A 72,089-nucleotide genomic window follows, 5' to 3' on the forward strand; every position below is an offset into this window, starting at 1 on the left:
GAAAAATGATCCCAACAGAGGCAACATATATTCCTTCTACCATGGTACCGAGAAAGGGCAATCATCCACTGCAAATAATCGATGATCGAAAATCCTCAGGCGGCCCGTTTCGTCAGGATTTGTTGGCCCAAGGAGAACAGGTTGGTGATGTCAGTGGGGGATGCTGGATTTGCCAACGCAATTAAAGCACAAAAAACATTAAACTACGGGAATTCCGTCTACCAGAGGAATATCGACACTAAATTAATTTCAACAATTACTACTACTGCTTGTTATGGAATACTTAAATTTTGTGGAGGAAAATTCGCCAGCAAGAAAATTCTCTGTTTAATTCTCTTTATTTCATTTCCGCAATCTCTTTGAAAGCTATCTTTAAATGTAGAAAGAAGAAAATGACCTTAGGTTGAATTGGGGCATCTGCAATTGTTGCTTTAGTGTGCACGGTAGCAGCAATAATTCTTACAATTGATTTTCAGATTTAAAAAAAAAATCTAAAATCTCTAAAATAATAAAATTTCTTTCCTTTTGAACATAAAACGGACAAAATCATACCAATCATTTGTTGATCAATTCAATGGAGTTTTCCAAAAACTTGTAGAGCTGGAATCTCCTTCTCACATCCTGTAGAGCCTCTACTTTACACCTACTTGTCTACCATTTCCCTCAGTTTTTCCTCAGCTTTTCTTCACTTTTGCCTCATTTTCACTGTAAAACCACCCAGATCATTACATTAGGTGTCATTAAGCATGATCAAGTGAGTTTTGCTAATGGGTGACTGTTTTGTTTAGATTTTGACTTACTTGCAGGAATTCCGCAGCTGTCTGGCAATCCCGCAGCCATTCAGCGATCCCGCAGCCATCTGATGATCCCGCAGCCTTTTTGTTAAACTCAAGGTTCCACGTGTCAGTTTGCCAAATGAGCCACATGGGCACTTAGGTATCAACGTGCTCGAGGTTCCTGTGCCATTTGTTCAACCATCCACGTCATCTGTACCTCCGGTCAAAACTGGTCAAGTTACGGTCAAATAAAGGCAGCTTAACGGTGATTGTAAGCTGTTAGGTCACGTCAGCTCAAACGGTGACTTGTCCACGTTTTGCAGGTGGTAGGGGACATGATCCAACAGTGGATTCATTGCCCATGACGACAGAACCTCCAGCTCATCCACGCAGCCTTATGATGTGTCAATGAACCTTAAATACGCATTACAGTTAGTTGTTTTTCAGTTATTAGCTGTACGTGTTAGGCCATCCTTCAGATGCCTATATATACTTGCGTCTGCGTACGCTTATTTTACTTTTTAGCTGCTGTACTTTCTGAACTTGTGATAATTTTAAGAGCATTTGTAAACTCTGTTTTTATAGTGCTGTCCTAGCACTCTGTTTTGTACATTTCTGCAAATGGAGCAATAGAAACAGTGCTGTTTTGAAGCTTTCAGTTCCTTAAGTCTTCTTGTGGCTGAATGAATGGAGGGCCCCTGTTCATGTTAGCCTCTGTAAAGTATTTTATGTTCAGCATTTCTTTATTTTCTCATTCAACATTTCTTTAAACATGTATAGTTTGATTTATTTGATTTCTTTTCTTTCAAGCTGATCAGTATTATTTCTTTGCAGGTTTTTAGCCCGGGGTTTGTTTTTATGTTTGTGTATTTGCTTTACAAACTAATGGTATTTGAAGTTGACAGGTTCAAGTTGCTGCCTTTGTTTTTATAGCTGTTTTTTAGTCTTATTTCTCAAAGTTCTGCTAACACATGAATGATCTTTTATCATAAATTGTTATCTTTTAAGGATCAGAATACCACTAACTTGCAGTTGGCTTTGAGTGCTTTTTAGACTAATCTTTCACTACTTTCTAATCATACTTTGCATAGTACATATGGCAGAAGTAGAGGGTTAGAAAGAGCAAAACGTTATCACTAGTCTTTAAAGTAGATTTTTCTTATTTTTAATCACTTTTCTAATTCAACTTGAGCTACTTCCTAATCGTGCTTTACACAGCACTATGTGTTTGAAGCAGGGAGTTAGGGAGAGATAATCATTATCTTTGGTTTTAAAAGTGACTTTCTTTTCTTTTATTTGCAGCAGCATGAATGGTGTCTAGTGCGATTGGAAGTGGTTCTTTGCTTTCAAGTTATTTCAAGTTATTTATTTCTTTCAAGCATTTCCTTTCAAGCAAGTAGTTAGAGATCACTAAACACACACTCTCACTCATTTAGGATTCACTCCACACACACTATCACTCATCTGTTTATAAATCACCACTCCATCTTAGGAAGATAAATTAACCACAAACAACACCCCCAACGATAAAAAAACTCTAAGAGGTTGCTTAAGTACATATAGTACACCTTCACTTCATCAGCTTACGAGCCCCGGGTTGACAATTAATACTAGCAATTTAGATAACACTAAATTGACTAAACATTTTGGCGCCGTTGCCGGGGAAGTGAAATTAAGTAGCCATATTCTTAGAAAAAAAATATAAAATTTCAAGAAAAGAAGTTAATAGCCTATCTAAGTATGCTCTCCTCTTGCACTTCAAAGTGATCTGGAGGATCAGAAAGGAGAAAGTTATTGATTTAATAGTTTCTTGAGTATGCTCTCTTCTTGCACCTAGAGTGACCTGGAAGATCAGAAAAAGAACTATTAACTTGACATGAAGATAAAATAAAAAATGACATGCATAGAGCTAGAGATTCTAGGGGAAGGTTTTTAGCTAGAGCTCGAAGTTCAATTTTTACAAGTCCATCTGCTTCAAGAGATAGACAAGAGACACCTCCCTTATCTCCAACCGAAACTCCTAGTCCTAGAATTCCTGGAATTCAAGAGCCAAGAGTTGACTCTCCTACACCTTCTATTGAGTTTGAACCAGGGAGAGACTCTTCTCTTTCTCCTACAGGAAAACCAATTGTAATTGAGGAAATAGACTCACCTGAAGAAGAAGGAGAAATATCTTCTCATTCACCCTTTGTAGAAGAACCAGAAGATTTTGAAATCCCTAGGAGAATCATCATGGCAGAGGAAGAAGGAGGTGGTAGAGGTAGAGGTAGAGGAGGAGGAGGAAATAACAATAATAATGGAGGAGGTAGAGGTCCCATTGGAGGAAATAGAGATGGGGATAACTCATTTGGGTTTCCCATTGTTAATGAGGATTCCCGAGCCACCATGAAAAACATATCACCATCCGTCCTCCCAAATTTTCATGGGTTAAGAACTGAAGACCCTGAAACATTCTTGTTTGAATTTGAAGTTGTGTATCGAACCTATGACTATCTGGATGATACTCAGAAACTCAAGCTGTTCCCATCAACATTAAAAGATCAAGCTTTAAAATGGTTCATGGGGTTACTTACTCAATCCATTAGGACTTGGGATGAAATGAAACAAACCTTTTTGGATAGGTATTTGGACTATTGTATGCCTACTAATCACAAGGACGAGGTTTTTAAAATGATGCAAAAAGAAGATGAGAGCTTAGAAGATTTACTTGAGAGATTTCAATATAACTTAAAAAGAGCAAAAATGAGTACCTTGGATGAAGAGACCTTAAAAGCCCTCTTATTAAAAGCCATTAGGGATGAATGGATAGATATCTTAAACATGATGGGGAAAGGGGATATTTCTCAACTTTCTCTCAATGATATAGCAGAACTTTGTATCCATCTCTCAAGGGGCAAATCAAAAACTCAAAAAGGGCCTAGAGATCCTTCTCTCCTTAGGGCAAATAAATCTGCAACAGGATCAGTGAGTAGGGCTGAAATCGGTAATATGCTGGATGAATTTAAAACTGACATCTTAGGGAGTCTTAATGAACAAATTGATACCCTTAAGATTCAAAATAAACAAAAAGCAGAAGCTGAGGCTATGACTATCTTTTGCCCGAAGTGTAGAAAGAAGCATGCTTTAAGGGAATGTCCCTTGGAAGCACAAGTTGTGGAAACATGTGTAATTTGCTCAGAAACCCATGAGACCAAGGATTGTCCTTCAATCCCTGGGCTCAAATCAGTCTTTCAAGAAGATCCAAGTACGCTTGAATATCTTTGTTTTATTGCAAGGAGACCTTGGCAAGGACAACAGAATCAAGGGTTTAACAAATCTATGAATTCTCAATCCCAACCAAATTGGAACCCTTGGCAACAACCTTGGCCTCAACCACAAAATGCTTTTCAAGCATGGTTGCAAAGCATGCAAAATCCTTATGCGAGATTTGCTCAATTCTATCAATATCCTCCATCATTTCAGAATCAGCAAGCTCCCCAACTTCCAAATCAAGGTCAACAATTATCATTGCCATACCCTCAACAACAACAACCTCCTCCACAAAATCAAAATTCTCAACTCTCCCAGCAGAAGCCAAATCAACTTCCCTCTCAGCCATTACCCAATCCAAATAATAGGAATCCTCAAAATGCTTATGTGATAGAAGGTCAACCATTCCCTACCTATATGGTTGTTCCTCTCAATGAAGTACAACTCAGATCAGGTAGAATCCTAGATCAACCTTCTACAAGTGTTCAACAGCCAAGCATTTTTGAGGAAGAATCTCTTAAAGCTAATAAGGGTTCTGAAGCATCCCTTCAAAATCCAAACATTCAAGAAAAAGAAAAAGAATCAACTCCCTTAGTTGAGCAACCTACATCTTCAACTACACCGCCTTTACCTGAAAGGTTACAAATTGACCAGGGGGTGGAAAAACAAATTTGGTTGCCTGACTACAACTTTCTAGATGAATTGAAAAATGTCTGTATCAAGATTCCCTTGTTAACAGCCATTAAGGAAATTCCCATCCTAGCAAAGACAATAAAGGAGTTGAGTTTGAAAAAAACAGGAAAGAAAACCAGAGATACCAAAAGGATACATCTAGTTGGAAAAATTGCAGACATTATGATGGGTAAGATTACCATGCAAAAGTATGTGGATCCCGGTAGCCCTATTGTTAAAACTCATATTAATGGGGTTGAAATCCCAAATACCTTGATTGACTTAGGAGCCGCTATCAACATCATGAGTAGACAGACCATGGATCAGTTAAAGCTTCCTAACCTTCTCTTTACACCTACTTTGCTGCAACTTGCAGATAGATCAATCATCAAACCTGATGGTGTATTGGAAGATATTCCAGTCTCACTAGACTCTTGGGAGTATCCAGTTGATTTTATGATTTTAACTCCCAAGAACAATCTAGGAGGACATCCTCTTATTTTAGGAAGACCTTGGCTGGCCACAGCTGATGCTTTCATAAGTTGTAGGTCTGGGGACATGTATATATCAGATGGTAATTCTACCAAGAAATTCAACTTGTATCCTCCCGCAAAGGCAATAACAGAAATAGGAGAAGATGAGTGGATCAATGATGAGGATACTCTTCAACCTGTTCTAACCATCTCTGAGATTATTGAGGACAGTCAAATTCTAAATACATTAGAAAATTTTGAGACACCTTTAGAATATGACTCTACACAGTTTCAGTTAGATGCAGACATTGAATATCTCTCCTCTAGACAGATGTCTCTCTTCTCAATGGAAGAGTTTGGTAGTTCTACAGTTGAAATCTTTCCAGGAAAAACATTAAACATTAACAAGAACTTGGAAAGACCACAACAAGAAGAATTAACTAAACTGTTGCAAAAACATTCCACTGCCTTTGCATGGGAATACACTGACATGAAAGGAATCAACCCTAAGACTTGTATTCATCACATTTATATTGAAGAAAACAGCAGACCTATTAGGCAGCCACAAAGACGGATGAATCCAAATCTTAGGGAAATTGTGAAAGAAGAACTTCAGAAATTGCTCAAGGTAAACTTCATTTACCCCAGTTCAGATAGCCAATGGGTTTCTCCCTTGGTTATAGTGCCCAAAAAGAATGGTAAATGGAGAGTTTGCATCGATTATCGAGAATTGAACAAGGCAACCTTAAAGGATCATTTCCCTCTACCTTTTATTGATCAGGTACTAGACACTTTAGCAGGTAAAAAGTATTTCTCATTCTTGGATGGTTTTAGTGGTTACAACCAGATTCAGGTAGCACCTGAAGATCAAGACAAAACCACATTTACTTGTCCTTGGGGAACTTTTGCCTACCGAGTACTCCCTTTTGGATTGTGCAATGCACCCGCTACATTTCGAAGGGCTGTACTAGGAATCTTTTCAGATCTGATTCATGATTGTGTAGAGGTATACATGGACGATTTCACAGTTTATGGTAATACATTTGAAGAAGCTTTGGCAAATTTGGAAAAAGTACTGGTAAGATGTAAGGAAACAAATCTTTCTTTAAGTCATGAAAAGTGTTTTATGATGTTTACTGAAGGGATTGTTTTAGGACATCATATTTCAGGAGATGGAATCAAAGTTGATAGATCTAAAGTCGAAGTCATCTCTAAGTTACCTGTTCCAAATTGCCAAAGAGATGTTAGAAGTTTTCTTGGGTTTACTGGTTATTACAGAAGATTTATTGAAAACTTCACTAAGATAGCATCCCCTCTTTTCAAACTCCTTACTAAAGATTGTGAATTTAAGTGGGATCCTGAATGTCAATCTGCCTTTGAAGCTTTAAAGATTAGAATATCTGAAGCACCCATTCTAAGGGGTCCAAATTGGAAACTCCCTTTCCACATTTCTACTGATGCTTCAGATACAGCTTTAGGAGCTGTTTTGGGACAAAAGGATTTGATCCCTTATGCCATTTATTACACAAGTAAGAATTTGACTCCTACTGAGTTAAATTACACTGTTACTGAAAAGGAATTTCTAGCCGTTGTTCATGCGATAAACAAGTTTAGACATTATATAACCGGCTATGAAACCTTTGTCCACACTGATCACTCCGCCATTAGATACCTCATGAACAAACCAATCACTAATGGTAGAGTTACAAGATGGCTTTTGCTTTTACAAGAATTCAACATAACTGTGTTAGATCGACCAGGTAAACAGAACACAGTAGCTGATTTCTTGTCTAGAATCCAAAACACTAATGAGGATTCTCCTGTAGAGGATAAATTTCCAGATGAGTATTTGTTTGCAGTAACTACCAAAACTCCTTGGTATGCTGATATTGCTAATTATTTAGTTACTGGAAAGCTACCTTTACATTTATTTCCTAATGAGAAAAGAAAAATCATTCAGGAGAGTTCACATTATTCTTGGATTTCTAATGAATTGTTCAGAACAGGGCCAGATTTTATGATCAGAAGATGTGTACGGGAGGATGAAATGCCTGAAATCCTTAAGGCATGTCATGACGAACCTTGTGGCAGACACTTTGCTGATAAGAGGACAGCCTATAAAATCCTTTCTTTAGGATATTATTGGCCTTCTCTCTTTAAGGATGCAAAGCAATATGTTAGAAGGTGTGACAGTTGTCAGAGAGTTGGGAGACCAACTCTTTCAAATGAAATGCCACTACAGCCACAGGTATGCATCGAACCCTTCGAGAAATGGGCTCTAGATTTTGTTGGACCAATTAATCCGCCATCCAAGCAAAAGAGATATATATTGGTTTGTACTGATTATGTTACTAAGTGGGTAGAAGCTAAAGCATTGACTTCTGCTACTGAAAATTCAGTTGTTCAATTTCTTTTTGAGGATATTTTCACTCGTTTTGGTGTCCCAAGAGAAATTGTAACAGATCAGGGGAGCCAATTTACATCAAGGATGATGGAGAAGCTGATGGAGGAATATAAGATCAAGCATAGAACATCTACTCCATACCATCCGCAAGCGAATGGTCAAGTAGAATCTACAAATAAAGTTCTTGAAAGCATCATCACAAAGACTGTTCATCTTCATAGAAGAGATTGGGCGGAAAGGCTTCCTAAAGCCTTATGGGCCTATAGAACTACATGGAGGAACACCACATGACATTCTCCCTATGAACTTGTTTATGGGAAGGAAGTCCTGTTCCCCATTGAGTTCCAAATCAAGACCTTCAAGACAGCAGTTCAATTGGGGATGAGCTTATCAGAAGCCCAGAAGCACAGAATGGACCAGTTAAATGAACTAGATGAAATGAGACAAGATGCAATTCTAAGGACCGATCTAGTTCAGCACCAAAGAATCAAATGGCATGATCGACATATCAAAGAAAAGAAGTTTCAAAAGGGTGATTGGGCACTCTTGTTTGATTCCAAATTTAAGGACTTCAAAGGAAAATTTCAAACTCATTGGCTTGGGCCATATGAGATTGATGAAGTCTTTAATAATGGAGCAGTTAGAGTGAAGACTATTGATGAACTTCAAACTCCCTTTATTGTGAATGGCCACCGGTTGAAAGTTTACCACAAGCCACTCTCAAAAGAGGAGTTTGTTAAGTTGTTCCAAGGCGATTCTGAAATGAGGCTGGTGGAGAAGAATTCTTCTCCTCCATTAGCCTAATCTCTGTTTCTTTCAATTTCAATAAAAAAAAAAAAAAAAAAAAAAAAAAAAAAAAGAAAAAAAAGAATAAATGTATGAGCCTGAAAACCAATCTCTGATTGGCAGTCTCATGCAGAAAACCTGAGGTGAAAATCAGGGTCACCTGACACCTCATGTTTTCCAAAAAAAAAAAATCTCTTTCTCTTTCATCTCATTTCGCCATTTCATCCATTTCATTTCACCATCTCATTCCATCTAACCATTCTCACTTCACCTCACTGCTTTCCACCCATTCATCCATTCATTCCATTTCATTTCATTAATAAAGGTTTTTTTTCAGGCAACTAAGGTTATTTTGTGCAGCTGGAGGACACCATTGCAGTTCCCGCAGCTATTTGGCAATTCTGCAGCCGTTTAGCCTTTCCGCAGCCCTCTGCACCTGCACAAAGAAACACAGTCTGTTTGAGAAATTTTTACAGTTCAAAAATCATCAATAACAAGGAGGAAAGAGTCATGTAACAGCAATAAGTTAACAAAGGGTTAGTGGCAAATCATCAAAAGGCAAACCAAACGCGGATCTGAGGTATGTTTTAAATCTTAAACTTACAGTTATTTCAATACACAAAGTTTTCTGGGTTATGTCTTTTTACCACTAATTGTAATGATTACCCATTTTCCCTACCATGCGACCATATATCCACGTATCTCTCGAGTCTATCAGTCCTTGATTACCACGATTTTGAAAATCACTTACGGCTGCTTCTGTCATTAAGGCTTTCGTACCCTAGTGACGTAGCCTAATGTACTACGACTCTCTAAGTCCTCATTCCGCAGCCATGTGTAAACCTACAGCCGAAATCTAAGGATCTAGCCGTTTCCATTCATTATTTCGAAACCCTCCTACGCTCATAACACTCCATTTCACGCTGTTCCATTCTCTCATTTCCTTCATTCCGTTCCACTCACTACGTTGCCTCCATAAACCATACTCTATTTTTCCTCTCTGCTAATTCTGAGAAACAGTGAATACATATAACCAGTGAACGTATGTTACGGTTGTATTACGACTGCTAAGCCACCGTTCCACTGTGTTAAAGCTGTTAATCCACCATTTCACTATGTTCAAGCCGTGAATTCACTGTGTCTAAGGCTATTGCTGAAACCATACAACCTCTTTTCCACAAAATTCTGAACAGAGCCGAGAATTTACTGTGTAAAGCCACCATTGAAGTCGTGTTTTAGAACAGAGCCGTAGAGTCAATGGGGAAACTTTTAAGGGCTGAACCAGAAGGTTCAAAATTCCTGGAAGCATATCCTCAAGTTAAGGAGGTGTTGCAGAAAGCCAACTGGCTACAGTGCATCAAGAAATTTAAAGGCTACCACAAGGAGGTTACAAAGGCCTTTGCAAGGTCATTCAGAGATAAAGACAGTCAAGTGGAGGTGGGTGATTTAACGTTTGCAGTCAGTGAGGGCAGCATAGCACAAGCTACATCTCTCCCACAAACCGGAGAAAGGTGGTTTAAAAACCGTTCAGTTCAAGATCAACAATGGAAGCAGATTTTAAAAAACCCAGGTATGGATACCAGTGTCTTCACAAAAGGAATTCTTGTCACTTATGTTAAGGAAGAATGGAAAATTTTACTGTTGTTAGTGCAAAAATTTTTCACTTGTGAAGGGAGATTTGGGGTCTTATATGTTTATCATGGTAAAGTTATGCTGCAATTTCAAGGAGAACATGATATAAATCTTCCCTACTTTCTATTCCAAAGCCTTAGAAAAATGTGTTCCATGGCCCAAAGGAATCCACGAAACATTGAAGCACATCTCTGTCATCATAGTCTTGTTAAGATGTTAGTGGAGAAACAATTAAAAGCAAAACGAGACACCTGGGAGAAATTCCTTGTGAGAAATCATTTTGAAGAAGCTGGAGAAACCTCTGTGCCTAGAAAAAGTAGAAGAAAAAGAAAAGAGGATACCCCTGAAACTGATATCTTAGAGGGAACTGTCCAAGGACAGATTGAAGAGGAAACTGAAGTACATCATTCTGAACATGAGATTGAGCCTGAACCTACTGTGGACAGTGATCCAATAGCTCAAGGGATTATCACACAAACCCTCTCAGAACTTGCCCAAGAAGCTGCCCAGAAGAGAAAAGAAAATAGGAAGAAACAAAAGCAAGACAAGGGAAAATCCATAGTTCAAGAAACTTATCAGACTCCAGAGAATTCTAGTGAGGAAGATAGTCAGCCCTTAGCACAAAGGTTGGCCAAACTCCATGAAAAAACTGCCCTCTCCAAGAAAGTAAAAGTGCAGAAACCAAGGAAAAAGGCACAAAAAGAAACACAGAGTGTTGCCAATGTAAGAAGGAGCAGCAGATTGCAGAATAAAGGGAGAGCCACAAGGACACTTTTCATTGATCTAAGCACACCTGAGAAGGGTGCTATAAAATCAGACCTTGAGGATAGTCCACAACGTGATGCAGCTACTCCTCCAAGGGAGGACAGTCCATTTCAGCCGGAGTTTGAAACTGAAATTGAGCATGAACACAATCCAAGGAAGTCACCAATTGTTGACCCAACTCAGCAAGAGGTGTACAACTATTTTGAAACATTGGAGCAGAACACTGCTGGCCCAAGTAATATCATACCTCAGGAGCAGCAAATAGACATACTCAAACAAGAGATCTATGAACTTGAGGTGCTAAATCGCCACATTAAGCAGGAAAATGAAAAAATGAAGCAGCAAGCTGATATTGACAAAATGATCCAAGAAAACACCATGCTTCACATGGGCATGTGGCAGAAGAAAAACAGGAGAGTCAAGAAGAAATGTAGAAGGCTAAACAGAGCCTTAATCAATTTGAAATTCAGATGCATGTTCAAGAGACCAAAAGTCAATGTCTCCACACAGAGGAAGAAGAGGAGATTGGATGTCTTAGCAGAGGCATCCCAGCAGGTGGATTGAGCTGTGTTTTCATTGCATGAGGACATGCAATACCCTCGTAGTGGGGGTATGTAGAGCCTCTACTTTACACCTACTTGTCTACCATTTCCCTCAGTTTTTCCTCAGCTTTTCTTCACTTTTGCCTCATTTTCACTGTAAAACCACCCAGATCATTACATTAGGTGTCATTAAGCATGATCAAGTGAGTTTTGCTAATGGGTGATTGTTTTGTTTAGATTTTGACTTACTTGTAGGAATTCCGCAGCTGTCTGGCAATCCCGCAGCCATTCAGCGATCCCGCAGCCATCTGATGATCCCGCAGCCTTTTTGTTAAACTCAAGGTTCCACGTGTCAGTTTTCCAAATGAGCCACATGGGCACTTAGGTATCAACGTGCTCGAGGTTCCTGTGCCATTTGTTCAACCATCCACGTCATCTGTACCTCCGGTCAAAACTGGTCAAGTTACGGTCAAATAAAGGCAGCTTAACGGTGATTGTAAGCTGTTAGGTCACGTCAGCTCAAACGGTGACTTGTCCACGTTTTGCAGGTGGTAGGGGACATGATCCAACAGTGGATTCATTGCCCATGACGACAGAACCTCCAGCTCATCCACGCAGCCTTATGATGTGTCAATGAACCTTAAATACGCATTACAGTTAGTTGTTTTTCAGTTATTAGCTGTACGTGTTAGGCCATCCTTCAGATGCCTATATATACTTGCGTCTGCGTACGCTTATTTTACTTTTTAGCTGCTGTACTTTCTGAACTTGTGATAATTTTAAGAGCATTTGTAAACTCTGTTTTTATAGTGCTGTTCTAGCACTCTGTTTTGTACATTTCTGCAAATGGAGCAATAGAAACAATGCTGTTTTGAAGCTTTCAGTTCCTTAAGTCTTCTTGTGGCTGAATGAATGGAGGGCCCCTGTTCATGTTAGCCTCTGTAAAGTATTTTATGTTCAGCGTTTCTTTATTTTCTCATTCAGCATTTCTTTAAACATGTATAGTTTGATTTATTTGATTTCTTTTCTTTCAAGCTGATCAGTATTATTTCTTTGCAGGTTTTTAGCCCGGGGTTTGTTTTTATGTTTGTGTATTTGCTTTACAAACTAATGGTATTTGAAGTTGACAGGTTCAAGTTGCTGCCTTTGTTTTTATAGCTGATTTTTAGTCTTATTTCTCAAAGTTCTGCTAACACATGAATGATCTTTTATCATAAATTGTTATCTTTTAAGGATCAGAATACCACTAACTTGCAGTTGGCTTTGAGTGCTTTTTAGACTAATCTTTCACTACTTTCTAATCATACTTTGCATAGTACATATGGCAGAAGTAGAGGGTTAGAAAGAGAAAAACGTTATCACTAGTCTTTAAAGTAGATTTTTCTTATTTTTAATCACTTTTCTAATTCAACTTGAGCTACTTCCTAATCGTGCTTTACACAGCACTATGTGTTTGAAGCAGGGAGTTAGGGAGAGATAATCATTATCTTTGGTTTTAAAAGTGACTTTCTTTTATTTTATTTGCAGCAGCATGAATGGTGTCTAGTGCCATTGGAAGTGGTTCTTTGCTTTCAAGTTATTTCAAGTTATTTATTTCTTTCAAGCATTTCCTTTCAAGCAAGTAGTTAGAGATCACTAAACACACACTCTCACTCATTTAGGATTCACTCCACACACACTATCACTCATCTGTTTATAAATCACCACTCCATCTTAGGAAGATAAATTAACCACAAACAACACCCCCAACGATAAAAAAACTCTAAGAGGTTGCTTAAGTACATATAGTACACCTTCACTTCATCAGCTTACGAGCCCCGGGTTGACAATTAATACTAGCAATTTAGATAACACTAAATTGACTAAACACATCCACTGCAGCATTACTGGAGCTCTAATACCACAATAATGGCAGAAGTGTCCTCAAACACGTAATTTTATTAATCAGAAAAAATAATTACATATTTGATTTTGCAAGAGTTTACACTCGAACAACAAAACACTCTTGCAATGAGCTATTTATAAGCTCAATGTCCTAACTATCTCTAATTATGGATCACTTATTAAATAACAAGTGTCCATTTACAATAAATGCTATTCAAAACAACTAGCTAACTAATCTCCTAAAATAGAGCCTAAGATACAACACATTTGGAGAGTCATATCTTGTTACAACAATATACTAATCCTAAATGTCTCCATTAAATATTTAAACATTCTAGAATAATAATTATTAATTTAATATCTGAAATTAATAATTATTTTATTCCAACTTTATAACCTGTGATAATATTTTATTTTTGGATCATCTACCAAATCTCAATTTTTTTTTGTCTAAATCTTAATTCTTATTGTTTTAAATGGATTTAACACCCTGGAAAACCCCAGACACTTAGATTTCAAAGAGTTTACAACTCAAACTTGTGATTTCAAGTAATCCTTGTTGGATTCTAGACAATTTAAACTAATAAATATGCTGAAAACCCTCCAAAACATAGAACATATAAGCTAGGACATAAAATAATAGAATTTCGATAAATTGAGACTAATAGTAACAAAAACTAGTTGTCTTTAGTGCGACTTTTTAGAAGTTTTCCCTTGGAATTTTCCAGTCTAATTTCTCTAAAATCCGGCAGGAATTCATTGAAATCACAAGCTTGATGGGAAACCCCTGCACAATAGAAATGCCTAGGGGGTTTTAGGGTACTAAATCCATATATACAGTCAAAAACTAGTTTAAATAACACAAATCAAGATTTCACCTCAAATTTTTCCGCCAGATTCCGGCACCGAAAACTCCAAAAAGTCGCACTAAAGAAAACTCCCTAACAAAAATAACAATTAATTACTTATATTAAATTAAATAATAGTGAGATAATTGGTCAAAAGTCGCTTCTAGAGTTTCCCTTTGAATACTTTAAGCTCTTTGAGATAATTGAAAATTGAGTAGTATAACTAATAGAAGAAATGAGCATTTTTCAGGTATTTTTGCTCGTCAATTTTGCCAAAAATCCATTAGATATTTTTAAGAATCATAAGTTTAATTTATTTAATTTGCAAAGTTTGTGTGCCTTGTGGTTTTTCATGGCGCTGAATCTATTTATAGTTCAAAGTGCATTTTAAACAACAATAAATTAGTGTCTTTGGAAATTGCATTGTGGAATTCCAACAACAAAAATGTGTAGTCTAACTTACAGATGAAATAACAATTTTCACGACAATTTTTCTGGTTAATTTTAATTAAAATATGACAGAGTTTTTAAAAAACTTGAGTTTAAATTGTTTAATTTGCATAATTCGAGTTCCTAAGGGGTTTTTCAAGGTGTTGAATCCATTTATGCATTCAAAAATATATTCCAAGCAACAAAAAATATTGAATTGTATTACCGAATTTTGGTGAACTCCGGTGAAAAAGACTATTTCGTCTATAAGTTAGACTACGCCCAAAAAAACCATACTTTTATCTATTAGTTATGCTGCACCCAACAAAATTGGATTAAGCTTAAAAAAACTATTTAATATGGTTTATGTTTAAACTTAAAATGGATTTAAAAACTGATTTAGTAATGAAAAATTCTATTATAATTTAGTTATTGATTATTTTAAAAATAATTATTGTTAATTTTTATTTATAATAAATATTTCACTTTTTTGCCCCTTTTTGCCACACCTTAAGTTTTGTTTTTTTCAAACATAATTCGAAGTTAAATTTGTCCAAATCTAGTAGGGATTTGTTTTCCCTTTTCGGAGGATATTTTTTGGTATGATAGATTTGAGGCATTTTGTCTACAAAATTCTAGCTCCACATGGGTTATTCAAGGTGGTAAATCTATTTCTACATTTAGAAATGCATTTTCATCATGATCTCAACCAAAATAGTATTGTCAAATTTTGACAAAAAACTGGTATAAAGTTAGAATAGTTACATTAATCCCTTAAAATGATTTGTCAATGGTCTATAAATAAAAAGATTTCTATTATTATTAAATATTTTAAAGTCCAACTTGTCCTGACTATGAACCACACTGGATGGTTTGAAGCATGTCAAAAAATTATCTCTCATGTGATTATCACCAAAATATTTCTTAACACATATGATATGGATCACAGAAGCCTAAATTCAGTTATTTTAAAGTTTTGTTAACTTATTTGCTTTTGGAGTTTTTCCTGACACATTTTCTCATCGAATTTGTTTGAATTACAAGTTTGAGGTGTGAAACCTCTACAATCAGAGTGGCCCTAGGGTTTTTCAGTGCGCTAAATCCATTTATGCATTCAAAAACACATTTTAAATAACAAAAAAAATTAATCTAACCAAAAATTGTTTCACCAAATTCTGACCAAAAACTCTAAAACTTCCCACTAATTTATTAACAAAGTTTAACACTGAAAGAGTCCAGATGATTTGACCCATGATTTCCCATTAGTGGGTTCTTTAGCAAAAGGAACTTGACCAAAGGTCTAAGATATATATATATATATATGAGGAACCCAACAACCCACCTGACTTGGATCTCTCAGTTTTCACAAATTTCATGTTACTTCAATCACCAATTGAGTTGCCCCTTAGTACAACAAAAAAAAATCTTTATTTAAATATATTTTCTTATTAAAATATAATTACTTAAATATAATTCAACTGTAATAAATTTGTAACTTTTTCTAATGGTGAATTTAAGTAAATGGAATTAAAAAGTCTCGTGAGTTTTTTATTAATTACAAAAAACAAAAAAAAACAAAAACTAAACTCATAACTATTTAATTAGTCCTTCAAACTAAATATCAACTTAAATCTATCTTAATTCTCAACTTATCAAGAGTCAAGAGGGGTCAAATCTCTAAGGTGCAAACCTCTTTTTTAAGTGAAAAACTTGAGGAAATGTTTGCAACTCGAGAGATTTGATCCTCTTGATGCTTGATAGATATGGATTTAAGATGGATATACACTAGTTTACTTTTTCTTCTTTTAAGAAACATGTATAGATTTGTATTACTAAAAAATCTAGGTTACTAGGCCAAAATTTTTACATATTCCAATCTTCCTTGCAAGCTTGAGATTGAGCATGGAGGCTCAATCCAAACCCTCAAGCAAGTTCCCCATAACACAAAAAATTTAGTCCCTTTCCAACTAAAATTTTTCCAACAAAATCCAATATCTAGACACATTTACATTCGATTTTCATTATTTTTGTTTTGATTTAGCTTGACTTCTTACTTTTCATGGTGAAGAAATTTTTCTTTCTTCCCAACTTAAGTCCAATCCATGATTTCTATAAATTTTGACGGGTCATTCTTCGACAAGTGCACGTTGTTGTTCTTGAAGTCTTCTTCTTCTGCTTGATCTGTCTAAGAAGTTTCCTTTCCAACATTTTTTGTGGTTATTTGGGCGATGTGTTTTCCACGAGGATTTTTTTCTTTTCCACTTTTGTTGAGTCCAAAGAATCCTCACTAGCATGTATTTTTTCCTGATTAATTTTTGTTGCCTCTGATACATTTTCTTTGGCAGTGTCAGCTTCTGGTTTATCTTTTGGTTCTTTCTTATCTTTAGACTCTTCCTCTTTGTATATTGTATAGTGATCACCTTGAGCTTCTTCCTACAATTTAGAGCTTTGATATTTAATTATTATTATTATTATTTATTTATTTTGGCCGATCTTTGTTACTTTAATTACATGCCCCATTTCATAACACACTCTACACCGAAATGAAACATTTTTATAGTCAAGCTTTGGGCCCAAACATAATTTAGGGAAAACTCCTATTGAAGTCCATCTCGATACAAATTTGAGCATAAGTAGTTTTATAAAAATTTCTTGTATCTGAGTTGCAACAATAAAACTTTCCAAGAGCATTCCCAATAAAGGATAACAATTGGAGGTTCCAAATATGCAAGGGTAGGTTTGGAAATTTTACCCAAACTGGAGTTGCCGAGATTGATGTCATTACCATACCAAAGGTGGGAGACCAGGGTTGCATAAAGAGAACGACACTACCCTAGAAGCACGACCCATATTCACAAAATGGCCTCCTTGTCCTCAACATTATAGAAAATAATAATGAAAAACCCCAATCCATGGGATAGATATTTATATCATCCATTAAACGAAGGTTCCATGTTTCATAGATCCATTTTGTACATCCATCAACCATGGCCAGAATCCATTAAACTTGTAAATCAAACCCTTTTCGAAAAACAAATTCTCATAGTTGAAAGATTCCTTATCTAAAGGAACATTAAGAAAAGGGATTTCTTGAACTAATGGGAGGCTAAATCCATATTTCATAATGTAACTATATGAAACAGAAGAAGAGTGTGCTTGTTCGCCAATCATTCCTGGAAAAGAAATTGTCTTCATCGTCGAATCACTAAGATTCACCATTGAAGAATTGCAACATAAATTTGCAAAGGAATCCACACGATCTAAGCATACATTGGCTGGCTAGAGAAAAACCCTAGCCACCACAAGGGTTTTCAGAGCTTCACCCATCTCTGCTCTTTTTTTTTATAGGCTGGTTTAATATATATATATATATATATATAGATAATGTAATTTGATTATATAGATAATGTAATTTGATCGATTCAAAATGTTTTAATTAATAATTATAATTATTAATGTTGTCTTATTTTTGTGTATATATATATTTTTTAATTTTATATTATTTTTATTTTTATGTAATTTCACTGAGTCAAAGTGTTTATATAACATAACCTTACATCTCTTCCATATCGGGCTACAAAGTGCTTGATAAATCCAAAGTTAAGATGGATCTAGACCGTTTTAATTAATGACGATGATGATTAATTTCCACTGAGACCAATATGGTCTATTAGACCTTAAGAAAGTAAGAGATTAGTCGTGATTCTTTAATCTGTTATTTCTATGATAAAAAATAAGGGGAATAAGAGTTCCTAGTTCACTTTAGTTTTTCTAACTTAACAAGTCAAGAAGGTTGGTAGTGGGGCAAATGTTTGGAAATGAGAACACACATGAGTAAAGGTTAGGCAATCCAAGAGAAAGTGTTTTTGATCTTCAACCCTCTTAGTATCACAAATGTGACAAATTCTTTTGTTCCAAGGTGTTTTAGGACTATACCAATACCCAATTTGACTTCGAAGCTCATGAGAATTAGTTCCTATCTTCATAATTTTCATTTTATTCTTAGCACTAGTCGAGGCTAAAAAATAATTTTGGTTTTGGTTAGCAAGAGTGGGGTTGATCACCTCCTTATGATACCTTACCTTCCCTTTTCCGTCTATCTCCTTATCATCCCACAACTTACCCTTAAATTTGAAAGTAATAGTATTTTTAATATTATCCTTATTTTCTGAGAAGATCTCCTCCTTTATCCCCCATTGGTCACAGCCAAGACTGGGCGTCCTTATGGAAGCCTTGGTTGAGTTGGAGCTGGGGTTTTGGCTAGAGTTAGAATCAATTTTGGGGAACCTCTTAGCTTCCATGTTGTAAAGTTTCTTCTCATAAATTAAATACCTAAACATAGCTATGCTTTCAATGGGGTAAATGCTAGCTTCAATCAATAGGATAGGATAAGGAGTATTTCATTTAATCTTAATGTCCTAGGTTATAAATTGCTTTTAGATAAACTTGATCTTCCTCCACGATTCTCTAGATATACTACAACCCCAAACCTCACATCCATATAAAATAATTATTGCATCAAGAGGTGCTCTCCAACCCAGTATGGTAGAGATGTTGTAACATAATGTCTTGTTTAACATTTTGACTAAGTCAAGGTACATAAAAATAAAATAAAATAAAAATTCAAGTAAAATAATGTATACACCAAAAATTTATGTCTTTCTATTTAATGGATACACCAAAAATGTTTTACTTTATAGGTGATTCCAGCTGTTAAATCTTAAAAATAGATAATAACGATATTTGTCCATGCGTAGATTTGGGGGTGGGTAGAAGGGATAATCCTCTATGTTGTAGTCTTCTTTTTGGGTATGGGGGTGTTATGCTCTTGACCTGCGAGAAAATTCTAGAATACCAAATATGTGAAGAAATACAACCCAAAAAACAGAACAAAATGAGAAAGAAAACAAGTATTTTTATTATTCAGAGATGAAAGCAATGTTCACTTGCCTCTTCGAGGGGGCAACCTCCAACAGAGCAGAGCTCGATTACAAAATAAGACACGAAATTCCTCTATGGGGAGTCTCTATCCTTTATATAGGATTCATACATACAATACCATGGGTTAGTACCATGGTTCTCTCAATACCATCTATCTAATACCATGGCCTGTTTGCAACTAATTGTGGTCCCTTTCTTAAATGGGGGTCAACCACTTACAATTATTAATACGAGATTTATTGACTCTTTAACTAACTATAACTATGACTCAACCCTATTACATAAATAAAGGGGTTAGGTTTCAACCCTAACATGCCCTCCCCCATAAAAAGCAACCTTGTCCTCAAGGATGAAGCTGCGGAAATTGCTGAAGAATAATGGTTGGTTCCTAGGTCGCATCTTCTGGAGAGGCGTCTTTCCACTTGACGAGGACTTCCTTGATCATGCGGTTGCATAGATGTTGTTCTTGCGTATCGAGGACTTGTTCAGGTTGGAGCTAGAGTTAACCTTCTTCATCCAGTTCAGGTAGACTGGTTTGAATTTTGCAATTTTTCCCCACCACTTTCTTGAGGCATGATACATGGAAGACTGGATGGATTTTTGAAGTTGGTGGCAAGGCTAGCTTGTAGGCTATTGCTCCAATGCGCTGAAGTATTTGATAAGGTCCATAGAATTTTGGAGCTAATTTTTGACAACCCTTGTCTTTGAGTGATGTTTGCTTATATGGTTGTAGCCTTAGGAATACCTGATCCCCTTCTTGAAATGTGCGCTCTGAACGATGTTGGTCTGCCTATTGCTTCATGCGATTTTGAGCTTGATGGAGATTATCTTTGAGACGGGCTAGCATGGTTGCACGGTTCTGTAGGAGTTGATCCACTGCTTGCACCTTAGAGCATCCAGGGATATAAGAAGTAGGTGAAGGTGGGAGTTGACCATACACTGCTTCATATGGAGTCATCTTGGTGGTTGCATGATAGTTAGTATTATACCACCATTCAGCTAGAGGTAGCCACTGTACCCATTGATGTTGCTTTTCTGAAGTGAAGCACCTTAGGTATGTCTCCAAACATTTGTTGACTGCTTCAGTTTGACCATCAGTTTGGGGATGATAGGAAGTACTTAGTTGGATTTGGGTGCCTTGTAGCTTGAAAAGTTCTTGCCAAAAGTTACTGGTGAAAGTTGGGTCATGATCAGACACAATGGAAGTGGGCATGCCATGCAGTTTGAAGATCTGGTCCATGAAAGCTTGAGCCACCAAAGTGGGGTTAAATGGGTGGGGTAGAGCGCAAAAATGAGCATATTCCATCCACAACCACCATGATGACTGACTTGTTTCCTGACTTCGGAAGACTAGTAATGAAATCCATAGAAACATCTGTCCAGATTGAGGTAGGGATGGGCAATGGTTGTAAGATGACTAGTGACTTGACTATTTCTCCTTTGTGGTGTTGACACACATCACATTCAGCTACAAAAGTAAGAATGTCAGTTTTCATGCCTCTCCAAAAGAAAGAACGACGAGTGCGAGCATAAGTCTTTTTAAAGTCTGCATGGCCTGCAGTGGGAGATGAGTGCAACTCTGCCAAAATGCACGTTTTGAGGGCGGTTGACGGTGATATAACTACTCTATCCTTGTAGCAAAGAATCTCATCCTTCCAAGAGTAGCCAACTGAGGAATTAGGATTTGCTCTCAAGTTATTAATGAGTTGGGAGAGAGGGATGTGAAAACCATTCCTTGCGGGCTTCTTCAATCCAATATGTTATGGGGAGAGAGATTGATAGCAGGGTGATTTCATCCTCAAATTGGAGTGATAAAGCATCTGCTACTACATTGTCACGCCCTTTCTTGTAAATTATCTCATAATCATATCCCAGCATTTTGGCCAACCATTTATTTTGTTGGGGCGAGGATAGACATTACTCCAAAAAATATTTGAGGCTTTGATGGTCTGTGCGGATTTGGAAACGCCGCCCCAATAAGTATGGTCGCGAGGTATCTACTGCATTTAAGATGGCCACCATCTCCTTCTCATAGGTAGATTGTCCCAGGTGTTTCCCACTCAGTTGTTGGTTAGTGAAAGCCAAGGGTCAAACTTCCTGCATTAAGACAACACCAATACCAGTACCTGAAGCATCACATTCAATCACAAAAGATTTGGTGAAGTCGGGAAGTGCCAAGACGGGAGTGGAACACATGGCCATTTTGAGAGCCATAAATGCCTATTGTGCTGCATCAGTCCAGAGGAATGAATTTTCCTTGAGAAGGTTAGTGAGGGGTCTAGCAATGTGGCCATAATTGCGAACAAATTTGTGATAGTAGCCAATGAGACCCAAGAATCCCCTCAAACTCTTCAAGGATTTTGGTTGGGGCCAATCTTGCATTGCTTGTATATTTTTGGGATCCACTCGGACACCTTCACAACCCACAATGTGGCACAAATACTCGACTTCTGCCATGCCAAAAGAGCACTTGGACAATTTGACAAATGATTTATGATTCTGGAGTAGTTGCAATAGTAGGTCTACATGCTGAAGATGTTTTTTTCCAGGTGAGGCTGTAGATGAGAATGTCATCAAAGAAAACGAGGACAAATTTTTGGACATATGGTTTCAGCAGGTGATTCATGAGGCTTTGAAAAGTGGATGGGGCATTACAAAGACCAAATGGCATGACCAAGAATTCATAATGGCCTCCATGAGTTTCGAAAGTAGTCTTGGGAATGTCTACTTCTTTCATGCATATTTGGTGATAGCGAGAGTAAAGATCTAGCTTAGTAAAGAATTGAAACCCATGTAGTTCATCCAACAAATCATCAACAACCGGGATAGGGAATTTGTCTTTGACTGTGAGCTTGTTGAGGGCCCTGAAGTTTGGACACGTGCCATTCCCCATCTTTCTTGAGTGTTGGGTGTGGAGCTTGATTATCTTCTGTATTCAAGGTTTCAGCCGAATGTATACCCCAGGAAGACTGTACACCCCTCCACGCGGGGGGGTGGTGCGAGGGGGGGACTTGTCCCCTCCGCAGGGGTTCGGGGGCAGCACCCCCGAAGCCAAAAATAGATGTAAAATTGCCTTGTAAAAGTCTAGTAATTTCTAGTCAATCTGGGCCGTTCATTAGGCGGATGGTCTGATGGTAGAAGTTATGTTTAATTTAGGGTTTTTGCCCTAGAAGGAAACCCCTCACTATATATGAGGGAATTGTATTGCGTCTATGAATATCTGTATTCTGAGTGAGGAAGAGAGAGGAGATTGAGAGCAAAGAGGGTGTTACAGCGGATCTGCTGTAGGTTGTATCTCTTCAGTTTGCTGGATAATATAAAAGGAAGGACTGGTTGTTTCTCCGTGGATGTAGCCCAAACTGGGTGAACCACGTATATCTGTGTCTCTCTTGTTTTATGCGTTTTCTATGTTTATATTTCTGCAATATTTTATGTGTTCCATTGCTCTGTAATATATAATTTTCTAACAACTGGTATTAGAGCCGAAGGTCTATTTGGCTGATAAACTCGCAGGAGAGAAGGGTTCCTGGTTCGAGTGGGAGCAATGGCGAAAGATGGTAGGTTTAGGGTCGAAAAATTCAACGGCCAAAACTACCAGCTATGGAAGATGCAGATGGAAGATTATCTGTATCAGAGAGATCTATACCTACCATTGAGTGGAAAGACAAAGAAGCCGACGAGTATGACAGACACAGAATGGGATATTCTGGACAGAAAGGCACTTGGAACAATACGGTTGTGCCTAGCGGCGTCGGTAGCGTTTAATATTTCAAAGGAAACGACAACACATGGTTTAATTTCGGCATTGGCCAAACTATATGAAAAACCCTCGACGTCAAATAAGGTATTTCTTATGAAGCATTTATTTAATATGAAGATGTCAGAAGGTGGATCTGTTGCAGATCATTTAAATGATTTTAATACGGTTACAAGTCAGTTAAGTTCTGTAGGGGTAAATTTTGATGATGAAGTTAGGGCTCTGTTATTTCTGTGCTCATTGCCAGAAAGTTGGAATGGTTTAGTTATGGCCATTAGTAACTCTGTCTCTACATCTAGTACTTTAAAGTTTGATGATGTTGTCGGTGCAATCCTTAGTGAGGAAACGCGACGGAAAAGCTTTGGTGAGACATCAGGTAATGCTTTGACTGCAGAGACTAGGGGAAGAAAAATGGAAAGAGGAAAGAGCCCAGGATATTGCAGTACGTCAAGAAAAGGCAGATCCAAGTCCAGATCGGGGATAGTGTGCTGGAGATGTGGGAAGAAAGGACACCTGAAGAAAGACTGCAAGTCTCGGAAGGGAAAAGAAGGAGACGTGCAACAAGAAACTAATCATGAAGAGAATGTGACAGGTGATGTGTTGCAAGATGCTTTAATTCTTTCATTAGAAAATATTATTGATGCCCGGGTGGTAGATTCAGGGGCCTCATTCCATGCCACACCTGATAAGAAACATTTTCATGATTATGTTCAAGGAGATTTTGGACAAGTTCAATTGGGTGATGATAAACCCTGTAAAATCATTGGAATGGGTATAGTTTTCATAAAACAACAAATTGGAAATCAGTGGCTATTGAAGTAGGTAAGGCATGTTCCAGATCTAAAGAAAAATGTGATTTCAACAGGGCAGTTGGGAGGTGAAGGTTGCGTAACTACCTTCACAGATAAAACCTGGAAGGTCACTAAAGGATCCCTGGTAATAGCGAAAGGAGAAAAGGTTGGTACATTATATTTATGCAATGGTATTTCTAATTCTGTTAATGCTTTAACCTCTACAGGAGAAGATACGGCATTGTGGCATCATAGGATTGGGCACATGAGTGAGAAGGGGATGTAGATTCTTCACTCGAGAAATTTGTTACCAGGTTTGGAGAATGTTGATTTGGACTTCTGTGAGAATTGCATTTATGGAAAATAGAAGAGAGTCAGATTCCTTAGAGTTGGGAAAGAAAAGAAGAACGAAAAATTAGAGCCTGTGCATACAGATGTATGGGGACCTGCTCAGGTATCATCTCTTGGTGGCTCTCGTTATTATGTTACTTTTATTGATGATGCAACCAGAAAAACCTGGATTTATTGTATTCGAAATAAATCTGATGTATTTGATACTTTCAAGAAATGGAAAGCTTTGGTTGAAAATGAGACAGGGAAAAGGTTGAAGTGTCTCAGATCAGATAATGGAGGTGAATATTGTAGCAAAGAGTTTGATAGGTACTGTTCAGAGAATGGAATTCGCAGAGAGAAGACAGTTCCAAGAACACCACAAGAAAATGGTGTGTCAGAAAGGATGAATAGGACAATCATGGAGCGTGCAAGGTGCATGAGATTGCATGCAAGATTGCCTTTACAATTTTGGGTAGATGCTGTAGATACTATTGTTTATCTAATAAACAGAGGGCCTTCAAGTTCATTGGATGGTGGTATTCCAGAGGAGGCATGGACAGGTAAAAAGGTAAACTACTCATTTTTAAAGACTTTTGGTTGTGAAGCCTTTGTCCACATTAACAAAGAAAATAGAACAAAGCTTGAGGCAAAATCAAAGAAATGTACCTTTATTGGATATGGTGTTAATGATTTTGGTTATCGCTTATATGATTATGAAAATCACAAAATCATTAGGAGCAGAGATGTAATATTCAATGTCTTGTATAAGAATTAGTTGCAGGAAAAGAAACAAGAAAAATAAAATAGAGAATACACAGTGCTTGACGATATCACAGGAAAAGTGATGGTGCCTGAAAATCATAATGATCAATAGCCAGAACAACAACCACAACAACAACAAGCACTTCAAACACCTGAAAGTGGTGTTAGAAGATCTACCAGGATAAGTAGACCCCCTGAACGATACTCTCCTTCATTATATTATGTATTGTTAACTGATTCTGGTGAACCAGAATGTTATGAAGAAGCAGTGCAGGTAGAAATCAGGAAGAAGTGGGAGCAAGCCATGAAAGAAGAGATGGACTCCTTAGCACATAACCAGACTTGGGACTTAGTCAGGTTTCCTGCAGGTAAAACTACATTGAAGAATAAATGGGTTTACAGGCTAAAGGAAGAAGATGGAGGAAAACAAAGGTACAAAGCTAGACTTGTGGTGAAGGGGTTTGCACAGAAGAAAGGTATTGATTTTGATGAAATATTTTCTCCTGTTGTTAAAATGACTTCAATCAGAACTATTTTAAGTCTAGTAGCAGCTGAATATTTGCATCTTGAGCAGTTAGATGTACAGACAGCCTTTCTCCATGGGGATTTGGAGGAAGAGATATATATGCAGTAGCCACAAGGATATGAGGTAAAAGGGAAGGAGAAACTAGTGTGCAAGTTGAAGAAGAGCTTGTATGGCTTAAAACAGGCTCCAAAGCAGTGGTATCTAAAATTTGACAGGTTTATGTTTGAACAAGGTTATACTAGATGTCACTCTGATCATTGTGTTTATCTCAAAAGGAAAAATGATGGCAGCTATATTATATTGTTATTGTATGTAGATGATATGCTTGTTACAGGTTCTAACATGCAGGAAATAAATGTGCTCAAAAGGAAATTGGCAAACTCATTTGCAATGAAGGATTTGGGTGTTGCAAAACAAATCCTTGGTATGAGAATAACTAGAGACAGGAAGAATCACAAATTAACATTGTCTCAAAGTGAGTACATAGAAAAGGTGTTGAAAAGGTTTAATATGCAGAATGCAAAACCAGTTGGTATACCTTTGGCTAGCCATTTCAAATTAAGTAAGGAGGCGTGTCCCAAGACTCAGGAAGAAATGGCTCATATGTCTAAAGTTCCATATGCATCAACAGTTGGAAGCTTAATGTATGCAATGGTCTGCACAAGGCCTGATATTGCACATGCAGTGGGAGTTGTAAGCAGGTACATGAACAATCCAAGAAAAGAACATTGGATGGCAGTGAAGTGGATTCTCAGGTATTTGAGAGGTACCACAAATCAAGAATTATGCTTTGGTGGTTCAAACATTTCCCTACAGGGATATGTTGATACAGATATGGTAGGTGACAGAGATAACAGGAGGAGCACTACAGGGTATGTGTTTACTGTAGGTGGAACAACTGTCAGTTGGGTTTCAAAAATCCAAACTGTTGTTGCACTTTCAACAACAGAAGCAGAGTATGTTGTTGCTACAGAGGCTAGTAAAGAAATGATTTGGTTACAAAGGTTTCTGGATGAATTGGGCAAGAAGCAGGAGTTGGGCAGGTTATACAGTGACAGCCAGAGTGCCATACATCTTGCAAAGAACTCTGCATTTCATTCCAAGACTAAACATATACAACTCAAGTACCATTTCATACGGTTAGCATTGGAAGATGGACAGTTGAAGCTGGAAAAGATACACACTAGCCAGAATCTTGTAGATATGTTAACAAAAGTTGTAACCAGGGAGAAACTGAAATCTGCTGAGTTTCAATTGGTCTTCAAGTATGATGAAGAAGATGAGAAACAACCAGGTCCAAAGTGGAGTTATTGTCTAGCAAATGAAGCAGTGGTGGAGTTGCTATAATCAGTCTCCAAGTGGGAGATTGTTGGGTGTGGAGCCTGATTATCTTCTGTATTCAAGGTTTCAGCGAATGTATACTCCAGGAAGACTGTACACCCCTCCACATGGGGGGGACTTGCCCCCCCCACGGGGGTAAATCCCCCCCGGCTGGGGGGTCCGGGGGTAGCGCCCCGAAGCCAAAAATAGATGTAAAATTGCCTTGTAAAAGTCTAGTAATTTCTAGTCAATCTGGGCCGTTCATTAGGCGGATGATCTGACAGTAGAAGTTATGTTTAATTTAGGGTTTTTTTCCCTAGAAGGCAACCCCTCACTATATATGAGGGAATTGTATTGCGTCTATGTATATCTGTATTTTGAGTGAGGAAGAGAGAGGAGATTGAGAGCAAAGAGGGTGTTACAACAGATCTGTTGTAGGTTGTATCTCTTCAGTTTGCTGGATAATATAAAAGGAAGGATTGGTTGTTTCTCCGTGGACGTAGCCCAAACTGGGTGAACCACGTATATCTGTGTCTCTCTTGTTTTATGTGTTTATATTTCTGCAATATTTTATGTGTTCCATTGCTCTGTAATATATAATCTTCTAACATTCAGCACCATGACCACTGGTGATGAATAAGGACTGATGCTAGGACGAATGACACCAGCTTCAAGGAGTTCCTTGATGATTTTTTCAATTTCATTCTTTTGGGCGAAAGGATATCGATATGGCCGCACATTCGACGGTTGTGCCCCTGGGACCAAAGTGATGCTATGATCATGTTCCCCTCTAGAGGGTGGAAGCTCTTTAGGTTTGTCAAATACCTGCTGGTGTCGATTCAAGACCTGTTGCATGTCAGGATGAATATGAAGAGTAGTGGGCTCAATGGCCTAGATGGCATTAAACTGGGCGATAACTCCATGATGGCCCTTTTTCAACAAATTTTCCATGCGATGCGAGCTGATGATAGAAGGAGCACCTGCCTGGAGTCCACGGAGGGTATGCATGTGGTCATTCTGCTTAAATCTCATATATAACTCCTGGAAATCCATGGTGATTGGGCCTAGTGTGCGAAGCCATTCAGCCCCCAAGACAATGTCACAACCACCCATGTTAATCACAAACATGTGGGTCTTGAGGTGGTAGTCTCCCATCTGAAGTTTGATATTTTCGCAGTGGCCTTCACATTTCATTGTCCCCCCATCAACAATCTGGACTTGGAAATTAGAGACTGCCCTGACAAAACAATGAATAGCTTCGACGACTCACTGATGGATAAAGTTATGAGTGTTGCGATTATTAATCAATACTACTACAGGGCGATGTTTAATAAAGCCTTTGATTTTGAGAGTTTGGGGTGCATAAATGATTGCCAAAGCATGTAGCGAGATAATTGGTTCCTCTGGCATAGCTAGGAGTTCATTGTCCTGTTGGGTTTCCTCAACTTTGTCCTCTGGTCCCTAAAGGAGTGGGGCTTCCTCAGATGAGCTGTGATAAGTAACATTAATTTGAAAGAATTTGGGTTCCTTGCATTTATGCCCAGGGGAGTATTTGTCATCGCAGTAGTAGCATAATCCTTGTTTTATTCTTTCAACCATTTTTGCTGGAGACACCTTTTGAACCTTAAATGTTTAGGTAGGGCCCAAAGCCTGGGTCTATGAAATTTGGACGAGTAGACTGGGCAGCTAAAGCATGTTCCACTTCGATAGCATTGTTGCAAGCGTCTATCCATGTAGGTGGGTGTTGCATTCAGACAAGTGCTTGGATGGCTTCTTTGAGACCACTTATAAAACCTTCCAAGTAGAATTCATCTCCCAGACCTTCTGTGTGGATGGCCAATGTCTCAAAGATTGCAATGTATTCTTTTACTATGCCTATCTATCGGAGCTTAGTAAGACGACCCAAAAAATTAGAGTCTCTCTCAAAGCAGTCACAAAGAATTTTGAGAACACCTGCCAAATTAGTTTCCCTGGATAGCATTTATGATGCCACTGCCACCATTTCCATCTCTCTTGGTACAAGTAAAGGGTTCCCACATGTAGTTTAGTTGGATAATCTCGGATATCATTCAGAAGGAAATATTGTTCACTTGTGCTACCCATACTGTCGGATTAGAGGCATCAAATTTATACATGTCTAGCTTGGGTGGCCGAGGGTTTATCTAAGGTGAGGTTTCAGGTGAGCCTAGGGGGCTTCCTATATACCCAGAGGGTACGTGGAAGGTAGTCTGTGCTCGGTTTTGTTTAATGTGCTACTACTCGAAGCGGTACCCACAGGGATTACAAGGGAGTCCAACAGGCGTGACCACCTCTTGTATTTCCTGCGTGCATGCCTCCCCAAATACGCATGTTTATGCGCTCAATGACCGATCCCGTGGTTTAAAGACGTTGGAACACGTCTCTAGCCTAAAAAAAAAAATTCTGCCAAAAATGGAGATACCATCGGCCTTGGAAAGTGCTCTGATACCACTTGTTATGCTCTTGACCTAAGAGAAAATTCCAGAATACCAAATATGCGAAGAAATACAACCTAAAACACAGAACAAAATGAGAAAGACATCAAGTATTTTTATTATTCAAAGATGAAAGCAATATTCACTTGCCTCTTCAAGGGGGCAACCTCCAGCAGAGTAGAGCTCTATTACAAAATAAGACACGACATTCCTCCATGGGGAGTCTCTATCCTTTATATAGGATTCATGCATACAGTACCATGGGTCAGTAACATGGTTCTCTCAATACCATCTATCTAATACCATGGCCCGTTTACAACTAACTGTGGTCCATTTCTTAAATGTGGGTCAACTACTTACAATTATTAATACAGGCTTTATTGACTCTTTAACTAACTATAACTATGACTCGACCCTATTACACAAATAAAAGGGTTAGGGTTGAACCCTTACTGGGGGACTGTGTCTGGTTGGGGGGGGGGTAGATTGTTTTCTCTTTCTCCTTTTGGAGGTTATGGGGAGGAATGGGAAGTTCAAGATGACTCAAAAGTATGTGTTCTTGCTTAGGCTTGTAATTTATACTGTAAGAAGACAGCGAGGTAAGATTTTTCAACGCATTGGTGGAGTAAATTAATCAATTATAGTGTGCATTGCACATTACAATTTATATATTTGTATGTGGTTGATTCCATTTGTTGATGAGAATTTCAACAATGGTTAGATCTACATTGACCATTATGTTGGTATTCACATGCTTATCCTGTTATCTGAATGTGTTAAAGTGAGAGGCATTATTTCCATAGACTGTAACACTCACATATATTGATATTTATATATGTAGTATTTGATCAAAATACCATGAAAATATGGAAATATCTTATAATATGTAGTACGTGGCCAATGAAGCTCATCAATGGGTTAAAGAGGAATAGATGGGGACAATCAATCTTGTTTTAAATGGTTTCTTTCTTTTGATATATCTCCCTTTATGTCTAAGTTTTTTTGTATTATGTCATTACAGATACTACAAAATGGTTCAATTCCAACATGAACAATTTGTTCTCTCAAGTGCCATATGGTTTAAGTGATGACTCTTGTAGTACTTGATTACTAATTCAAATATTATTTAAATCTTGTACTTGCTAGATGGATGGAATTGTTGATAAGTGCTTTCCAACTTTATCCATTGTATAATCATCTAAAATATAAAGGCTAATTGAAGTGGATGCTTTAGTGGAAATTGTATGGCCCTTGCTGTAATCTACATTACCTAGGTCCTATAGACTCTTTTCATGCATCTCAAGGGTGGTAAGTGTCCATACTTTTCTTAGAAGATGTTTGATTGGTTTCAATGAGCTTATTTTTCTTGTTATTGTCTTTGACTTTTAGTCAATTGGCTAAGTGTTGTTATTTTTTGACTAACTGGTTAGTCATTGATATGTTACAGGGGTGGACAAAATGAAATGGATTTCTGTGCAAATTTGAAACTAATTAATTTGTAGGATATGAACTAGATGCTTCAACATATTGGTTATTTAAAAGCAATTATTTAATGTGTGTAAAATCCTAGTGATTGTATTTAGAACATGCTTATAGAAACTTTCATTATTTGGCATCTATGTTCTGATTTTTAAATTGAGGTAGTCGTGTTAGCATTACATTCGCTCATAAACACCTTGAAATGCACTGAGAGCTTTTATGTCCTTCAAGGTTCTGAATTATGCTTATTATAATAAGGTTTTGTAGGGAAATTCTATCTCTAGCTCCTTCTACTACCCTAATTACATATAACTTACTCCCCTTTAGCATCTCCAATAACTTGTTTTGTTGCTATGTCATTAATTTGGTGCCCCCTAATTGGTCCTAAAAAAATATCCTCTTGTCATGGGACCTCTGGTCTTTTTATTCCTTGTTGGAAGTGGGCCTCAAATCATTGCTATAATATGTAGATTCATTAAGTACATGATACCCACAATCAAGACAAATTCTTAGAAGAATCATGCATGCAAAATTAGTTTATTTCTTCTCTCCATTGACCACATAATGAATTTTAATGTTATGCCACTTGGTGGGATAGGTATTATGACTCGTAAGACCATGCCATTGCATCTTAAAGGGAATTCCAATCACTTGGGCTTTCTATGCAATCAAGAGTTGTAATTGAATCACATTGTTTGTTGATTCCAATCTCATTTTGTATCTATTAGTCTTGGATTAAAGTTGTTATTGTTAGCACTATATGTTCATAATGTCAAGTTCAAATTTTTCACTGATGCTTTTGTGTAGCCAAGGACTATTTCTTCGTCAACTTCATTCCCCCTCTCGGCAAGGACTTCCGTCACTCCCATGGCCCTTGTTTTACCCTACCCACTCTCACTACATATCATACTTGAAACTTAGAAGTTCACTTTATATTAAGTATTTTATTTTTTCATATTAGGTTTGATTATTTGATCGACTTTTTTTGTTGTATAGAATTTGTTTATTTTGGGTTTTTTGTTTGTTTTTTTAGATATATCATATGACAAAATAAATCAATATTTTTTGTTTTTGTTTTTTTTGTTTTTTTGTTTTTTGTTTTTTGTTTTTTGTTTTTTTAATTATAAGAAATTGATATTACAATATATAAATATTATTATCATTAAGGAATATATTATTAGGTAAAATCTTCTCATTTAATATGATAATCTCCAAAACATATTAAATAAGTTTGGGGAAGATTCGAATCTAAATTGATATTATTATGGTGATTTTAAACTATTTAGATTACCTAAAAAAATTATTCAAATTATATATTTAGTTAGTTTTAAAAAATGACATGTTTAATTTTTAAAATTATAATTATATATAATTTATTTATTATAAATTGATTTAATATTGAATTTTATATTATAATTTAATTTAATATTAAATTATTAATTAAATATATTTTGAAATAATTTAAAAAAACTAACTATATTAATAAATAAAAATGAGTGTCATTTCCTTTTTAAAATTCACATAATTGTAAATTTTTTTAAATAATGCATAAATGTGTTTAGTTTTTTTTATAATAATGATTAAGACATTGCAAAGAGATAACAAGTAACGATTGTTTGAAAGTCATTAAGATGGACCACCAAACCTACATCAATTAATTTTTTTAAATTATTAAGTGTCCCTATTTTTTAAAATTATTAAGTGTCTCCGTAATACGTTTAAATTCCGCAAGTTAATATGACACAATATCCACAGTTATATTTCAAATTTTCAATAAGGACACATAATGATCTTGTCGTGTTTTGAATATTCACTCCAACATAATAGATCCGTACGCCAATCTAAGACAGGCTGTACCAAATCAAAAATGCCTAATATGAAAGTGACTCTATATGAGAGTTAGTATGTTCTAAAAACGCTATCTAGTCTGTCTTAAGGGTCATATGCCATAAGCAATTGACCCATAGCTTCCCCGTTCTAATGGCCTCTCCTAAGAAATTGAGAAATGCAAATCAAAGGCACTTTGAAAGGGTCATTGCTCGCAGAATGCGCATAAAATTTTAAGAAGTTGGACCCTGAACTATGCGTTTGTAGACAATATGATGTTCCTTATCATGGGAGGTTTCTAAGCCTTAGACCTTAGACCGGCTTTAGATTGGTAAAGGCATTTGGTTTAAAATTTGGTATTTTATAAAGGTATATTATATAAATTAAAATTTGTTTAGCGTTTTATAAATATATGTGGATATAAATTAAAAGGTATTAGAAATATAATATTATTAAGAGTTTAATGTTATGTGGAAAATTTCGCTATAAAATTTTAGTTTTTTTTATAATATTTTTAAGATTGTTGGAAAGGTGAAGATTGAAGGCTTGTTTTTTAAAAATGTGAAAGAAGATTGTAAGGTTATTTATTTTTGTTACTTTTGTTTTTTTGTTTTGTTTTTTTGTTTTAATCTTATTCATTTAATTATATGGTTTAACCATTAGTAAATGTTTTGTAGTGATTTATAATCAATGGTATATGGAAATTTTGAAAGTTTATGTAATTTGATATTTTTATCTCATTTTTATGAGACCACAGATATATTTCATAAAATTTTTATTTTTGGTAAAACTAATTTCTCCAACAATGTTGTAAGGTACTTAAAATATGTCCAACGCTAATTCTGGGCAAACTCAAGAATGTGAACAATGCTAATACTTAATGCTTAGATCACTTCAACAACTATTTGGGTATGCTCTATCTCAATGCACATATCTGAAAATTATGTCAATTACAACATAAATAGAACAACAACAAATCAAATCTAAAGGTTTTATGGACAAAGTTAAAACAACGTAGCGTTAAACCCTACTACCCTAATAAATGAGCATACTAAAACAACTATAAAACTTACTCAATATACAATGATATGCAACAAGAAGCTAGGTGTGGAACCAAAGGTATAGGCATTGGTGTCTCCACTATCACAGGTACTAGAATTTATATAAATATCCATGTCAAATGACAATGACATCAAAGCATGAAATGCCTCTCCATTAGTAGGCATATCACTCGATCTGAGTATGCAAAATGATCTTGAAGATCTCCCTCAAAAAGAGGTGTTGGAGAAGCTATTGTAGTAGGAACAATGCAAGGTACTAAAGAAGAATGCTTTGATGCAACCAATTGATTAGAGGAACCTATGTCTAAAATCAGTTTATGAGATGATCAAGCAATAACAATCAAAACGTGACCCATACTTTGATCCTTTGCTGGCTTGTCTCTAGTCTTCTTTTTTGGGATGCAACCATCTAGATTATATTGCTAAAGTACTTTAGCCATGATGTAAATTTCCTTCACCATACAAGAACTCTCCACATGAAATCATCTATTACAATAGGTGCACTTTTTTCTCTCCTTATATTTTTCTCGCTTAGGGATCTGTTGTGGCTAGCAACAACCCCCCTTCTTATTTAGTTTTATCACTAATACTAAATAAGTGGGGACCCTTATTCAAAAAGTTAAAAAATCGATTAATGCTTATATTTCCTTTTTCAATAAAAATTACTATTATAAACTTAGGAGAATACCCTCAAAAATCTAAAAAGACTTAAGTTTTATGATAAGTTAGAATAAAATCACTCCTTAAAATGCGTCGCATCGCAAAAAGGGTAATGAATGCCTTCCTACAAGCGGAATTCTAAAAGTGCGAAATTACGATGCGAAATCACGCATCAGAAGATCCTCATCGCATCACATGCCTCAAACATCACCTACGCTGAAATGCCTTAAAACGCTGATATGAGATGGTGCATATCGCGAATCACATTTCGCAGAAAACACATTGACGGATGATTGCCACATGTAAAGGAACTGCGATCTGCGATATTGCGATATAGCAATATTTGATATTGCGAAGCACATCGCAAAATCGCCTTATCGTAGATCTGCACGGCCCGTTATTCGAGAAAGTTTTTTTCATAAAACCGAGGCCCAGTTATGCGCATTTATGTTAATTAATGAGTTAGTTGGCAATCATTAATAAAATATAGTTTTGATCTTATCAAGGAGCCAGTTCACGTAAGGTGGTATATTTTATATGTTTTCCGAATTTAAAGCTTTCCTGTCACCTTTTTCTTATCATCGTTCTCACCTCATTTGTAAATTGTAGGAGCAAAGAGCTGAGAAGTATACAGAGCAAAGTTCAAGATATTATGGAAAAGAAGGGTAAAGCTCCCAGTTCTGAAGATAAAGAGATGACTCCCTTGTACACAGACACCACCTGTAACAGAGACGCCAATATTACTACTTGGGAAGGCATGTATAGTTTACTTGAGGAAGAAGATCCCAAGGTACTGGAGGTAACGGCTACTGCAGGCTCACACGGGTCTTCTGAGGCATCTATTACAGATCTAGCATGTTCATTCCTGCACAGGATAGCGGCGAGGCCCAAAATTCTCCCGTATGCGGGCATGGTTCCTCGAGATGGAAAGCCTAAAATTGCTTAGTTGGCTGTAAGCTCGGAAATTTGTAGGAAAAAGTGATAAAGACAGAAGCATCTACAAACAAGTTGGAGACAGAAGGCTCAAGAAAGGGCAGTATCAATCCAAAGGTTAACCAAGTTAAATTGGGATTCTTACTGGGTGTATTCAATAAAACCACAAAGCCAGTGCATGACTCTCAAATGTATCCCGATTCAGTTTTCGCAGGACAACTAAAGTCGGAAGTCGGCCAGCCAACTCTCCTCAAACAAATACTGAACGCTTGCGATTTCAAGGAATAGATACATAGATAGTTAGTTATTAGTTTTAGTTTTAGATTCAGTTTTAGTTTTAATTTTGCTTTATTTTTTCCTGAAATGAGGACGGTCATTTAAACCGCATCCTACATTTTTGTAATAAATTATTTTTAGAATTAGTTAGTAGTATTTAAACCCTTCTCATGCATTTAGAGAAGGGTCCAGAAATTTATCAAAAACTTGTCCTCAGAACATGCACTTTTGCACCCTCCGAGGAGGTTTTGATGAATGAATGGAACAGGATTTATTGATATCTGTGTTTAATATCTACTACTGATGTTGCACTTTTGTACTCTTAGTGGATGTTGGATTAAGAAGAGATAGATCATTATTGCTGGAGCTCATGAGTAGAACTAGTTATAAATGGTACTTTTATCTCTTAACTGTTTCTGCCTATGTGTTATGGTGATATTCATGTTCAGTTATTTATATATGAATGCTTAAATGCTTGAGTTATCATTTGGCACTTTTGTACGGTGATAGCTATTTATTTATGCTTAATATATGAGTAGCTTATTATGAGATATGTTTTTCACAACTGCTTCGTCTAACTTTTTATATGAAATGGTTTATCTTTATTGAATTATTTTCTCATAGCAGTTGAATGATCTTTATTATCATCTGTTATTTGAAATCATTTTAGATCGCATAACAGAAAGATTACATCCCGGGTTATTTCAGAATTAGATATTTCTGTTTATTAGAATACAATTGCATGTTGTTAGATTAGATATAGAATAAAAAGCATTTTACTTAGGAATCATTAGGAAAGAAATATCAATTCTCAACACACACGCACATATATTGGGAAACTGGTCCCATATCCCCAGTCGGACCCACCATACCAAATGGAAAAGGAGCTGCTAACCAAGGTCTGGACCGAGTGGGTATCCCCCTTGTTGTTGACCCGATTTTCGGGGCTTCAACAGGATCATAGTATTCTTGTTGGAATCAAATATTTTTGCATAAATATGATTACTATCCCTTGTTTTTTGCTTGTCTTTCTTGTTATCCTTCTTCATTGTAAGTGTATAGAGTTTGGAATGTAAGTGTATAGGAGGAAGAGAAGGATAGAGAGGATGAGAAGGAGAAGGATGACTACACTTGAACCTGGTTGTTGAGTGTCCTTAATTGGTTCAATAATGGGATCCAACTTCTATATTGTTTAAAAACATATTTTTTTATTAAATAATCCACCAACATCTACTATGCTCGGTGCATTCTTAATATGTGTCTTGATGCTTTCTATTTTTTTGGAAGCACAATAATATTCTACATTATATATATTAAAATTTTATTTATTTATTTATTTTTTTTTATTTTTTTTACAGTAGTAACTAATATGGGTGCTATTGTTTAATGAGGCACTCACGTTTTATGTAGCGTAGCGCACCAATGTGTTTTGGAAATTTATGGCACACTATAAAAAACATATGCTAAAACCTTCAGTCGCCTACCTCTAATACCAACCTCCACTATAAACAGAGAATGGATTATTTTTTGGAGGAGGTTCTGTAAAAAACATCACTGTAAGGTATTCTCTTTGTAGTGCATGTTCATGGTCACCACTTCATGATGTGCACTCAAATTACTTCCTTGACACCATCGATGAAACATTTTCCAAAAATATTATCAATTTGGTCATTTTTATGGATTACCAATTGCTCAAAGGAAACAATATAGTCCATAATAGTGTTGATTTGGCATAACTTTGTGAGGTGTCCCAAATGGTGAGTGTCATACTCAAAATAAACATAATGTACTTGGATAAACTGGGTTCAAGAAATACAACCTTTATAATCATTCTTATACCATTGCCACTACTACTAAATTTTTACATCCAAATATAATACCCTCAATTTTAGTTTTTTGTAGGTCATTACTTTGAGAAATAATGTTCCATTTGGGTAACCCAACCTCAAGGATTAGACCCATAAAATTTGTTCATATCGACCTTTGGAAAACGATGAAATGAGTTGTGATCCTCAAAGTGTGGGTGGTGGTTATCAGGAAACAACATATGAATGGAATACATTTCTTGGATTTGAGGGCTCCTCCCTTGTTATGTCAATGTTTTGATCCAATAAATGAATATTCAAGTGGGTACCTAATTTTTTAAAGAAGTGGCTATGTGATGTCATTTTTCCATTTATAACATTGGTTGTAGCCTCAATTCTAATAATCTTTCTATTCAGATTTTGGCTCTAAGTTGGTTGGGTATATTTTTGGTTCGTCAAGTTGATCGTGTTGTGAGTCTGAGACATGGGACAGCCAAATATTTTGTGGAAGTGTTATTTTCCACTTATCTCACTACGATGAATGGCTTGAAATGATTACAATCAGATATATCCTAGCCATTGTATTCTTGGGTCCACGAAAAAAGGTTTACTTGAGTAGAGATCCAAATAATCTACATGTTGTTAGGAATGTTTTGAGATACTAAGCCTTCCACAATTGTGTTAGCATAACCAGTAAAAAAAAATTCACTCTCGATACTACTCATGTAGGAGTATTACTCCTAGCTTATTATAATTGTGGTGACAAATATTGAAATTCCTTCTAGACGTAAAGAGTTAGGATTTTTGTTGGCTAGCTATAGAAGCTAATATTTACAGGGTCCTATGGATAAAGGATCTTAAAGTTGTATAACTCTCTAATATACTTATCAGGTCCAACAATAACAATTACTGCAATATCGTAGGGCACTAACCAAGGAGGCTCAAAATTCCCCTTCATCAAATGAACTAACTGCCCAAGTACTAGAAAGTGATATCCACCAGTGTTGTTCCCAGTGTAATATAGCAAAAATATGGTTGATAAATTGATCTAGAGTTGGTCTCAAGTATACCTATGAAGTTTTGATATACCTAAAAATACATGGAAGAGAGATTCCATATATTTGTGGTTTGATGCAATACTACCCGAAGGGGTACTGGTAGGGGTTATAAGGGTTTCCAATAAAATGAATTTTCTTATATTTCCTTTCTGTATTCTTCCTTGACCATGGTTTTACCTATTGAATAATAAATAATTTTGTTATTTAAATATGTTAGAACATGTCTCTAGCCTAAAATAATTTCTACAAAAAATTGGAGGGTTGTTAGCTCAGGAAAGAGCTCTAATACCACTTGTAGTGTTCCCTTAAAAATTGAAACACAACCAAGTATACAAAGTATAATTGCCATGATTAGATACAAGAGATAATAATACAAATCATGTAAGGAATATACATGTATTAAGATAATCTAATGAAGGAAACAATGTTCACTCTCCTCTTAAGTGGAGCAAGCATTTACTGAGCAAATATCCAAATAAAAAAGACAATACAAACATTCCATAGTCTCCTATCCCTTTAAATAGATTTCAATAGCAAAAATTATAACTACTGACGACCTTGTCACTAATGGGTACCAACCACCTAGTATTCAAGGATGATTTCCACATATAACAATCAACCAACTTCTAGGAAACCTAAAGTAGGGAGGTTGGAGTAGGACCCTAATAGTGAAATATGAAGTCATATTCTCCTACATGATGAATCTTTTTATTTCATGGAGATAAGGATGCTAGCATGAGCATTGGTGTCTGTCATCAAAACTTGAAAGTGAAGATAAGAATAATGAGGGATAGTACAGAGAGAGAGAGAGAGAGAGGAACAAACTAGGGAACCAAAAATATTAGAGATCAATTACGAGAGAGTTTCTATATAAGGAAGAGATCGACACAAGCAAAGTGTGGGGAAACCGAGATCTAAAGAAAGAATTTAGAGCCAATGGAAAAACTTCTCTCCATTCATGTTGCATAAATGTTTAAAAATCAATTTAGCCATCCAAATCTAGCACATTAACTACAAATTCTTTAAAGTGTGTGGGAAGAAAATGTTAACTAATAATTAAAATATTTAACTATAATGCGGCTAAGTTGACATAAAAATTTGAAAGTATAGAATGAAAAGGAAGTATCTAATATTATGTGAGTGCATATTGTTACAACGACTAGAAATCCTAGTCAAAGAACACGTCTTGTAAAATATTTGTCAATATATGATGGAGTAAATATGTATGGTTGGTCTTCCATTCAACTATAATTATTTTGCATGTATAAGTAGTTGTGAATATGAGAGGTGTTAACTCTCTTTTATACTTTGTAGCTATGGAAATTCATTTCCCTATAATTGATCCAAAACATATGGGCCTAACCAAAAGTAGCCTAAATTTCCTAAGGAGTCCTTGTGCTTGGAGATGAAAATAAAATCTAAATCACCTTCTTTCATAACCTCAAATGGGATGCACTAAAACATTCCCCTTAAACCCATTTTACCAATTTGTATTAACTCATACCTGATCCTTGTTCTAACTAAAGTAAGTGAGCTTGAAGGGAATCCTTGTCAATGTTTCTATTAACTAGTGCAATACTTTCGGGTTGAAGAAACAATTGCATTAAAGCAACTACTTTGTGACCATATATGAGTTTGAAAGGTGTGTAGGTGATGGAATTATTCTTCCCATTAAAAAATCCCCAAGAACTATGATCAATTGATAATCCCAATTTTGTTTCTGTAAACCACAAGCCCTCCCAAGTGTGTTCAACATTATTTTAGTTGTTGACTCCATTGCATCATTGGCATGAGGGTGATAGAGAGCATCATGATTATATATGGTCATGAAGCACTTTGTCGAATTTGGTGTGATGTTAGCTTGTTGTGACAACTATGGTAACCTTATGGAAGAAATCCAAGACTTGAAGAGGAGGTTGGCAAGACAAATGGATGAAACTAATGCACTAAGTCAACAGATTGTTGCTTTGCAAGACCAAATCTATGCTATAAATCTCAGTCACAAGGAACCCAATGCTGCAAGCTAGAAAGAAGAAGGATTATTGTCATAACTCAACCGATCACCGAAAGAGGAAAGTAATAATATGCAGTGATGTATGCTTGCTTTAATTTTTTTTTTTGGGGAAGATTTTGCAAGATGTACTCCTACAAGCATGTAGTGAATTTTGAAATACCATGCAGTCCCTCAATTGTATCAAAAAGTATTGCACAACAAGACAAAAAGTTAGATGAATTGATGAACACATGTACAAATCTCCTTGGTATTTATTATGACCGGGCACATACTTAATATAGAAAGTGTACTCATTCCTGTTAAAAAAAAAGTAGTAATATATATGTTTCATTTTTGAGATATACCATGTTATAATAATCATTGAAATGATCTAGATTTGAAGTTTTTGTGGTATTTACATTCTTCAATTTACTTAGTTTTAACATTGGATAGATTTGAAATTTCTTGCAATATTGTTGAAGAAACTAAATTTAGTGTTAAAAATAAAAACTCTAAAAAATAGTGTTAAAGATAAAAATTTTATAAAATATATTTGTGACTCATATTAAATAAACTTTGAAAAGTAATTACTAGTAAGTAATTGTAAAATCATTAATGAATAACTAAACCATATAATTAAATAAATTGTATATAAAAAACAACGCATTTTTAATTCTCACTTTTCCTATCTCAAAAATAAATAAATAAATAAACTTAAAATAAATAAAATAGAATGAAAAGCTTAACACCAATTTTCTTGAAAATAAAAAACAACCTAAAATAAATAAATAAATATTCTTGAAAATAAAAAACATCCTAAAATAAATAAATAAAAAACTTAACGCCCATTCCAGCCCTGAAAATCTTGTATAAAAATATATATACTTCTATAATAATAAGAACCATAAAATATTTTCAAAATACAACCTAAAATAAAATAAAAAGAGAAAAAGAATAGAATGAAAAGCTTAACACCAATTTCCGGTGAAAGAGCCCTGAAAAGATTGTATAAAAATATATATACTTCCATAATGATAAGGAAAATAATTTCTACAAATGCATTGTCGATGGTCAAACTTCTTAAATTATAAATTTCCCTTAATATTTCATGTACGATAGGAAATTGCTTGCACGAATATCAACAAATTTCGTGTGAATGCCCGATGCATGTTTGAATTTGACTTTAATTAATTTTTAAAATATAATTGTGGATATCATGTCATAGTCACTGACGGTTCCCTTATGTACATCGTAATATTTCATGTACGATGGGAAATTGCAAGTACGAATATCTACTCATTTCGTGTGAATGCAATGCAGGTTTGGATTTGACTTTAATGACCTTTTAAAATATAATTGTGGAGATCATGTCATATTCAGTCCTTGATGTATGATTGGTGGTCCATCTTTGAAACATCCGTTATCCTTTTTGGAATAACTTTATATCCCGAACAATTGAACATATTCCGTCAACATTAAAAACCAAAAAAAATACAATATAATATATTAGGTGAAATTTACAAAGAAAGTGATGTTTGGTTTTATAAATTAAATATTCTATGATTTTTTAAATTAATTGCTTTAAATTCGTTAAAAAAATATATTACATTATTTGTAAAATGTAAATTAATTAGTAAATTTAATTTTATAATTTAAAAAATATTAGTTGATGATTAATTTGGTAAATTTTAAATAAATTAACAATTATTTTCTTTTTCTTTTCGAGGATAGATTTATTTGAAGGGATCACTTCTCATTAATTTATTAACAAAGTCTAACATTGAAAGCGTCTAGATGATTTGACCCATGACTTCCTATTAGTGGGTGACCAAAAGTCTAAGGGATATATATATTCCAGAGGAACCCAACAACCCCCCTGACTTGGATCTCTCAGTTTTCACAAATTTCATGTTACTTCAATCACCAATTGAGTTGCCCCTTAGTACAAGAAAAAAATATCTTTATTTAAATATACTTGCTGGTTTGAAATGCATCGACCAAAATCTTCAATATGATTTCTTCCGAAAAATTCTCTATACAATATGATATGGATCACATAAGCTTGAATTCAAATATCATAACTATTTGATTAGTCCTTCAAACTAAATATCAACTTAAATCTATCTTAATTATGGATTTATCAAGAGTCAAGATGGGTCAAATCTCTAAGGTGCAAACTTCTTTTTTGAGTGAAAAACTTGACGAAAGGTTTGCAACTTAAGAGATTTGATCCTCTTGATGCTTGATAGATCCAGAGTTAAGATGGATATAGACTGGTTTATTTTTTTTGTTTTTTTAAGAAACAGGTAGAGATTTGTATTACTAAAAAATCTAAGTTACTAGGCCAAAAAATTTACATATTCCAATCTTCCTTGCACGTTTGAGATTCAACATGGAGGCTCAATCCAAACCCTCAAGCAAGTTCCCAATTGCATAAAAATTTCAGTGTTTTTCCAACTAAAATTTTTCGAAAAAAAATCCAATATCTAGACACCTTTACATTCCATTTTCACTATTTTTGTTTTGATTTAGTTTGACTTCTTATTTTTCATGGTGAAGTACTTTTTCCTTTCTTCCCAACTTAAGTCAAATCCATGATTTCTATAAATCTTGATGGGTCATTCTTCGGAAAGTACACGTTGTTTTTCTTGAAGTCTTCCTCCTCTACCTGATTTGTCTAAGAAGTTTCCTTTCCAACATTTTTTGTGGTTATTAGGGGGATATGTTTTCCACGAGATTTTTTTTTCTTTTCCACTTTTGTTGAGTCCAAAGAATCCTCAATGGCATGTGTTTTTCCTGATTGATTTTTGTTGTCTCTGATACATTTTCTTTGGCAGTGTCAGCTTCTAGTTTATCTTCTAGTTCTTTCTTTTCTTGAGACTCTTCCTCTTTGTATATTGTATAGTGATCACCTTGAGCTTCTTCCTAGCATTTAGACCTTTGATTACATTCCCCATTTCATAGCACGCTCTACACCGAAATGAAATATTTTTATAGTTAAGCTTTAGACCCAAACATAATTTAGGGGAAACTCTTATTGAAGTCCATCTCCAAACAAATTCGAGCATAAGTAGTTTTATAAAAAAAATCTTGTATCTGGGTTGTGGTAATAAAACTTTCCAAGACCATTCCAAATAAAGGATAACAATTGGAGGTTCCAAAGATGCAAGGGTAGGTTTGGAAGTTTTACCCAAACTGGAGTTGTCAAGATTGATGTCGTTAGTGTATCAAAGGTGGGAGACCAGAGTTGCATAAAGAGAACGACACTACCCTAGAACCACGACCCATATTCACAAAATGGCCTTGTTGTCCCCAATATTATCGAAAATAGTAACGAAAACCCTAATCCATGGGATAAATATTCAAATCATCCATTAAACGAAGGTTCCTTGTTTCATAGATCCATTTTTTACATTCATCAACCATGGCCAGAATCCATTAAACCTGTAAATGAAACCTTTTTCCAAAAAAACTTCTCATAGGTGAAAATTTCCTCATCCAAAGGAACATTAAGAGAAGGGATTTCTTGAACTACTAGGAGGCCACATCCATATTTCAGAATGGAACTATATGAAACCGAAGAAGAGTTTGCTTGTTCAATAATCATTTCTGCAAAAGAAATTAACTTCATCATCGAATCACTAAGATTCACCATTGATCAGATTGCAACATAAATTTGCAAAGGAATCTTCTTGATCTAACCATAGATTGGATGGCTAGGGAAAAACCCTAGCCACCGCAAGGGTTTTCAGAGCTTGGCTCATCTTTGCTCTTTTTTAATAGGCTGGTTTAATAATTAATAAATACAATTATAATATATATATATATATATATATATAATTTGATTGAGTCAAAATGTTTTAATTGATAATTATAATTATTAATGTTAATTTATTTTTGTATATATATATAGATATATTTTTAGTTTTATCTTATTTTTATTTTTATGTAATTTGACTAAGTCAAAGTGTTTACATCACATAACTTTACATCTCTTGCATATTGGGCTACAACGTGCTTGATAAATCCAAAGTTAAGATGGATCTAGACTGGTTTAATTAATGATGATGATGATGATGATTAATTTCCACTAAGACCAATGTGGTCCATCAAACCTTAAGAAAGTAAGAGATTAGTTGTTATTCTTTAATATGTTATTTCTATGATAAAAAAGAAGGGGAATAAGATTTCCTAGATCACTTTAGTTTGCAAACTTAACAAGTCAAGAAGATCAGTAGTAGGGCAAATGTTTGGAAATGAGAATGAATATGAGTAAAGGTCAGGCAATCCAAGAGAAAGTGTTTTTCATCTTCAACCCTCTTAGTATCGCAAAGGTGACAAATTATTTTGTTCCAAGGTGTTTTAGGAATAGACCAACACCCAATTTGACTTTGAAGCTCATGAGAATTAGTTCTTATCTTCATAATTTTCATTTTCTTCTTAGCACTAGTCAAGACAGAAAAATAATTTTGGTTAGCAAGAGTGGGGTTGATCACCTCCTTATAATACCTTACCTTCCTCTTTCCCTCTAGCTCCTTATCAACCCACAACTTATCCTTAAATTTGAAAGTAATAGTATTTTTAATATTATCCTTATTTTCTGAGATGATCTCCTCCTTTATACCCCAATGGTCAAAGCCAAGACTGGGTGTCTTTATGTAAGCCTTGCTTGAGTTGGAGTTAGGGGTTTTGGCTAGAGTTAGAAGCAATTTTGGGGAACCTCTTGGCTTCCATGTTGTACAGTTTCTTTTAATACATCAAATACCAAAACATAGCCATGTTTTCAATGGGGTAAAGGCTAGCTTCAATCAATAGGATAGGATGAGGAGTATTTCATTTACTCTTAAGGTCATAGGTTATAAATTTCTTTTGGTTCAACTCGATCTTCCTCCACGATTCTCTAGATATACTGCAACCCCAAACCTCATCTCCATATAAAATAATTATTGCATCAAGAGGTGCTCTCCAACCCAATATGGTAGAGATGTTGTAACATAATGTCTTGTTTAACATTTTGACTAAGTCAAGGTACATAAAAATAAAAATTAAAATAATGTAATGTAAACATTTTAACTTGGTCAAAATTAGATAATAAAAGTAAAAATGACCTATGGTATTGAGAATCCAAGGTAACTATCTTAATTCCATATCTACCAAGGGTCGAGAGGAATCAAATCTCTTGAGATGCAAACATCTTTTAGACTGAAAATAGATTTGATCCCTCGTGGCCCTTGGTAGATCCAAAATTAAGATGGATCTAGGCCAGTTAGTAATTAATAATAATTAATTATAATTTTTGCTTTTATTTGATTTTGATTTTGATTATTATTATTATATATTTTAATGGAGTATATATATATATATATATATATATTTGCAAGAATCCCACCCTTGTTCAAACCTTACCAGGGAAAAAATATAGCTAATTTTAATAAAAAAATTAATTACCTATTTTTATTATTTAAATTATAAAATTGGTATTCTTTATATTTAATTCACCATTGTTTTAACACATTTGTTTTTCCGTTTCATAATTTACCAGTGTTATAATATATTTTTTACCATTTCATAATTAAAATTATTTAATAGTTTGATTTTTATATCACATCATTTTAATTAAATTTTAAAGCTAATTATTAAAAGATGTTAGTTTGAGTGGTTTCTCACTTGATTTTTGAAATTACCAATTCTCCAAAAAATAATTGTTCCGATTAAATAATAATAAAAATAGAATAAAAATTAATTTTAGCATGTAGGTTTTCAAAGTCATAATTTTATTGATGTTGAGAGCTTCTTATGGAATATTGTGTAGTATCACTAATGTGTCTGGCGGAACACTTCACCTATCTTCAGGGACATAAAGTTATATGGTTTATATTAGACCACAAATAAATATAGAAAGAATATGACCCTTAAGGATGTGAAGAGAATGTGAACATTAATGAATATTAATAACATTGTATTAATAATTATTAATTTTAGAGGGGAAGGTCAAATTAGAAAAAATAAGATTAATAAAATAAACATAATTAAAAGATTTTGGTCAAATTAACAATAAATTAAAACTTTATTTGATTATGGTCAAATTGACTAAATAATAAAATAAGACATTATGTAAACATGCTATGTTTCAGAATTTTTGCAAGAATCTCGAGTTTTTTTTTGTCTAAATCTTAATTCTCGTTGTTTAAAATGAGTTTTTCACTGCATATATGGATTTAACACCCTGGAAAACCCCAGGCACTCAGATTGCAGAGAGTTTACAACTCAAACTTGTTATTGCAAGTAATCCTTGTTGGATTCTAGACAATTTAAACTAAAAAATATGCTGAAAACCCTCCAAAACATAGAACATATAAACTAGGACATAAAATAATAAAATTTGGATAAATTGAGACTAATACTAACAAAAACGAGTTGTCTTTAGTGCGACTTTTTGGAAGTTTTTCTGTTGCATTTTTCCGGTCTAATTTCTCTAAAATCTGCAGAAATTAATTGAAATCCGAAGCTTGATGGGAAACCCTTGTACAATAGAAGTGCCTAGGTTTTTTTTAGGGTGTTGAACCTATATATACAGTGAAAAACTAGTTTAAAGAACACAAATCAAGGTTTCACCTCATTTTTTCCGCCGGATTCCGGCACCGAAAACTCCAAAAAATTGCACTAAAGACAACTCCCTAACAAAGATAACAATTAATTACTTATATTAAATTAAATGGTAGTGAGATAATAGATATTGGTTAAAAGTAGCTTCTATAGTTTCCCTTTGAATACTTTAAGCTCTTGAGATAATTGAAATTGAGTAGTATAACTAATAGAAGAAATGACAATTTTTCAAGTATTTTTGCTAGTCAATTTTGCCCAAAATCCATTAGATATTTTTGAGAATTACAAGTTTAAGTTATTTAATTTGCAAAGTTTGTGTGCCTTGTGGTTTTTCATGGTGCTGTTCAAAGTGCATTTTAAACAATAATAAATTAGTGTCTTTGGAAATTGCATTATGGAATTCCAACAAAAAAATGTGTAGTCTAACTTATAGACAAAATAACATTTTTCACAACAAATTTTCTTGTTAATTTTAATTAAAATATGATAGAGTTTTTTAAAAACTTGAGTTTAAATTGTTTAATCTGCATAATTCGAGTTCCTAAGGGGTTTTTCAGGGTGTTGAATCCATTTATGCATTCAAAAATATATTCTGAGCAACAAAAAATGTTGAATTGTATTACCAGATTTTGGTGAACTCAAGTGAAAAAGACTATTTTGTCTATAAGTTATACTATGCCAAAAAAACCATACCATTTTCTCTATTAGTTATGCTGCGGCCAACAAAATTGGATTAAGATTAAAAAATCTATTTAATATGGTTTATGTTTAAACTTAAAATGGATTTAAAAATTGATTTAATAATGACAAATTCTATTATAATTTAATTATTGATTATTTTAAAAATAATTTTTGTTAATTTTTATTTATAATAACTATTTCACATTTTCGCCCCCTTTTTCCCCACCTTAAGTTTTTGTTCTTTTCAAACATAATTCCAAGTTAAATTTGTCCAAATCTAGTAGGATTTGTTTTCCCTTTTCGGAGCATATTTTTTGGTATGATAGATTTGAGGCATTTTGTCTACACAATTCTAGCTCCACATGGGTTATTCAAGGTGGTAAATCCATTTCTGAATTTAGAAATGCATTTTCATCAATCAAAATTATAATCTCAACCAAAATAGTATTGTCAAATTTTGACAAAAAGCTGGTATAAAGTTAGAATAGTTACATTAATCCCTTCAAATGATTTGTCAATGGTTTATAAATAAAAAGTTTTCTATTATTATTAAATATTTTAAAGGCCAACTTGTCCTGACGATGAAACACACTGGATGGTTTGAAACACGTCGACAAATTATCTTTGATGTGATTATCACCGAAATATTTCTTAACACATATCATATGGATCACAAAGCCTAAATTCAATTATTTTCAAGTTTTGTTAACTTATTTTCTTTTGGAGTTTTTCCTGGCACATTTTCTCATCGAATTTGTTTGAATCACAAGTTTGAGTTGTGAACCCTCTACAATCAGAATGGCCCTACCAGTTTTTAGTGCGCTAAATCCATTTATGCATTCAAAAACACATTTTAAATAACAAAAAAATGTAATCTAACCAAAAATAGTTTCACCAAATTCTGACCAAAAACTCTAAAACTTACAAGAATTAGACAATGTCTTTTCTTTTTTACTTAATCAATAAACCTTACTCCAAAACCAAATTCACTTAATAGTAGATAAAATTATTTTTTTACCATGCATGTAATACATATTTTAGATATTACTAGTATTATTTAAATATTATAAATCTACTATTTTATTTGATTCAATTAATAGTTTCAATCTATTTTAAAGTAAAATCAATTAAGGAAGTTGAGTTGTAATCTAAGACAAGTTAACACATTAGGGTTTTGGATGTTATGTAATAATTAATAGTTTAAATGGTGGAATCAATATAATGACACTGAAGAGAGAGATACAATATTCAATTATGCTACTTTTCTGAGTTAAAGGTTTACATGAAAAATCTTATGTAGACTATGTGAATGTGCCATTGTAATTTTTATGTTTTAGATTTTCTTAGTATTTTCTTTCCTTACATAGGTATATCAAACTCTTCATTTGGTATTAGAGATAGGTTATTGGCTTTAATGAGATACCTTTATTGTTGGGGTTTAACTCATTCTATGAAGAGCAAGGGTATATTGGATTTCCAATTAACTTACTCTTAAGTGGGAGTTTTACACTGTAAATCTTGCGTAAAGAAAAAAAAATGAGTAGTTCAATAATAGAAATGAAGAAGTTAATGGACAAACCTTCATGTTATTGAAGCTAAAGATGGAATATCTTCTTGTAGATAGAGAATAGTGAGTTTTTGTGAATCCAAGTACAAAACCCATTGGTAGCAGATGGATGTTGCAATTGAATGCAAAAGGTAAGATAGATAAGTACACAACTTTCCTAGTAGTAAATGGATACTATTAAGTGGATCAATTTGAATTTGGTGAGATTTTTCTCCTCCCACTAAATTACTCATGTTAGATTTCTTTTGTCTATAATTGTTTCTTTTTGTCTTCAAGTAGAGTGGATGGATATGAAGATAACATTCCTTCATGGGGATATTGAACATATAATATAAACGAAACAACTTAAATATTTTCAATCAATGGGAAGAAATAATTGGTTTACAAGCTAGAGAATTCTCTATATGGATCAAATTAATCTCCAAGAATGGGGTATTAAAAGTTTGATACTTTTATATTGGGACTTAGTTTCTTAAGAAGCAAAGTCAATCACTGAATGTATTCCAAGAAAGTTGGTGATCATTTTATTTATGTGACCTCTTTTATGTTGATGGTATATTGTTGCTTGGAAGTAATGAGAAAATCATCAAGGATGTCAAAGCTTTGTTGCCTTCTAAATTTGTTATTGAAGATATTGATGCTACAAATTTTATTTTTGGGTATAGAAATTAAAGAGATTGGACGAAATATGTGTTGAGACAATGTTCTAGATATTTAATAAGTAGGAATGTAAATTGGTAAAGGTACCTATTCATGTAGGTGTAAAGTTATCTACAAAACAATGTCCCAAAACACAACAAGGGGTGGAGGACATGCCCCATGTTATCTATGCAAGTGTTGTAAGAATGATCCGTAAACTGCCGTGGAAATTCCACTAGATAGTTCGTCGCAACAGGTCTGATAATATTATACTAAAAATCTAATATTCTACACTATTACAGTTTTATTTAATTTCTAGATCTGTAAAATTAACTGTAATTAGTGCATGCATGCAAAATAAATCAAGTAGAAAAGTAGAGAATGAAAAAATAAGCTCACACACACATAATACACAAGAACACATAATACACAAGAACACATAATACACAAGATATTCTCTCTGGGAAACCCTTTCGGGAGAAACCCAGTTGGAAGGTAAGGCCACTTCACTCTCTTTCTGTGTATGGAAATATGGCTGCAAATACAAAGAAGTAATGTATGTGGCACGTGGGCTGCTACAATGCACAGATCCTATGTGTGTGCTCTACCACCTATCTCTTCTTGCTGTCTTTGCTCAACTATGGAACAAAATGCTTTCAAAAGAATGGAATGCCTCTTCCTCCTAGTGGCCCGGTTATAACGCAACCCAATAGCCTACTAGTGGTTAAGTTTGACTACATAGACTCTTATCTAGAGTTAGAGTCTTTTACATCACAAACACATGGCTAGCCCCTCTTCCATGAATAATGGGGGTTGACGTTGCATCCTCTTGAACTATAGGTGTGAAAAGAGGAAGATCAACTTTTGAGTGGCATAACTTTTGCATATAGACTCTGATTGACACGATTCTTGTGTTGTTGGAAATATTTTGTGTGTAGAATAACATGAAAAGGTGTTGCACTAAAGTAGAAAATTTTTACCCCCAAAAAACGTCATTTTATGCCTAAAAACGCTCCTGGAAGGTTTCAGACCCCGTTTTTCCAAACTGGGTCCCGCTGGTAAAAACGGTCCCGTGAGTTGATTCCTCCACTTTTTCCACTCAAATGCATTGATATGGATGACAAGCATTATAATCTTCCAATTCAGATCAAAGAAGATTGATTTATATTATGGTTTGTACTAAACTAGACATTGTCCATGCAGTTAGAGTTTTGAGCATGTATATGCCAAAACCAAGGAAAGAACAATGAACAATTATGCAATATTATGTCTCCGTGGAACTTTATATTATACAATATGTTACCAAGGAGACTTTGATCTCACTGAAGGATAAGAATAAATGGCTTTGTTGATGCAAACTAGGATGGAGCTATTAACCACAAGAAATATACAAATTATTATGTCTTCAATATAATTGGTGGGACAATTAATTGGTTAAGAAAGAGGTAGGTTGTACTTGCATTATCAACTATAGATGTTGAGTACATGAAAACTATTGATGGATTTAAGGAAGTAGCATGGTTGCAAATATTGTGTTTAGGTATTAGTTTTGTTGAAAAAGTAGCGAGGACATGTTGTGATAGCTAAATTACAATATTTTTGGAAAATAACCTTTTTTATCATAACAAGGCAAATCATATTGATGTGCAATACTAGTTTGTTAGAGACATGGTTAAGCCGTAGAAAAAAAAGAAAATAAAAGTGTGCAATACTAGTTTGTTAGAGACATGGTAAGCCATAGAAAAAAAAGAAAATAAAAGAAAATAATTATTGGAGAAGGTTGATATCTTAAAGAATGTTGTAAGTTCATTGTTAAAGCTTCTTAGTACTAAACATTTATCTTGGTGTAGAGAATTAGTGGGCATTGTTGTCAATAACAATTAAATATATGAATTCCTTTCCCCCACCCTCATTTTTTCGAAGTATTCAACACGATGGGAGAATATTAGATAAGAGTTGAATCATTTGTTGGTAAATTTAGTCACAACTCATAGGGGGTTTATGGGCGTTGGGATCCTCCTGATACGAAAGGGTGTAATATCCCCAATTTTGATTTTTTGCATTAGAGACAATTTTGGAAGAGGGGAGAAATTTATGGAAATGGGACTTAGGAGGGAAAAGGAAAATTACAACTTTAGTGGAGAGTGGGGACCACAAGGAGAGAAAATTCGACCCAAGAGGCAATTCGCACTAGTGAGAAGAGAGAGAGAAAGGAAGGGGTGCAAATTAGTGGAAGGTAGGGACCAACAAGGGAGAGAGGGCCAATGATTATAAATAGAGTTTGGAGGCATTCATTTAGTATCTTTTGATTATTTGACAATTTAACATTAGTTCTCTTGAGCTTCTTAACCAAGAAAACACGTGCTATTCGGCATAAGGAAATTTTGAGTGGGAATTCCACCCTCATTTCAGAGAACTTCAAGTGTCTCCCTAGTGAGGCAATTTGGGGGAGCTCAATTTAGAATTTCCATTGGGAATATTTTCTAGTTACTTCATCAAGTGTGTGTTTCTTCTAGAGCACAATAATGGTTCAAAAGAGAAAAAGGGATTTGTTACAATTGTGATAACAAATACACTAAAGATCATAAGTTTGATGAGAATAAATTATTTTACATAGATTGTGAAGAAGAGGAAGAAAAGGATCAAGAAACATCAAAATAAGAGGATATATACCAGGAACCAACCCCATAAAATGAAGAAATGAATCCGACCATATCTTGTAATGCATTAGAACTATATGGATATCATCCACCATCCATCACATCATCTTTAAGAGAAAATTCTAAGGTTGAAGCAGTGGAAGCTCACATTGAGCATCAACAACAAGTTCTCCAACTCTTAAAGGATAACCTCACTTTAGCTTAGAATCAAATGAAACAACATGTAAATCAACATCGTAGTGAAAGGAGTTTTGATGTATGCATTTGGGTATTTTTATGGCTACAACCATACAAACAAATGTCCCTCAAGCAAGCTAACAAGGATAATAAATTACCACCAAAGTACTATGGTCCTTACAAGGTGTTGCAAAATATTAGTACTATGACATACAAATTGGAGCTTCCTGCATCTCCCTGAGTGCACCTAGTTTTCATGTTTCATGCTTAAATAAGGTTATAGGTGACAAGCTCCCAGTTCAAACAAAAGCATCCAAAACTACTCAACCGTTGATGACAACACTTTTCTAGAGGGTAGAGGCATGTTAGGTCCCTATACTACTAGTGTAGCCCATATTGTTATTAGTGAAACCGCCTTATTGTATTGTTGTGCTCATGTAGTCCCCATATTGTTATTATTGTGCCCCATAGAAGCCCACTATTGTTATTTTTGCACCCTTATAATATTATTGTTATGTAGGCTTTGATTATATTGTGACCCCTATATATAGAAAGGAGGTATTTCATTTGTATCATCCAAGAATTTTTCATTTGTGTAATGTAAAGGAGGTTTCCCCCTCTAAGAGGCTAATTTTGAAGTTGTTGATCTATGCCTTATTCTATTTTGTGACCTAGTTGCATAATAGGGATGTGATCAAAATCTGCAGAATTTACAATAGATTGATAAGTAATTTCTGATGCAAACATTGGATAATCCATTCCACCTACTTGTCCCTATTCTAATGTGGCAGTAGGATTGGGAAAGGGCCAAGGCTAAGAAAAATAATGAGTTTTGAAAGAACCATGTCGAGGAATGATCTTGGAAGATGAAATGACATTGACATGAATGACAGGAGATGGAAGATCAAAAGTTCCCATCAACGGAGAATACATTACAAAACCTAGATTATCAATGGGTTGTTTGGTATTCTTTACCAATGGAACAATGTATTCAGCTGATGCATTGGGATTGTTAGGAGAATAAGTTAATTGATAAAGTGTAACAATTATCCCTTCATTGGGGAATCATAGGATGTGAAATAAGGATGAAACAGTGACATCCACTGCATAAACCCAACTACGACATAATAAAAGATTGTAATCAAGATTGGCATCCACTATCTCTATTTCTACATTAATGACCTTACCCCTACACAAATATGGAAGGAAGGTAGAATTCCATGAGGCCTATGAGAATGGCCATCAAATTCATTTAAGAGAGTAGGAGAGGGAACAACCTTAGGTGACCTAATAACCTTCCAAAATGACATAGATATAACGCATGTGGAAGCCCCTTCATCAACTACAGCTCGAAAGATAGTCTTCTTAATTTGGAGAGCCATATGATGAGGGAGTCTAATCTTGACATTTGACATATCAAATGTGACTACCATAGAATTATTAGGGTCTACTGCTTCGATCGCAGTGAGAACAACACTCCTCTTTATAAGACACAATTGGAGTACCTTTAACGCAAACATGGCACAAGGGCTGTGAGATAAATATTCGAAAATAGAGTAGTTTTGAGAAACCCTCACATTGGGATTATAGGTCGAACTTTTTGAGGAGCCTTTCAACATCTGAGGTATAGGCTCTACTGTGGGAATGTCAATATGTAGAGGTTCTGAAGTATCAAAAGCAGTGTTAGCTTTAGAAGGTTAGACCTCTCCATAATCATGAGCTCTCATTAAAATGTCAATGTGAGACTTAACCATATATACATTTGATATAGCTTACCCACCTTGGTTTTCCCTTATGGGGGTTCCAATACTAGCACTCATGCCAACAAACAATTGTTTCCCTTGGGGAAATTAGGGTTTGTGAGCACAACATGAGAACTAGAAGAACCTTGTTGAGCTAACAAGCATTGAGCATCCTAAATATTGGGGCAAAGATGGGAAGGTGATCCCCACTACATAACTTACATGGGAATTTAAACTTCTTCTTAGATTCCTTTTTTCCCTCACCTATGTTATCACTAGAGTTATTGGAATTTATCTTCCCCCCCTTATATTTTTTATTTCCACGTCCTTTCTTCTTCCCATCATATTGTTGATTTCCTTTGGGATTTCAAGACTGGACAATATTAACCACTAAAGGTTGAGAAGGAGTATACATATACGACACAGTTTGTGTTGCAGAAATAGATTGCGGAGACAAATGTTGTACTTGATTCAACAAACTAGCCATATTGGAATAGATCGACCCTATAACACCATTAGAATGGGGTCCTGCTTTCGGTTTGGAAAGGTCGATTTTTGACCTAGGAGCATCAGGAAAAATCTTATAAAGAACCCTTGACTGGGAGTAAATGAGCTCTAATTTTTGGGCTCTAAAGATAGCCTGCTCTTCAGTGAACACCCTGGAAAGTGACACATCCTTAGAGATCTCAGGTTGCAATGATTTCAAAAACCATTCAAGAAGGAATTCATCAGGGATGTAGGCCTTGATCATTCTCTTCCTTCTGCGCCACTCTTGGATGTGGTCAGAAATATGCGTAGCCTTATCCTACTCAAAATTGGACAAAAGCTTAGTTCTGGTGTTGAAATGCACAAGCAACTGGAAATGGTTTAGAAACATTATGGAAAAATCACCAAACGTGGAAAACGTACCCCCCTTAACTCGATATACCATTTAGTCGCATTCCTAGTTAAAGTGCATTGGAATAGTCTCAACCTGATTGAATCATCAATCAAGGAGGTAGAGGAGCACCATATATGGAAAGTGGTTATATGGTTGGCCAAATCTTCACCAAATTTTCCTTCAAATTTAGGAATATCGGACAAAATTTTGGTAGGGACTAGAGGCCAAGTTGGGTTATAATTGATCAGATCATTTGTTGATTTCAAAAGATCTGGCAAATTGAGGGTTTCTAGGAATGGGAAGCGAGGAGGAACAAGAGAATTCCAAGTGGAATTTCTAATGTTCGAAAAAGAGTACCCTGGATTTGGAGTGGCACCAAGTTGCCACGGATTGCTTGTAGAAATACCAGAACTATAAGGAAAACCTTGTAGTTGAGGACTATCCAAAGGGTATCCTCCCCCTACTGCAAGGTTACTTGCCATAGGAAGAATTCCTCCTAGTGGAACATTATATGAAGGAGAAATCCCCTGATAATGATTCCATGCACTACCTAGAGTAGGAAAGACTTTAGAAGTACTAGCAGTAGGGAAGGGCACACACCCTTGTTGACCAAATAAAAAGGAAAAATTCCCTACCCCAAAACCACTCACAGAAGGATTTTCTGAGCCCTAGTTCCCTTGAAAGGGATTAAAGTTTTGAGTATGACTAGGAAAAGACATTGATCTTAAGTGGGATTCCATTTTTATCTTCTACTTTACACTTTGTTGCTTCTACTTTACCCAACACTTATCGTACTAGGTGCAATAGTATATATAGGAATAAATCCTCCTCCTACAACCGAGGAAGGAGTATGTACACCAGTAGTAATGGTGGAGCCACTAAGATTGGCCATTGAGAATAAAGGAGAGTGAATAGGGCTAGTCGACTTGTGAGTCAGAGTACCCACGTATGAAACAACGTAAGGAAGATGAGAAGGAATAGGTTTCATAGGAGTCACAGGTGGCTTCGAAACATCTTCGATTTCTACTTCGTCTCCCAACTAGAAGAGTACTCTTGCAAGTACCAGAGCGTTACTGTCCAGACTATGGAGTAGACTGAGTTCACCCTGAGAAATGAGAGCCCTTTGTACGCAACTGTGTGGTTCCAGAAACACTTATGTACGTGATTGTATGGTTCTAGAAACACCTATGTATGAGACTATTTTTAAAGAAACTAGAGTATATGTAGGTTTCTTCGAAACAAAATGCGTATGTATGCTTTTGTGTACAATAAAAAGAGTTTATAAATGGAAAAATAGGGAAAAAATAAAATAAGGGCTTGATTCAAGAGATTAGGATGATTGACCAGACTGCCTAGGAGCAAAGAAGGCTATAAACGACAAGAAACAACAAACCAAAAACCCAGATCAAATAATTACAACCCTTCTAGGAAATACTTGATGGTATTCCCCAGTGGAGTCGCAAATTCATTTGGCAGGAAAAGTTCCCTAAGGTAAGGGTTGACAACCTCAACAAAGGAGAACAGGAAAATCAACAAGAAGTAGTCAAGCAAGCATGCCAAACCTGTGAATTAATAAATGTGGACTTGGAGACTTACTTGGAGGTCCTACATTTGAATATGTTCCCATAGGGTCAAAACCCTCTGCTTCCTCCAGAATTGAGCAAGCCTGCAAATCAATTTAGAGAAGCATATGCATGATATATAATTCAATGTGCATACATAAAATATATGTTAGATCATCATATAAAGATATAAATTTCTATTCATAAGATAATAACATATCAAGAACAAGACATGAGAATCTTTATTGATAATCAACAATAGGTACAAGAAAGGTACAACCTGATCTAAGCCAAAGCACCGATGAAGCCTTCCTTTGGATCCGTCCAACTCGAGACATGAATACAACCTCTCTAACAAGCACAAGAATTTTCTATAAACATGATAAACATCTTTGCAAAGGAAACAAGGGTTTCCATAAAGACTGGGAGTGTAGGAGGCTTGGGAAAATCATACTTGATATGGGAGAAAAATTCGTATAATGTTGACAACCCTTCTCTTATATGTTTTAGGCCTACCCAAGATGTGTATATATACCACTTGAAATCAATTAATTTGGTTGTGCTACATGCTCTTATAGGTTGGCTCTCAGTAAAACCCATCAACCCTACCTGAAAAATAGCATAATATTTTATTTTTTCATATTTAAACGTTATACGCGGGTATGAAATTATAGAACCCACGTATGTATGCGCTTTTGAATGGGTAGAGTCACCTATGAAATTTGAAGTATTGTTTTTAAATAAAGGATCAAGTCTGCATGGGAAAAGGCTGCCCAAGGCCATACACGAGCATCAAAATCTACAGGAGTGCTAAATGATGATATAACAACTCTTCCTTGTTTTGAAGTATAGGGGAACTTGCCTTGATTGCCTCCTTTTAGGCTTGACGAGTGTGCCTAACGTGGCCAATGTTGCAGCCACTTCTTTCCCAGTGTTCCCTGGAGAGATATTTGTTTTATGTCCTTATTTTCCTGTCTCTTGAGGCTTTGAGGTCCCCTCAGGGTCCTCTTTCTCTGTCCCTTATTTCTCTCCTTCTCCCTCTTTAATTTCTACTTCTTCTTCCTCTATTTATGTTTCCTCCTCTTCTTCCTTATTTCCTTCCCAACATCTAATGTTAGAGGCTGGTGTTTCTTCATGTGCGATGGATTGGGTTCTAGTGAAAATTTACCTGTCCATGTCTACAAAATCAATCCATAGCACAGGGTTCCTTAGGTGACTAAGAGCATCCATAACAATCAGCTTAATGAGGCCATGGTGGGAAATATGTTGGTGCTTCCCTTCCCTCACTTTTTGGCTCATTTCAATGATAGATTGTAGGAGGAAATGAGGAACACTGAGCCTCTATGGAATAAGTATTTCTGCTTAAAATCTTAGCTCATGGAGCAGCCTAAAATGATATGCATATACAATTCTCAACCTCCCCTCACAAGATATGTATTTGAGGATGTGATAGGTCACTTCATCCCAGGGGTAAGGTAGGCTCTCCCTTCTCACTCCATTCTTATATTCTACATTATTTTCTCTCAAAATGAAGAAGTTATTCCTGGCTCTGACACTCATTGCTTTATCCTCCTTTCTCCATCAAATTCCTAAGTGTAAGGTAGTCACTATGCTTATGAGTTTAACATTTAGAGAGATTGCAAGGCCTCTAACAACAGTGGTGGCATTATTTTCTCCCCGAGGATTTAGTGCCATGGAAAATTCCTGGGTTATATCATCATCATACCCCTTCAATTGTTCAAAGAAGCCCATCCACTGATGTCTTAGAAAAATATTTACCACAGGTGGATGTTGATGAATTATATTTGTGTATGTGGGTTCTCTTCTGTTGAACCCTCCCCCCATTTCTCCTACTACTCCTCCTCGAGGTTACTTACGTGTATTTCAAATTTTGGCCTTATAGCAGTCTCAGTTGTAGAGATAGTGTCAAATTTTCCTTTTTATCAGAAGGGGAGAAGGATGCTACTAATTTATTTATTTTTATCAAAAAAACTTTTCTTTGACCCTATCTTTATTTTACATATAAAAATTTGCAAAGGGGACTACTGCATAATTGTTTGCTACAAGGTACTCACTTCAAGCAGAATTCTCCATGTAGATGTATGGAAATTAAAGAGGGAGAAAGCTACTTACTCTTTTCAAGATAACTCTGTCATGTGCATGAGGGGTTGAGGGAAAATTTGTGTAGTTTTAGCTCCCTTTCTCTCTTCGATTCTCTCCTATAGCTTCCTTTCGGGACTCCTGTAACAGTTTAGAGCCTCCTGTAGCTCCAACTGTATCTCCTCCTGTAGCATCTGCAAACACCGTTCGAAGCAGCTCGGTGGCTCCTTAGGCAGTCTTTAATAGCACTAGCTCGTCCTTCTTTAACTGTTTTCTAGAAATGATCAATTATACAAATGGAGTCAAGCCATGTACTTAATATTATTTTTTGTGGTAAAGGTTCGAAGAGCTTTGGTGACATGGCTCTCGCATGAACTTCCCTTTTTTAACCGTTGTCCCCACTCCTTGCAATCATCACCACGATCCTCGTGATTATCACATCACTCTTCATAATCACCACCTCACTTGAGTTGAATTTTCCACGTTGCATGTGTGACTGAATGAACTTTAGTTTACTAATTGAAGGTGGCCAAGTTTATTGGCCACCTCCAGCCCATAAAAAATTTCTTTCCCAACCATTACACATTTGATCATTATATGCATAGGGAAAAGGTGAGGGTTGCCATACCTGAGCGTACATGTGATGTCGAATTACTGGAGAAGCTTGCATGCTGGAGATGGACTTCATAATATGATGATCTTAACGGTGTTGATTTTCTTTTCTTTCTTTTGCACAATTCCTTATAACTTAATGATTCTTTGACTGATAAAATTCTGGTGTGTGTGCATGTTTATTCTCAATGTCCAATCTGTTGTTGGTGGAGTGGATGGATTATCTGATGGTGTGCCCATTATTACTTTAGAAATGGATTCATGATGCTCAGGGTGGCTGGATATTCTGCTCTGTGGATAATTTTTCTTTTGATGCTGAATTTTGTTGTAAATGTATAGGTTGCTACAGGAGGAATCTCCTTCCTATAACACTCGATTAATTCTTCTTCGAGACCTTATATTGCATGCGGAATTGAGGGAAAGTCATAGGAGGTATAAGGACATGACTAAAATCATCAAGAGGTGGTGTAGGTGGTGGAAAATTTGATGACAAAGCCTTTTTTTGTTCTTTTATGTACGACAGAGTGGGATTTGAAGATGGTTCTTAGCTAGATGGAGTGGATGAGTGATGAAGTTGATATGGGTAGAACTCTCTCAACATTTCCTAGAGAAGACATGACCTTTTGGCCCCTTCCTCTAATCATATCTGTCTCCTATAACATTTCTAGCTTCTACTGTAGCATTTCAGGACAGTCTGTATCACCTCAAAAAGGAGGCAAAACATGATTCTATAGTTGGCCAGATGATGGAGAGAGGCAGGGAGGTGAGTGAAGAGGGTGAAAATGCAATGGATGGCCATAAAAATGGAAGAATGAATCTGTAGAATCTATTCTATAGGCATGGTTTTGTTGATTGTCTAGAGTCCCACAAAAGAGATATGTTAGAAAAATTGGTTTAAGAACTCCTTCCTTGTGTTTTTTTTATAGACATGCAGGCAACCTCTACAGAGGTTTTCAACTTGCATGCCTTCCCTAGGTGCCTCAAAGGAGGTTGTCACATGAGGATCTTTTTTTTTGTTTTTTTTGTTTTGCTCTTGGGTTGCCTCTGAGAGGTTTTCAACCCTAGAGTTAGCCGTAAATGCCTCATAATGGTTTTGACCTAGGCCATTTATTTATTTTTATTTTTAGAAACCATGTGGATTGAAGGCTTTGACCTTCCCAATCACATTCAATTCTTTGCTGATTGAACTAATAAATTCTTCCTTAGATAAAGGTATTTTATACAACTTCAACTTATAACCATTGACAAGTAAGGGAATCCCTTCCTCATAAGTTTTTCTGATATGGACAAACCCATTATCATGAAATTTCTCTGTTAGTTAGGGACGCAACCATCTTGTCATTAACTTTCCATTTAAATCCTTAAATCTGGAATCATAATCCCCACCCATTCTCCTTCTTGAAAATTCTTCTCTTTGATGTGTTTGTCATGCCAAATATTCCTTTGTAGATGGATTACCTCAGTGTGCAGGAGAGCTTGCAGCCTAAATTCATTTAGACCATTGAGTTGGAGCAACCTCTCCTATTGTGCTATAGTGAGATCCAAGTCTAATTGAGTTGCCATCCTGAAGGTGTTGTATTCAAATTTTATAGACATCATGACCTTCATCCCATAAACTATTTCAAATGGAGTGAATCTAGTGGTGGTCTTCCAAGTGGTGTTGTAGGCCCAAGTGGCTTCCACAAGTCTGTCTGCCTAATATTTTCTGTTGCTTCTAACAACCTTGGTTAGAATGTTCTCCAATGATTTGTTCGTAACCTCCACCCACCCATTCGCTTGAGGGTGATAGGTAGTGGATGTCATGTGCTTGATGTGGTGCTGCTTCATGAGATATTCAATCAGATTTGATATAAAGTGTGCTCCTTGATCAATGAATGACTCCTTGGAAAATCAAACTTGTAGAAGATGTTATCCCTTAGGAATTCAACCACTTTTTTCCCAGTTTCTGCCTCTACTGCCTTGGTTTTACCCCATTTAGTCAAGTAATGAGTGCACATAATGATATATTTCTCCTGTCCTGATGATCGTTCAACAGGTCCAATGAAATACATGCCCCGTCTTTCAAATGGTTGTAGAGTCACTTGAGGTTGTAAGGGAATTTCATACTTGGGTGTGGGCTTACCCATCCTTTGGCACTAATCACCCCTGATGGTCTGCATACTTACTTCTTGATGTAAAGTGGGTCAATAATAACCTGATTGTAGAAACTTGAAGGCTATCCTCTTAACAACAAAGTGGCCCCCACAAGGTCCATCATGGCATGCTGAGATGATGTCAAATACCTCTTCTTCCCTTACAAATCTCCTTAGGATTTGATCTGGCCCCAATATGAAAAGATTTCCCCCAATCCAAGTGACTGGGGCACTTTTCCTGACAATCTTTCTTTTCTCCTTGGAGGATAGATTAGGAGGGAACCTCCCAACAACCAAGTAGTTGGGTACATTAACATTCCAAGGAGAAAGGATCGATATGGAAAAAAGATGTTCATCTCGAAGTTCATCATCCACCATTTCTTTCTTTTCTGTAGGAAAGGTTAGTCTTGACAAGAAATATACAACCACATTCTCTTTCCTTGATTTATCAAATATAGTCAAATCAAATTGCTGCAATAATAAAAACCATCTAGTTATCCTAACATTGACATCAGGTTTATTCATTAAATACTTAATGGTTGCATGATCATTGTGAACAAAAGTTGGATAGCCAGAGATATAATGCCTAAACTTGTTAAAAGAATGTACCACTGCCAATAGTTCCATTTCAGTTATTGTATAATTTAACTTAGCTTTAGACAAGTTCTTACAAATGAAATAGATAACGCAAGGAAATTTTTCTTCCACTTGTCCTAAGGCACCTGTACAACTTTTTCTGAGGCATCTGTGTGTATATGGAAAGGTAATGCCCAGTTGGGACCCCAAAGGATGGGTGTTGTGGTCAACTTTCTTTTGTCAGTACTTCGAAGGTTTTTTGACAGTTGTTTATCCAACATAAATCTGAATCTTTAGCCAACAATCCAAACAAGGGTGGAACCAATTTACTAAAGTCTCTAATGAACCTTCTATAATACCCCACTAATCCAAGGAAAATCCTGTCATCTCTTTGTTTTTGAGGGATGGGGACCCTTTTGATGATGGAAATTTTGTTTGGGTCCACTTGTATCCCTTCCTTGGATATAGAGTGGCAAGGATAGTCCCTGCATTCATAAAAAACTCACATTTCTCAAGACTCAATGAAAGATTCATTTCAATGCATTTCTTTAAGACTTTGCACAGATTAGAAAGAGCTTCTTGGAAGTCACATCCATAAGGAGTGAAATCATACGTGTATATCTCGAGAGAGTCATGAACGAGTTAAGCAAAGATACTTAAAACTGCCCTCTGGAAAGTAGCAGGGGCATTGTACAAATTGAATGGAAGGACTATAGGAAAAGGTACCCCAAGTACATGTAAATGTGGTCTTATCTTGGCCTTCAGGGTTGTTCCGAATTTGGTTGTATCCACTAAATCCATCCAAGAAGGAGAATAATTTATTTCTTGCAAGGCCATCTAGGACTTGGTCAACGGAGGGAAAAGAAAAATGGCCCTTATTTGTAGCCTTGTTAAGTTCTCGGTAATCAACACATATCCTCCAATTCCTATTCTTCTTGGGGACTAAACCAGGAGGTGACACCCATTCACTGTATGAAATGGGGTATATAAAACATGCGTCTAGTAGCTTTTGTAATTCCTCTTTTACAATGTCCTTGAGAGCTGAGTTCATTTTTCTTTAGGGTTGTTACACAGGCTTACATCCCTCTTTGATGCAAATATGATGAGTACAGACTAAGGGATGCACACCTTTCATGTCCTTATAATCCCAATCAAAATCATCTAGGTGTTTCCTCAGCACATTACATAACTATTCTTCCTGCTCAACATAAAGAGAGGGGTTGATCTTTAGATTTCTAGATGGGCCAATCTCCACAATCTTGGCATGTTCCAGGCTAGAGTCAACACAAACAACGTAAACTTTGAAACGAGAACTGACACGATTATTTGTTTTTTTGAGGTAGCAAAAAAATCATTCGATTTTGAAAAGTATTGATTCAGAATACACCTTTTTTTATTTGGAGCATATTTTAGACACTTTATTTTGAAATGGGAACTGATACGATTACCCGTTTTTTTGAGGTAGCAAAAAAATCATTCGATTTTGAAAAGCGCTGATTCAGAATACACCTTTTTTTATTTGGAGCATATTTTAGACACTTTAAATTTTCTTATGAACATTTTTTTTTAAATGTTAATGATTTTCATGCTGATTTTGAAAAGTGTTGATGAGGCATCAACCCCTAAAATTTTCTTATGAACATTTTTTTAAAAATGTTAATGATTTTCATGTTGATTTTGAAAAGTGTTGATGAGGCATCAACCCCTTTTTTAAAACGCTTATTTTTTACACTTTAAATTTTCTAATGTATTAGGTGTGAATATATATTTTTAAATTTTGGTAATTTTCATCTAGATTTTGAAAAGCATCAACATTGTTTTTTAAGGCATATTTTTGACACTTTAAAATCAATTATCAAATTGACAAATAATGAGATAAGTTTGAAAAAAAAAAAGAAAAAAAAAGAGTGACGACAAGTTTAAAAAATAATAAGTAAATAAAAAGATATATTAAAGCAATTAAAGAAAAACACGACTTCCAAAAAAGACTTAAAATATTATGAACTAAAAACTAAAAAAATAAAATAAAAATTATAATCAAATTAGAAACCTGACAAAAAAAAATTGTAAAAAGAAAACAAAATTAACTTAAATTTTTAAAAAATTATATAAAAAAAACAAACAAATAAAAAAAATTAAAAAATACAAGAAATTATTTCTAAAAAAAATGATAATAGATAATTAAAAAAAAAAACAAATAAAAAATTAAAAAAACATTAAAACAAAGAAAAACATAAAAATGAACATTAAAAATTAAATATTGAAACTTATTTAAAAAAATTAATTAAAAAAAATCATAAATAATTGTAAAACATAGCCCTTTAAAAAAAATAAAAATAAAAAATAGCCCTCTGCCCTACCCCGTGGGGCCATGGTGGGCCATTTTTTAAATATTTATTGTTTAATGTTTTAATTTTTTTATTTATTTATTTTTTTTAAGTTTTTATTTTTTGATAAAGTTTTATTTCAGTGTTTTTTTATTATTAAATTATCTTGTATCATTTTTTTTATTTTTATTTTTTTAAAGTTTATTTTAGTAATAATTTCTTGTATTTTTTTTTATTATTCATTTGTTTTTTGTTTATATATATTTTAAAATTTTGATCATTTTTAAGTTAATTTTGTTTTTTTTTTTTTACATTTTTATGTTTGGTATTTTTTTTGTCATTTTTAATATATTTTTTTATTTTTTTGTCATGTTTTTAATTTGATTATATTTTAATATATATTTTTCTCTGTTTTTATTTTTAAATTTTTTTGGTTGTTTTAATTTTTAGTTTTCTCTATATATATATTTTAATGTTTTAATATATCTTTTTATTTACTTCTTATTATTTTTTAAACTTTTTTTGTTTTTTTCAATGTTTTAATTTTTATTTTCTTTTGTATTTTTTAATTTTTATTTATTTATTGTTTTGTTTGATTTTATGTTTTCCTGTAGGGTTCGTGTTGATCCTCGACTAGTAACCTGATTCCATTATGTGTCAATTTGATAGTTGATTTTAAAGTTTTCATTATAATGTATTGACTTCGACCCCACAATGCGTGAATTTAATGGTTGGTCTTCTTTAAGCTTTCATTAGAATGAGTGAGTTTGCTTACACTGCTCGTCAATTTGATGATTTAGTTTTAAATTTTTGTTGCAATGTGTCAATTTGTCTTAGGGTAAGATTTTGAAATTGTTATACTTTTAACCTTTAAAAAAAAATTACTCTTCGTGTAATGACTCTTTCATTAAGGTATTCATTTAAAAAAAAAATAGTCATAGAAAATTTTAATAATGCTATGGTTGAAATATGTTATAAAAATTAAGGTTTTATGTAGTCATGATCTTTGGTTTTAATTCCATGGTTGAAAATTTGTAAAATTTTTAAGGATTTTCTGAGTCATGACATTTTATCCTTAACGTCATTGCGAAAAAATGTTGAAAATGTACCAAAAAAAATGGTTTTTATTGGTTTTTACTACCATGTTTAAAAAATGTTGAAAAACAAAACTTTATTCCAGCATCAACATTTTTTGTTTTCGTGTTGTTTTTCATGTTTTGTTGGGGTTTTTTGGCTAGAATTCTTGTTTTGAGTTTAGAGTTCCCTTTTCAAAGTTTATGTTGTTCATAGCACAAATTAGTCCAAGGACTACTCTCGGATTCTTTCATCAATTCATTAAGTTGTATAACATTGGAAGGAGGATTATGTAAGATATGGCCAATAAGGTCATCTTCATCAAGCTTCCCTCCTCTTATAACAATGTCTAGAGTGCAGAATGGGTAGAGGGATGTATGATATAATTCTTCCTCTTCCTCATCCTCTAACAATAAGGGTAAATCATGCTCAATAGAACGCTGAGCAGGGGGATACAACACAATTTGTTTTGATAAATGTCCATTCTTAATAGTCATGTTCCCAACCCTGCAACTAATGTAGGCATTAGCAATGGCCAACCAAGTTCTCCCTAGGATGATTGGATAACCATTAAACTTGGTTTTGGGCTAGAGGACTAGGAAATCAATGGGGTACTCCCAAGATTCACTGGAGACCATTACATCCTCAATAACTCCCTCAGGAGCTACTGTGGATATGTTTGCAAGCTGAAACATTGTGGTGGTCTTCCTCAAAGTCCCTTGGAGGTTGAACTTTAGCATGGTTTCCCTGGTCATTACATTGATTGCAACCCCAAGATCAATCAAGGTATTAGGGACCATAATTCCATTAATGTGCACATCCACTACTAGGCTACCAGGATCCAAGTACTTTGGAGAGATCACCCTCCCAAGCATCAGATCAGATAGTTTTCCAACAACATTGATTGTGGGGGTATCTCTTCTTCTTCTCCCAGGCCTTTTGAAAAATTCCTCCTTGATAAGCTTGTTGTAAATGGGAACATCTTTGATGGCCTGGAGAAGGGGTATCTTGACACACAAGTTTTTCAATTCTCCCATAATTTAAGCCTCTTATGGGGTGCGCTATCTAGGGTGGACCAACCTTTCAAGATAAGGAGGTGCATTGATTTGAGGGACACTCTCTTCCTTCTCTTCTTCAAGCTCTTTAGGTGGAGAAGGTGGGTGATTATCGCGGAGTACCTTCCCAGACTGAAGGTTGATCACTTGGATTTCCATAACATAAGCAAGATAGGATGTCTTCCCACAATAAAACTGTTGTTCCTACTTATTGTTTGGGTTTAGATTGGGTTGAGTAGGCATTTGAGATTTCTTAGGTAGATTTTGGTGAGGAGGTTGTGGTTGAGGTTGAGGTGGAGGCAATAAAGTAGGAGGTTGGGTTGTTTGAGGCCTCCACCCTAGTGAGGGATTTCCCCATTGGGAAGGTTGGGGTGGATATGGCTGAAAAGGCTGGTTGATAGGCTGAGGAGGATATTGAGGAGCATGATACCAAGGAGAATGTGTGGAACATGATGGATAAGTGGAAGGGTTCCAAAGTTGGAAAGGTGCATTCAGATTTGGATGGTAGCGAGGATAATGTGCACCTTGCATGCCTTGTTGATATGGTCGAGGACCTAGAGGTCTTCTTTGGTTAATGAAGCACAACTTCTCTGACCCACCTTCTACCCCTCCTTGGTGTACATCCTTTAGGCCTAGAAGAGAGGGAAATTTATCTGTTGCATGATTCTCTTCACAGACTAAGAAGACCTCTGTGGAATTCAATGGATATTCATTCCGAGGATGTATTTTAGTACATCTAGGGCAAAATATAGTTAGTGCCTTTTCTGCTTCCTCTTGCCTCCTTTTGATTTGACAAAGGCATGCAACATTTCATTCTTAAAATATTCCAACACACTTCCTATGTCATGCTTGACGGTTGTTGTAGAGGGAGAGGCACTAACCAAGGTTTGGCTAGGCCTACCCTTCTTCCTAGCAGCCCTAGAGTGATTCTTTAATACAATTTTGATGCCACCATAAGGTAATTGGTAGATCTCTCCTCCAGATAGCATGTTGAGGGTTTCCGTTACATCCTCCCTGATCCCTCAAAGAAGAACTAGCTTGAGTGATTCATGATCAAGGGTATAGTTGGCCCTCCTATAATTGAGTTGAAATATTTCCTCATAGTCCTCTACAGATTCATCGGGTCCAAGGGTCATCCTAAATATTTCCTCCTTTGTTTCTTTGTACCTACAACAATCCTAATATTTTTCATTAAAGCCTTGCTACATTTGAGCCCAGGTAGTGATGATTCCTCCAAGTAGACTCATAAACCAGCGCAAGGCTACATCTTTGAGGGTAGAAGGAAACAACTTCAGCTTTTACTGATTAGAGGCATAGTCATAGATCCTATAGACAACAAAAAACTCTAACATGAAGGTGGCAGGGTCCTCAAAGATTAGGCCATGGAAATGTGGAAGGGAAACACGGCTATATTTTTCATTCTAGCCTCTCCATTGGTTTCTCTGATAGGTAAATGTTCATTGTTCCTGGTTTCAGCCATAGATTGGGTAGGTGAGATAGGTCCTTCAAAAATTTCAGGTTGCTCGCCTAGAGGGTCTTCTAAGTCCCCTGTAGTCATAAAGGGAAGTTCACAACCACCGAAGAATAATGAAGGTTGGCTGCTTGAGGGAGTGAGGGTTTTTTGTAAGAATTTCCCTTGGTTATCCATACTTCTAGGAGGAATGAAAGAACAAGTTTATTTTTGAAATTTTCATTTTTTTCCAAAGTAATAATACTGATGCGAAAAAAAAAAAACTCTTAAGAAAAAACAACACCTACTTAGACACCTCCCCAACAACGACACCAAAAAGTGATGAAAAAAAAAAAAAACTCTTAAGCAAAAACAACACCTACTTAGACACCTCCCCAACAATGACACCAAAAAGTGATGAGCCCTATTATTGCACCAATGATGTTGCAAATCCCAAGGGATTCTCAGCTTGAATTATCAACCCAGGGTTCGTACAAACTTAGAGGTGACAGTGATATATGCACAACAGGTTAGGTTATACTCATGTCACCCTCATTCATGAAATCAGATCAAGGTGTTCAAAGACCACTCCTTTAACTAGTTACAGTGAAAATTTTGTAGGAATTTACAGGGTAGGTTCCTCAGACAGAACACCAAAGGACACCGCTCACAAACAGATCACAGATCAATACACCAGTATTTTGACGTCGTTAAAACCCTCAAAGAGGGAAATAGTCCACGGCCTGAGCCAACGCGGCCACTTCAGGCAATTTATTAATAAAAGAATAAAAATTTACATATGCTTCTCTCATAGACGGATTACCCTACAAATGACCCTCCATGCGCTTTAAATAGAAATCATGGACCAATCGGGTGTTAAGCCACGGATCAAGTGTCGGTAATACCGAGGAGAGGATGAACCGTCGGATCACTACATATCGTGACCGTCAGATTGTAAGTTACAAAATGTACAAGGTAAAGAAACACACTTTACCTAACTCTATACTTAACCCTATACTAGACCAAGTTGTACTTAATTATTTCCTATCTGTCGGAATATCCTAACATCCCCCCTTAAGAACAACTTGGGATAGGATTGGAGGATTTACAAATATGACACAATAGGAGAAGGAAGGAGGCACTAGAGCCTATCCCCCCTTAGTGACAACTTCTTGAACTCCAACCATAAATCGAAGTTTAGTGAACTTCGCCTCTGTGAGAGCCTTTGTAAAGATGTCTGCAACTTGATCATCTGTTGAAAAATATTTCACTTCAAGAACATGGTCATGAATGAGCTTTCTGATGAAGTGCATGTGCAGTTCAATGTGTTTGCTGCCCTGATGTTGGACTGGATCTTTGCATAGCTGAATGACACTTTAATTATCACACCAAAGTGTAGTCGGATGCTGCTGCTGAAAGCCAAACTCTGACAGGATCTAACGAAGCCACAAGACTTCCTTACTAGATTCTACGACACCACGATATTCCGCTTCTGCTGAAGAAAGAGAAATGTCACCTTGTTTCTTGCAAGCCCATGTAATAGGTCCTGAACAAAGAGTGAACACATAACCTGAAGTAGACTTCCGATCATCAGAGTCACCAGCCCAATCGGAATCAGTGAAACCAACCAATAGAGGAGCTGCTTCGGCACTGTAATGAATCCCAAACTGAACTGTACCTCGAACATAACGAAGTATTCTTTTAGCTGCTTTCCAATGACTTTCACGTGGGTTTTGCATAAACCGAGCAACAAGGCCAACGACAAAGGAAAGGTCAGGACGAGTATGGGTTAGATACAAAAGTTTTCCTACAAGTTGACGGTATAAGGTAGCATCAACTTCAGGAGAAGTACAAGTGACTGAAAGTTTGACTCCAGACTGAAAGGGAGAAGGGGCTGGCTTACAGTCTTCCATGTGAAAGGGGCGTAGAATATCACAGGCATACTTGGACTGAGAAAGGGAAATAGCTTCCTTGGATTGCAAGACTTGAAGACCGAGAAAATAATGTAAGTGTCCTAAGTCTGTCATTTCAAACTTCCTTTTAAGGCTAGACTTCACATGGTTTATAAGGTTGGGATCACTACCAGTCAGGATAAGATCATCAACATAAAGAACAAGAATGATAAGAGACTTGCCCACTTTCTTGGTGTAGACAGTATTGTCAGAATGACACCTAGAGAAGCCAGATTCTAAAAGAAAGTTATCCATTTTGGCATACCAAGCTCGAGGAGCTTGCTTGAGACCATAAAGGGATTTCTTAAGCCGACATACAAGGCTGGAGTCTGTTTGTATAAAGCCAATAGGTTGTTCCATATAGATTTCTTCATGCAAGTCCCCATGCAAGAAGGCGGATTTAACATCCATCTGATGGACTTCCCATTTGAAAGAGGCAGCAAGGGAAAGAACAACGCGGATAGAGTTCATTTTGGCAATAGGGGAGAAGGTTTCAGTATAGTCAATGCCTTCAACTTGTGAAAAACCCTTAACAACAAGACGAGCTTTATGTTTATCAACTTTCCCATCTCGTCCATACTTGGTTCTGTAAACCCATTTGCATCTAACAAGTTTTCGTCCCTTTGGTAGAGGAACAAGATCCCATGTATCATTTGCCAATAATGAATGATATTCTTCATTCATAGCTGCTTCCCAATCTAGATGGCCTGAAGCTTCTGCAAAGGTGTCAGGATCATAATTCACTGAAGCTTGAGCCAGTAAAGAAGAGGCTCTCTCGAACTGAGAACGTGTACGTCACTGATCTGTAGGATCACCGGCAAGATCACCTGCTGCATCCCGAGTAGCATGGACCCATTTTGGAAGCTGAGGAGCTGAAGGAGGATCCTGAGAAGGTGGGGGATGATTTTAATTCTCGCTTTCATCATCTGAAGAAGAAATATTTTCAAAAGTAGAAGAGATAGGGAGAGGTGGCACATCTGCCGAACTAGGCTCGCAGGCCGATATATTTTCATCAAACTTTACATCTCTAATGATAACATTTTTGGACTTAAGTGGAATAAGTCTATATCCTTTGACATCTTCAGAATATCCAACAAAAATACATTTTTCACTCTTTGGTTCTAAAGCTTTATGTTTCTCATCTGGAATATGGGCCCATGCTTCACTTCCAAAAACACGAAAGTGACTTACATCTGGTTTGATTGAGCTCCATGCTTCTTCAGGAGTGATATTCTTTAAAACCTTAGTAGGAGTGCGATTTATTATGTAATTTTCATAGTTAATTGCTTCTACCCAATAATTAAGACTAAGTCCTTTAGATTGAAGCATACAATTAGCCATTTCCTTTAAGGTGCGATTCTTCCTTTCAGCTACACCATTTTGTTGTGGAGTATATGGAACAATATGTTGCATTTGAATTCCATTCTCAGTGCAAAAGTTGATGAATGTGTTTTTAACATATTCTCCGCCATTATCAGATCTTAGCTTAAGAATTTGATGTCCATATTGTTTTTCAACAAAGGCCTTAAAGGCCAAGAACATGTTAAATACTTCACTCTTGAGTTTTAAGAAGTATACCCAAGTGCGTCTGGAGAAATCATCAATGAAAGTTAAGAAATACTTGTAGCCAGAGAATGAAGCAACTGGAAGTGGACCACATAAATCACTATGCACAAGATGTAAAGGGGCTGAGGCGTGCCAAGAGGCACGTTTTTCAAAACTGTCCCGATGATGTTTTCTGAGTACACATCCGGAACAAACACCATCTCTGCAAGATACCATGGGAAGACCTGTCACCATATTTTCTTTACATAGATTCTGAAGAGAGCGATAGTTTAAGTGACCAAATCGCTCATGCCAAA

The sequence above is a fragment of the Pinus tabuliformis genome, chromosome 2_2, assembly GCF_031772625.1.
Source record: "Pinus tabuliformis cultivar Carrire ecotype Pingquan chromosome 2_2, CPIR1, whole genome shotgun sequence".
Lineage (NCBI taxonomy): Eukaryota > Viridiplantae > Streptophyta > Pinopsida > Pinales > Pinaceae > Pinus > Pinus tabuliformis.